Source organism: Oncorhynchus tshawytscha, linkage group LG14 (assembly GCF_018296145.1).
Source record: "Oncorhynchus tshawytscha isolate Ot180627B linkage group LG14, Otsh_v2.0, whole genome shotgun sequence".
Classification (NCBI taxonomy): Eukaryota; Metazoa; Chordata; class Actinopteri; order Salmoniformes; family Salmonidae; genus Oncorhynchus; species Oncorhynchus tshawytscha.
Window position 1 is genome coordinate 43,037,735 of NC_056442.1, and position 64,261 is coordinate 43,101,995.

The 64,261-nt window shown below is 44.6% G+C and overlaps 1 protein-coding gene and 1 non-coding gene across 9 annotated transcripts; both read right to left on the reverse strand.

Moving 5' to 3' along the window:
• Positions 1 to 17,871: 17,871 nt before the first annotated feature.
• LOC112267449 (protein FAM131A-like) lies at positions 17,872 to 47,605 on the reverse strand. The gene is made up of 8 exons (XM_042296564.1): positions 47,599 to 47,605; positions 46,030 to 46,115; positions 43,996 to 44,138; positions 33,274 to 33,367; positions 32,984 to 33,166; positions 21,123 to 21,254; positions 20,026 to 20,320; positions 17,872 to 19,979 (listed from the first exon to the last, which is right to left on the reverse strand). Exons 2-8 carry the CDS (start codon positions 46,037 to 46,039, stop codon positions 19,712 to 19,714), a joined length of 1,125 nt encoding a protein of 374 aa, XP_042152498.1. The 5' UTR covers positions 46,040 to 46,115; positions 47,599 to 47,605; the 3' UTR covers positions 17,872 to 19,711.
• Positions 47,606 to 50,400: 2,795 nt separating this feature from the next.
• On the reverse strand, positions 50,401 to 60,044 carry LOC112267242. Of its 8 annotated transcripts, none has more exons than XR_006078862.1 (8): positions 58,564 to 60,044; positions 58,102 to 58,225; positions 57,076 to 57,242; positions 56,620 to 56,775; positions 52,972 to 53,088; positions 52,542 to 52,798; positions 50,674 to 50,968; positions 50,401 to 50,539 (listed from the first exon to the last, which is right to left on the reverse strand). It is a non-coding gene; the product is annotated as an uncharacterized LOC112267242 (transcript). The 8 variants fall into 8 exon arrangements; XR_006078866.1 differs by lacking the exons at positions 50,401 to 50,539; positions 50,674 to 50,968 and having other exon boundaries at positions 52,273 to 52,798; positions 58,564 to 58,672; positions 59,010 to 59,079; positions 59,606 to 60,044; XR_006078863.1 differs by lacking the exons at positions 50,401 to 50,539; positions 50,674 to 50,968 and having other exon boundaries at positions 52,273 to 52,798; positions 58,564 to 58,830; positions 59,010 to 59,079; positions 59,606 to 60,044.
• Between the last annotated feature and the right edge of the window lie 4,217 nt (positions 60,045 to 64,261).

Consider the following 64,261-nt stretch of genomic DNA (forward strand, 5'->3'; position numbering starts at 1 on the left):
TGACAGTACTTTATGCCAGCATGTTATGACAGTGCTTTATGCCAGCATGTTATGACAGTGCTTTATGCCAGCATGTTATGACAGTACTTTATGCCAGAAGTTTATGCCAGTACTTTACGCCAGCATGTTATGCCAGTACTTTACGCCAGTATGTTATGCCAGTACTTTACGCCAGTATGTTATGCCAGTACTTTACGCCAGCATGTTATGCCAGTACTTTATGCCAGAAGTTTATGCCAGTACTTTATGCCAGCATGTTATGCCAGTATGTTATGCCAGGACTTTACGCCAGTACTTTATGCAAGTATGTTATGCCAGTACTTTATGCAAGTACTTTATGCCAGCACTTTACGCCAGTACGGCATGCCAGTACGTTATGCTAGTACATTATGCAAGTACGTTATGCCAGTACTTTATGCCAGTATGTTATGACAGTACTTTATGCCAGCATGTTATGACAGTACTTTATGCCAGCATGTTATGACAGTACTTTACACCAGCATGTTAAGACAGTACTTTATGCCAGTATGTTATGACAGTACTTTACGCCAGCATGTTATGACAGTACTTTACGCCAGCATTTTATGCCAGTGCTTTATGCCAGTATGTTAGGACAGTACTTTATGCCAGCATGTTATGACACTACTTTATGCCAGCATGTTATGACAGTACTTTATGCCAGTATGTTATGACAGTACTTTATGCCTGTATGTGATCACAGTACTTTATGCCAGTATGTTATGACAGTACTTTATGCCAGCATGTTAAGCCAGTACTTTACACCAGCATGTTATGCCAGTACTTTACGCCAGCATGTTATGCCAGTACTTTACACCAGCATGTTAAGACAGTACTTTATGCCAGTATGTTATGACAGTACTTTACGCCAAAATGTTATGACAGTACTTTACGCCAGCATTTTATGCCAGTGCTTTATGCCAGTATGTTAGGACAGTACTTTATGCCAGCATGTTATGACACTACTTTATGCCAGCATGTTATGACAGTACTTTATGCCAGTATGTTATGACAGTACTTTATGCCAGTATGTGATCACAGTACTTTATGCCAGTATGTTATGACAGTACTTTATGCCAGCATGTTAAGCCAGTACTTTACACCAGCATGTTATGCCAGTACTTTACGCCAGCATGTTATGCCAGTACTTTACACCAGCATGTTATGACAGTACTTTATGCCAGTATGTTATGCCAGTACTTTACGCCAGCATGTTATGACAGTCTTTTACGCCAGCACTTTATGCCAGTACTTTACGCCAGCATGTTATGCCAGTGCTTTATGCCAGTATGTTATGACAGTACTTTATGCCAGTATGTTATGACAGTACTTTACGCCAGCATGTAATGACAGTACTTTATGCCAGCATGTTATGACAGTACTTTATGCCAGTATGTTATGCCAGTACTTTACGCCAGCATGTTATGACAGTACTTTACGCCAGCATGTTATGACAGTACTTTATGCCAGCATGTTATGACAGTACTTTACGCCAGCACTTTATGCCAGTACTTTACGCCAGCATGTTATGCCAGTACTTTCTGCCAGTATGCTATAACAGTGCTTTATGCCAGTATGTTATGACAGTGCTTTATGCCAGTATGTTATGACAGTACTTTATGCCAGCATATTATGACGGTACTTTATGCCAGTATGTTATGACAGTACTTTACGCCAGCATGTTATGACAGTACTTTACGCCAGCACTTTATGCCAGTACTTTACCCCAGTGTTATGACTACTTTATGCCAGCATGTTATGACAGTACTTTATGCCAGTATGTTATGACAGTACTTTATGCCAGCATGTTATGACAGTATATTATGCCAGTACTTTATGCCAGCATGTTATGACAGTACTTTAAGGCCAGCATGTTATGACTACTTTATGCCAGCATGTTATGACAGTACTTTATGCCAGCATGTTATGACAGTACTTTATGCCAGCATGTTATGACACTACTTTATGCCAGCATGTTATGACAGTACTTTATGCCAGCATGTTATGACAGTACTTTATTCCAGCATGTTATGACAGTACTTTAAGGCCAGCATGTTATGACAGTACGTTATGCCAGTATGTTATGCTAGTACATTATGCCAGTATGTTATGACAGTGCTTTATGCCAGCATGTTATGACAGTACTTTATGCCAGCATGTTATGACAGTACTTTATGCCAGCATGTTATGACAGTACTTTATGCCAGCATGTTATGACAGTACGTTATGCCAGCATGTTATGACAGTACTTTATGCCAGTATGTTATGCCAGTACTTTACACCAGCATGTTATCACAGTACTTTACGCCAGCACTTTATGCCAGTACTTTACGCCAGCATGTTATGCCAGTGCTTTATGCCAGCATGTTATGCCAGTACTTTATGCCAGCATGTTATGCCAGTGCTTTATGCCAGTATGTTATGACAGTGCTTTATGCCAGTATGTTATGACAGTGCTTTATGCCAGCATGTTATGACAGTACTTTATGCCAGCATGTTATGCAAGTACATTATGCCAGTATGTTATGACAGTGCTTTATGCCAGCATGTTATGACAGTACTTTATGTCAGTATGTTATGACAGTACTTTATGCCAGCATGTTATGACAATGCTTTATGCCAGCATGTTTTGACAGTACTTCATGCCAGTATGTTATGCTAGTACATTATGCCAGTATGTTATGACAGTGCTTTATGCCAGCATGTTATGACAGTACTTTATGCCAGTATGTTATGCTAGTACATTATGCCTGTATGTTATGACAGTACTTTATGACAGTGCTTTATGCCAGCATGTTATGACAGTACTTTATGCCAGTATGTTATGCTAGTACATTATGCCAGTATGTTATGACAGTGCTTTATGCCAGCATGTTATGACAGTACTTTATGCCAGCATGTTATGACAGTACTTTATGCCAGCATGTTATGACAGTACTTTATGCCAGCATGTTATGACAGTATATTATGCCAGTACTTTATGCCAGCATGTTATGACAGTACTTTAAGGCCAGCATGTTATGACTACTTTATGCCAGCATGTTATGACAGTACTTTATGCCAGCATGTTATGACAGTACTTTATGCCAGCATGTTATGACAGTACTTTATGCGAGCATGTTATGACAGTACTTTATGCCAGCATGTTATGACAGTACTTTATGCCAGCATGTTATGACAGTCTTTAAGGCCAGCATGTTATGACAGTACTTTATGCCAGCATGTTATGTCAGTACTTTATGCCAGCATGTTATGACAGTACTTTATGCCAGCATGTTATGCCAGTACTTTATGCCAGCATGTTATGCCAGTACTTAATGCCAGCATGTTATGACAGTACTTTAAGGCCAGCATGTTATGACTACTTTATGCCAGCATGTTATGACAGTACTTTATGCCAGCATGTTATGACAGTATATTATGCCAGTACTTTATGCCAGCATGTTATGACAGTATATTATGCCAGTACTTTATGCCAGCATGTTATGACAGTACTTTAAGGCCAGCATGTTATGACAGTACTTTATGCCAGCATGTTATGCCAGTACTTTATGCGAGCATGTTATGACAGTACTTTATGCGAGCATGTTATGACTACTTTATGCGAGCATGTTATGACTACTTTATGCCAGCATGTTATGACAGTACTTTATGCCAGCATGTTATGACTACTTTATGCCAGCATGTTATGACAGTACTTTATGCCAGCATGTTATGACAGTACTTTATGCCAGCATGTTATGACAGTACTTTATGCCAGCATGTTATGACAGTACTTTATGCCAGCATGTTATGACAGTACTTTATGCCAGCATGTTATGACTACTTTATGCCAGCATGTTATGCCAGTACTTTATGCCAGCATGTTATGACAGTACTTTATGCCAGCATGTTATGACTACTTTATGCCAGCATGTTATGACAGTACTTTATGCCAGCATGTTATGACAGTGCTTTATGCCAGCATGTTATGACAGTACTTTATGCCAGTATGTTATGCTAGTACATTATGCCAGTATGTTATGACAGTGCTTTATGCCAGCATGTTATGACAGTACTTTATGCCAGTATGTTATGCTCGTACATTATGCCAGTATGTTATGACAGTACATTATGCCAGCATGTTATGACAGTACTTTATGCCAGTATGTTATGCTAGTACATTATGCCAGTATGTTATGACAGTGCTTTATGCCAGCATGTTATGACAGTACTTTATGCCAGCATGTTATGACAGTGCTTTATGCCAGCATGTTATGACAGTACTTTATGCCAGCATGTTATGACAGTACTTTATGCCAGCATGTTATGACAGTACATTATGCCAGCATGTTATGACAGTACTTTATGCCAGTATGTTATGACAGTACTTTATGCCAGCATGTTATGACAGTACTTTATGCCAGTATGTTATGACAGTACTTTATGCCAGTATGTTATGACAGTACTTTATGCCAGTATGTTATGACAGTACTTTATGCCAGTATGTTATGACAGTACTTTATGCCAGCATGTTATGAAAGTATATTATGACAGTACTTTATGCCAGCATGTTATGACAGTACTTTAAGGCCAGCATGTTATGACTACTTTATGCCAGCATGTTATGACAGTACTTTATGCCAGCATGTTATGACAGTACTTTATACCAGCATGTTATGACAGTACTTTATGCCAGCATGTTATGACAGTATATTATGCCAGTACTTTATGCCAGCATGTTATGACAGTACTTTATGCCAGCATGTTATGACAGTACTTTATGCCAGCATGTTATGACAGTACTTTAAGGCCAGCATGTTATGACTACTTTATGCCAGCATGTTATGACAGTACTTTATACCAGCATGTTATGACAGTACTTTATACCAGCATGTTATGACAGTACTTTATGCCAGCATGTTATGACAGTATATTATGCCAGTACTTTATGCCAGCATGTTATGACAGTACTTTAAGGCCAGCATGTTATGACTACTTTATGCCAGCATGTTATGACAGTACTTTATGCCAGCATGTTATGACAGTACTTTATGCCAGCATGTTATGACAGTACTTTATGCCAGCATGTTATGACACTACTTTATGCCAGCATGTTATGACACTACTTTATGCCAGCATGTTATGACAGTACTTTATTCCAGCATGTTATGACAGTACTTTAAGGCCAGCATGTTATGCCTACTTTATGCCAGCATGTTATGACAGTACTTTATGCCAGCATGTTATGACAGTACTTTAAGGCCAGCATGTTATGACTACTTTATGCCAGCATGTTATGACAGAACTTTATGCCAGCATGTTATGACAGTACTTTATGCCAGCATGTTATGCCAGTACTTTATGCCAGCATGTTATGACAGTACTTTATGCCAGCATGTAATGACAGTACTTTAAGGCCAGCATGTTATGACTACTTTATGCCAGCATGTTATGACAGTACTTTATACCAGCATGTTATGACAGTACTTTATGCCAGCATGTTATGACAGTATATTATGCCAGTACTTTATGCCAGCATGTTATGACAGTATATTATGCCAGTACTTTATGCCAGCATGTTATGACAGTACTTTAATGCCAGCATGTTATGACAGTACTTTATGCCAGCATGTTATGCCAGTACTTTATGCCAGCATGTTATGACAGTACTTTATGCCAGCATGTTATGACAGTACTTTATGCCAGCATGTTATGACACTACTTTATGCCAGCATGTTATGACACTACTTTATGCCAGCATGTTATGACAGTACTTTATTCCAGCATGTTATGACAGTACTTTAAGGCCAGCATGTTATGCCTACTTTATGCCAGCATGTTATGACAGTACTTTATGCCAGCATGTTATGACAGTACTTTAAGGCCAGCATGTTATGACTACTTTATGCCAGCATGTTATGACAGAACTTTATGCCAGCATGTTATGACAGTACTTTATGCCAGCATGTTATGCCAGTACTTTATGCCAGCATGTTATGACAGTACTTTATGCCAGCATGTAATGACAGTACTTTAAGGCCAGCATGTTATGACTACTTTATGCCAGCATGTTATGACAGTACTTTATACCAGCATGTTATGACAGTACTTTATGCCAGCATGTTATGACAGTATATTATGCCAGTACTTTATGCCAGCATGTTATGACAGTACTTTAAGGCCAGCATGTTATGACTACTTTATGCCAGCATGTTATGACAGTACTTTATACCAGCATGTTATGACAGTACTTTATGCCAGCATGTTATGACAGTACTTTATGCCAGCATGTTATGACAGTACTTTATGCCAGTATGTTATGCTAGTACATTATGCCAGTATGTTATGCCAGTACTTTATTTAAGTATTTTATGCCAGCACGTTATGCCAGTATAAAGCTGTTGACTTGTTTGTTTATTAACTGTTACATTAGTATCTGCTCCCTTTCCAGCGGGGACTACATTTGGAGAAATGTTCGGTGAATCAAGTCGATTATTCTGATAATAATAATGTATTTAAATGGTACTCCGTGGGATGTTCAAAGTTTCTGATATTTTTTTATAACCCAACTGTGATCTGTACTTCTCCACAACATTGTCCCTGACCTGTTTGGAGAGCTCCTTGGTCTTCGTGATGCCACTTGCGTGGTGGTAGCCCTTGCTTAGTGGTGTTGCAGACTCTGGGGCCTTTCAGAACAGCTGTATATATACTGAGATTATGTAACACTTAAATTACACCTGTGTGCAATCTAACTAATTGTGACTTCTGAAGGTAATTGGTTGCACCATATCTTATTTAGGAGCTTCCTAGAAAAGGGGGTGAATACATATGCACACACCACTTTTCCATTTTTTTTTATTGAAACAAGTTATTTTTTAAATTTCACTTCATCAATTTGGACTATTTTGTGTATGTCCATTACATGAAATCCAAATAAAAATCTATTTAAATTACAGGTTGTAATGCAACAAAATAGGAAAAACGCCAAGTGGGATGAATACTTTTAAGGCACTGTACACCTTAGTTGGCTTTTTACATTGTGCCAATATCTTTTCTATTATGGTATGTTCTATTTAAGCACTAAGGCCCGAAGGGGTGTGGGTATATGGCCAATATACCATGGCTAGGGGCTGTTCTTAGGCAAAACACAACGCGGACACAGCCCTTAGCTGTGGTATATTGGCCATATATCACAAACCCTGGAGGTGCCTTATTGCTTTTATAAACTGGTTACCAATGTAATTAGAGCAGTAAAATACATGTTTTGTCATACCCGTGGCATACGGTCTGATATACCACAGCTGTCAGCCAATCAGCATTCAGGGCGCGAACCACCCAGTTTATAATGATTGAGAGAACTGTTTATTCCTATAGGGAATGGTCCTTTCTTTCTCTCAGGGAGAGAAATTATTTGTTTAAACCATTCCCCACAAGAAAATGGCAGGCAGTCAGTGGTACTTTATGATAACAAAATAGCATTGCCTATTTCTGTGTGTGTGTGTTGTGAAAGTTACAGGGGTGAGGTGAGTTCTGTCCTTTTCAGAGGTGTAAAGGTTGTTCCAGAATGATGTGTAATGAGCTGAGTTAATGGAAAAGTACATTATCAAATCAAATACATTCAGCAGCTTCTTGGAATCCTACGTGATTGTTAAGTGCTTTCCACAAACTCCATGACTTAATTTGTTTTTATTTTTTCCATAATTCCCTTCCATCGAGCCAGGAAATCTGACAATCATACCAAGTCAGGATTTCATTTTTTTTTTTTTGCAAAGAACATTAAGGATATTTTATTAAGAACTTGAAATTATGTCAGGTGCAGCAAACAAAGGCCAGGTTTTTTTAATCAAGTGCCAATATTCAAAGTAGTACCATCATTCAAAACAAGAGAAAATAAATGAGAGGAAAGGAAATGACAGGAAAGGAAATGAGAGGATGGTGAAAAAATCTGAGGGATTAAAGGTGTGTGTGTGTGTAATGACAGAGGTGAAGATTCACAGTTATCAGTAAGAGGAGCGACAGGAAGAGGTGACATGGTACTTTCAGTCTGGCTCCTATAGTTGTAGCCTTTGTTTCATGTTTAGCTTGCTTCTGGCGAACAGTGGGAGACTAAGTGCTCTTGGTATATTGCATCTTTTTACAGATAAAGCTGTTGCATTTCCTTTGTAGGCTCTGTATACCAGTTGCATTCACAATAAGGGAATTACAGTGAAGTGTGTGTGTATGCAAGTGTGTTTTAATGTACGTCTGTGTCTGTGTGTGTGTTTAGATGTGCACCGGAGCCACGACATTACCTTGGTGTCACCTCACCGCCCAGCGCACAGGGAATAGTGGGTTGTTTTAATTAAGCACTGCAGAGGCTAATGTGGGTTAAACACAGCCCAACTCTCCACTCCCAGCTCTACTCTCTAATCTGTGAAGATTACACTCTAGCTCTCCAAAGAGACGTTTACAGCAGACTGCTGTTGCCTCCTAGTTCTGTATGCAGGGCCAGTAGTGTCTAGATGTTCAACAGAGGGCCTGGAGTATCTAGATGTTCAGAGGGCCTGGAGTATCTAGATGTTCAACAGAGGGCCAGTAGTATCTAGATGTTCAACAGAGGGCCAGTAGTGTCTAGATGTTCAACAGAGGGCCTGGAGTATCTAGATGTTCAACAGAGGGCCTGGAGTATCTAGATGTTCAACAGAGGGCCTGGAGTATCTAGATGTTCAACAGAGGGCCTGGAGTATCTAGATGTTCAACAGAGGGCCAGTAGTGTCTAGATGTTCAACAGAGGGCCAGTAGTGTCTAGATGTTCAACAGAGGGCCAGTAGTGTCTAGATGTTCAACAGAGGGCCTGGAGTATCTAGATGTTCAAAAGAGGGCCAGTAGTATCTAGATGTTCAACAGAGGGCCAGGATTATCTAGATGTTCAACAGAGGGCCAGGAGCGTCTAGATGTTCAACAGAGGGCCAGTAGCGTCTAGATGTTCAACAGAGGGCCAGTAGCGTCTAGATGTTCAACAGAGGGCCTGGAGTATCTAGATGTTCAAAAGAGGGCCAGTAGTATCTAGATGTTCAACAGAGGGCCAGGATTATCTAGATGTTCAACAGAGGGCCAGGAGCATCTAGATGTTCAACAGAGGGCCAGTAGCGTCTAGATGTTCAGCAGAGGGCCAGGAGCGTCTAGATGTTCAACAGAGGGCCTGGAGCGTCTAGATGTTCAACAGAGGGCCTGGAGTATCTAGATGTTCAACAGAGGGCCTGGAGTATCTAGACATTCAACAGAGGGCCAGTGGTGTCTAGATGTTCAACAGAGGGCCAGTAGTGTCTAGATGTTCAACAGAGGGCCAGTAGTGTCTAGATGTTCAACAGAGGGCCAGTAGTGTCTAGATGTTCAACAGAGGGCCAGTAGTGTCTAGATGTTCAACAGAGGGCCTGGAGTATCTAGATATTCAACAGAGGGCCAGTAGTATCTAGATGTTCAACAGAGGGCCAGTAGTGTCTAGATGTTCAACAGAAGGCCAGTAGTATCTAGATGTTCAACAGAGGGCCAGTAGTGTCTAGATGTTCAACAGAAGGCCAGTAGTATCTAGATGTTCAACAGAGGGCCAGTAGTGTCTAGATGTTCAACAGAGGGCCAGTAGTGTCTAGATGTTCAACAGAGGGCCAGTAGTGTCTAGATGTTCAACAGAGGGCCAGTAGTGTCTAGATGTTCAACAGAGGGCCAGGATTATCTAGATGTTCAACAGAGGGCCAGGAGCATCTAGATGTTCAACAGAGGGCCAGTAGCGTCTAGATGTTCAACAGAGGGCCAGTAGCGTCTAGATGTTCAACAGAGGGCCTGGAGTATCTAGATGTTCAAAAGAGGGCCAGTAGTATCTAGATGTTCAACAGAGGGCCAGGATTATCTAGATGTTCAACAGAGGGCCAGTAGTGTCTAGATGTTCAACAGAAGGCCAGTAGTATCTAGATGTTCAACAGAGGGCCAGTAGTGTCTAGATGTTCAACAGAAGGCCAGTAGTATCTAGATGTTCAACAGAGGGCCAGTAGTGTCTAGATGTTCAACAGAGGGCCAGTAGTGTCTAGATGTTCAACAGAGGGCCAGTAGTGTCTAGATGTTCAACAGAGGGCCAGTAGTGTCTAGATGTTCAACAGAGGGCCAGGATTATCTAGATGTTCAACAGAGGGCCAGGAGCGTCTAGATGTTCAACAGAGGGCCAGTAGCGTCTAGATGTTCAACAGAGGGCCAGTAGCATCTAGATGTTCAACAGAGGGCCTGGAGTATCTAGATGTTCAAAAGAGGGCCAGTAGTATCTAGATGTTCAACAGAGGGCCAGGATTATCTAGATGTTCAACAGAGGGCCAGGAGCATCTAGATGTTCAACAGAGGGCCAGGAGCATCTAGATGTTCAACAGAGGGCCAGTAGCGTCTAGATGTTCAACAGAGGGCCAGTAGCGTCTAGATGTTCAACAGAGGGCCTGGATTATCTAGATGTTCAACAGGGGGCCTGGACCTGGAGTGTCTAGATGTTCAACAGAGGGCCAGGAGTATCTAGATGTTCAACAGAGGGCCTGGAGTATCTAGATGTTCAACAGAGGGCCAGGAGCGTCTAGATGTTCAACAGAGGGCCAGTAGCGTCTAGATGTTCAACAGAGGGCCTGGAGTATCTAGACATTCAACAGAGGGCCAGTTGTGTCTAGATGTTCAGAGGGCCAGTAGTGTCTAGATGTTCAACAGAGAGCCAGTAGTATCTAGATGTTCAACAGAGGGCCTGGAGTATCTAGATGTTCAACAGAGGGCCTGGAGTATCTAGACGTTCAACAGAAGGCCAGTGGTGTCTAGATGTTCAGAGGGCCAGTAGTGTCTAGATGTTCAACAGAGGGCCAGTGGTGTCTAGATGTTCAACAGAGGGCCAGTATTGTCTAGATGTTCAACAGAGGGCCAGTAGTGTCTAGATGTTCAACTGAGGGCCAGTAGTGTCTAGATGTTCAACAGAGGGCCAGTAGTGTCTAGATGTTCAACAGAGGGCCAGTAGTGTCTAGATGTTCAACAGAGGGCCAGTAGTGTCTAGATGTTCAACAGAGGGCCAGTAGTGTCTAGATGTTCAACAGAGGGCCAGTAGTGTCTAGATGTTCAACAGAGGGCCAGTAGTGTCTAGATGTTCAACAGAGGACCAGTAGTGTCTAGATGTTCAACAGAGGACCAGTAGTGTCTAGATGTTCAACAGAGGACCAGTAGTGTCTAGATGTTCAACAGAGGGCCAGTAGTGTCTAGATGTTCAACAGAGGGCCAGTAGTGTCTAGATGTTCAACAGAGGGCCAGTAGCATCTAGATGTTCAACAGAGGGACTGGAGTATCTAGATGTTCAAAAGAGGGCCAGTAGTATCTAGATGTTCAACAGAGGGCCAGGATTATCTAGATGTTCAACAGAGGGCCAGTAGTGTGTAGATGTTCAACAGAGGGCCAGTAGTGTCTAGATGTTCAACAGAGGGCCAGTAGTGTCTAGATGTTCAACAGAGGGCCAGTAGTGTCTAGATGTTCAACAGAGGGCCAATAGTGTCTAGATGTTCAACAGAGGGCCAGTAGTGTCTAGATGTTCAACAGAGGGCCAGTAGTGTCTAGATGTTCAACAGAGGGCCAGTAGTGTCTAGATGTTCAACAGAGGGCCAGTAGTGTCTAGATGTTCAACAGAGGGCCAGTAGTGTCTAGATGTTCAACAGAGGGCCAGTAGCATCTAGATGTTCAACAGAGGGACTGGAGTATCTAGATGTTCAAAAGAGGGCCAGTAGTATCTAGATGTTCAACAGAGGGCCAGGATTATCTAGATGTTCAACAGAGGGCCAGGAGCATCTAGATGTTCAACAGAGGGCCAGTAGCGTCTAGATGTTCAACAGAGGGCCAGTAGCGTCTAGATGTTCAACAGAGGGCCTGGATTATCTAGATGTTCAACAGGGGCCTGGACCTGGAGTGTCTAGATGTTCAACAGAGGGCCTGGAGTATCTAGATGTTCAACAGAGGGCCTGGATTATCTAGATGTTCAACAGAGGGCCAGGAGCGTCTAGATGTTCAACAGAGGGCCAGTAGCGTCTAGATGTTCAACAGAGGGCCTGGAGTATCTAGACGTTCAACAGAAGGCCAGTGGTGTCTAGATGTTCAGAGGGCCAGTAGTGTCTAGATGTTCAACAGAGGGCCAGTGGTGTCTAGATGTTCAACAGAGGGCCAGTATTGTCTAGATGTTCAACAGAGGGCCAGTAGTGTCTAGATGTTCAACAGAGGGCCAGTAGTGTCTAGATGTTCAACAGAGGGCCAGTAGTGTCTAGATGTTCAACAGAGGGCCAGTAGTGTCTAGATGTTCAACAGAGGGCCAGTAGTGTCTAGATGTTCAACAGAGGGCCAGTAGTGTCTAGATGTTCAACAGAGGGCCAGTAGTGTCTAGATGTTCAACAGAGGGCCAGTAGTGTCTAGATGTTCAACAGAGGGCCAGTAGTGTCTAGATGTTCAACAGAGGACCAGTAGTGTCTAGATGTTCAACAGAGGGCCTGGAGTATCTAGATGTTCAGAGGGCCAGTAGTATCTAGATATTCAACAGAGGGCCAGTAGTGTCTAGATGTTCAACAGAGGGCCAGTAGTGTCTAGATGTTCAACAGAGGGCCAGTAGTATCTAGATGTTCAACAGAGGGCCTGGAGTATCTAGATGTTCAACAGAGGGCCTGGAGTATCTAGATGTTCAACAGAGGGCCTGGAGTATCTAGATGTTCAACAGAGGGCCTGGAGTGTCTAGATGTTCAACAGAGGGCCAGTAGTGTCTAGATGTTCAACAGAGGGCCAGTAGTGTCTAGATGTTCAACAGAGGGCCAGTAGTGTCTAGATGTTCAACAGAGGGCCAGTAGTGTCTAGATGTTCAACAGAGGGCCAGTAGTGTCTAGATGTTCAACAGAGGGCCAGTAGTGTCTAGATGTTCAACAGAGGGCCAGTAGTGTCTAGATGTTCAACAGAGGACCAGTAGTGTCTAGATGTTCAACAGAGGGCCAGTAGTATCTAGATGTTCAACAGAGGGCCAGTAGTGTCTAGATGTTCAACAGAGGGCCAGTAGTATCTAGATGTTCAACAGAGGGCCAGTAGTGTGTAGATGTTCAACAGAGGGCCAGTAGTGTCTAGATGTTCAACAGAGGGCCAGTAGTGTCTAGATGTTCAACAGAGGGCCAGTAGTGTCTAGATGTTCAACAGAGGGCCAATAGTGTCTAGATGTTCAACAGAGGGCCAGTAGTGTCTAGATGTTCAACAGAGGGCCAGTAGTGTCTAGATGTTCAACAGAGGGCCAGTAGTGTCTAGATGTTCAACAGAGGGCCAGTAGCGTCTAGATGTTCAACAGAGGGCCAGTAGCATCTAGATGTTCAACAGAGGGACTGGAGTATCTAGATGTTCAAAAGAGGGCCAGTAGTATCTAGATGTTCAACAGAGGGCCAGGATTATCTAGATGTTCAACAGAGGGCCAGGAGCATCTAGATGTTCAACAGAGGGCCAGTAGCGTCTAGATGTTCAACAGAGGGCCAGTAGTGTCTAGATGTTCAACAGAGGGCCTGGATTATCTAGATGTTCAACAGGGGGCCTGGACCTGGAGTGTCTAGATGTTCAACAGAGGGCCTGGAGTATCTAGATGTTCAACAGAGGGCCTGGATTATCTAGATGTTCAACAGAGGGCCAGGAGCGTCTAGATGTTCAACAGAGGGCCAGCAGCGTCTAGATGTTCAACAGAGGGCCTGGAGTATCTAGACGTTCAACAGAAGGCCAGTGGTGTCTAGATGTTCAGAGGGCCAGTAGTGTCTAGATGTTCAACAGAGGGCCAGTAGTGTCTAGATGTTCAACAGAGGGCCAGTAGTGTCTAGATGTTCAACAGAGGGCCAGTAGTGTCTAGATGTTCAACAGAGGGCCAGTAGTGTCTAGATGTTCAACAGAGGGCCAGTAGTGTCTAGATGTTCAACAGAGGGCCAGTAGTGTCTAGATGTTCAACAGAGGGCCAGTAGTGTCTAGATGTTCAACAGAGGGCCAGTAGTGTCTAGATGTTCAACAGAGGACCAGTAGTGTCTAGATGTTCAACAGAGGGCCTGGAGTATCTAGATGTTCAGAGGGCCAGTAGTATCTAGATATTCAACAGAGGGCCAGTAGTGTCTAGATGTTCAACAGAGGGCCAGTAGTGTCTAGATGTTCAACAGAGGGCCAGTAGTATCTAGATGTTCAACAGAGGGCCAGTAGTGTCTAGATGTTCAGAGGGCCAGTAGTGTCTAGATGTTCAACAGAGGGCCTGGAGTATCTAGATGTTCAACAGAGGGCCTGGAGTATCTAGATGTTCAACAGAGGGCCTGGAGTATCTAGATGTTCAACAGAGGGCCTGGAGTGTCTAGATGTTCAACAGAGGGCCAGTAGTGTCTAGATGTTCAACAGAGGGCCAGTAGTGTCTAGATGTTCAACAGAGGGCCAGTAGTGTCTAGATGTTCAACAGAGGGCCAGTAGTGTCTAGATGTTCAACAGAGGGCCAGTAGTGTCTAGATGTTCAACAGAGGGCCAGTAGTGTCTAGATGTTCAACAGAGGGCCAGTAGTGTCTAGATGTTCAACAAAGGGCCAGTAGTGTCTAGATGTTCAACAGAGGACCAGTAGTGTCTAGATGTTCAACAGAGGGCCTGGAGTATCTAGATATTCAACAGAGGGCCAGTAGTATCTAGATGTTCAACAGAGGGCCAGTAGTGTCTAGATGTTCAACAGATGGCCAGTAGTATCTAGATGTTCAACAGAGGCCCTGGACTATCTAGATGTTCAACAGAGGCCCTGGACTATCTAGATGTTCAACAGAGGCCCTGGACTATCTAGATGTTCAACAGAGGCCCTGGACTATCTAGATGTTCAACAGAGGCCCTGGACTATCTAGATGTTCAACAGAGGCCCTGGACTATCTAGATGTTCAACAGAGGCCCTGGACTATCTAGATGTTCAACAGAGGCCCTGGACTATCTAGATGTTCAACAGGCCTGTTGTGTTTAGATGTTAACCCTGTGGGTGTGGGGTGATGAGGGACATTGGGTGACTACAGGCTGAATATTCATATTCTATGGTATGTGGAAACACCTTCAAATTAGTGGATTTGGCTATTTCAGCCACACCCATTGCTGACAGGTGAATAAAATCCACCACACAGCCATGCAATCTCAATAGACAAACAGTGGCAGTGAAATGGCCTGTACTAAAGAGCTCAGTGACTTTCAACGTGGCACCGTCATAGGATGCCACCTTTCCAGCAAGTCAGTTCGTCAAATTTCTGCCCTGCTAGAGCTGCCCTGGTCAACTGTAAGTGCTGTTAATGTGAAGTGGAAACGTCTAGGAGCAACAACGGTTCAGCCGCAAAGTGGTAGGCCACAAGCTCACAGAGCTTGGTTGCAACACTCACTACCAAGCTCCAAACTGCCTATGGAGCTTAATGAAATGGGTTGTAAACTCGCCACCATTGGGAACGCTACCTGCCCGAATGCATAGTGCCAGCTATAAAGTTTGGTGGAGGAACAATAATGGTCTGGGGCTGTTTTTCATCTTTCGGGCTAGGCCCTTTACTTCCAGTGAAATTAAATCTTAACACAACAGCATGCCATGGAATTCTAGATGATTCTGCGCTTCCAACTTTGTGCAACAGTTTGGGGAATGCCCTTTCTTGTTTCCATACATAAATGATTTGTTGAGATCGGTGTAAGAACTTGACTGGCCTGCACAGAGCCCTGACCTCAACAACATCGAACACCTTTGGGATGAATTGGAACGCCAACTGCGAGCCAGGCCTAATCGCCCAACATCAGTGCCCGACCTCACTAATGATTGTGGCTGAATGGAAGCAAGTCCCCGCAGCAATGTTCAACATCTTGTGGAAAGCCTTCCCAGAAGAGCGGAGGCTGTTATAACATCAAAGGGGGGACCAACTCTATATTAATACCCCTGATTTTAGAATAAAATGTTAACTTAGTGTATCGCCTCCTCCCACTCGCCACTGCCACCGGCCATGTCTATCACACACACACACACACAGTCTGTGATAAGTGCCCAATGTCAGTACTGGCCTAGAGCAACAGGCCACCCACAGAACATGTTGCCACTCTCTCCAATCTCTCACTCTACACACACACACACACACACACACACACACACACAGGCCTCCCTTTAAATCCATCTGTGCCACTCTAAAGGGACACTCATTACCATTGGCTGACGCAGTATAAATCATAGGACATTCATCCAATCACAGGACAGTGGCGCCACCCTGTTACATCACCCGTCTCTTACAGCAACCACCATCAGCTTTTTGGGGCAGTTAACCTCAAAAGACTAGTATTAGGACAGAAGGAGAGACAGGAACGATAAAGAGACGCATAGCAGGAGAGGATAAAATAGAGATATACATCTCCCATTGCTCTACGTGTCCATCAGTTGTTTTTCATAATCGCTGACTAATTGCCTGTCGGCAAAGGTAGCACTCAGCCCTGCCGTCCCCCAGTTACATAAGAAATGGCTCCTGTGAATAAGGATAGGGGGGAGGGAGGAAGAGAGCGGAGGGATAGAAGGAGATGGAAACAGACTGAGGGTGAAAGTGGGAGACAGGAGATGCAGGAGACAAAGGAACAGAGACAGAAAGGAGAAGGGGATGAGAAAGGGGAGAGAAAATTAGACAGATGGAGACAGAGGGAGAGTGTGTGTGACAGCTGTGTGTGAACGAGATGCCCGGAACCAAGGTGCCAGTCACACACCACCAGGGGGACACGTTCAGTGAGTGCGCAATGCAGCCAGACTGGGGGGGGGGACAGAGAACAATGCAACACACGTCGTTGCATCAGGACAAAATCACAACCTTGCCCCGGACACAAACATCCCCTCTCTGTAATGTCAGTGAAAGGACAATGACGCAGTGTCCCTCCAAATAGACAATACTCAAACCCTCCAATCCTCTAAACACCAGGACAAGCTGGAAACAGATGTAACAGGATCTAACCTTACACAACTCTAGTTTGACTTTTAACCCTTGACCTTGTCAAAGAGGAGGTCCAATACCATATGAGCAACTTCGTACAGCTGTAGAGGCAGAAAGATAAACATTAGCAACTCGAACTTAAAAGAACAGTGAGCAGACCACTAAGTAAGAAACTCATACTCCAAACAGTCTAATCAACCATGATAAATGGATGCACAGAACACTGCATTAGAATGAGAAAGCATTACAAGATGCATTCTAGAAAAAACACCCCAGCTGTCAAAGTGTCTTTCTACATTGTGAATAGTTCTGTGTAGAACCATAATGTAAATGTCCGCATGTTGTGGATGTCAAGCGGATCTATGGCTCAATGGTGGGTTAGCATTTGTCATTGGACAGAATGAATGGAACTGACCTGACCGTATGACCAATCAGAGGTCAAAGTTTATAAATGAAGGCACAGCCGTAATGGTTTCCCCTGAGTTGAATTTGTGTTTCAGACTCATTCAATCCACCAGTTGTTAGTGTCATCATCAAATAATTCAGTTGTTACATTTCAAATCATGTTGCTAAAATGTATGACACCACCTCTACTTTTAATCATCTCTCTGGCAGAAAGTCTAAAACACATTTTTAGTTTCCAAAAAGGGAGAACGGTGATTGGTCTGTTAATGTCCTTTCCAAAAGCATCATGTAGGCCAAGCCTTTTACCTTCAGTCAGAACATTGCTATACTAAAACACTGTTTAAAAGGGAATCGTTGCATTAGGTGTTTTTGGAGCGGACGCACAAATGCAAGCTAGTTGACTAATATTTTACCACACACACACACACACACACACACACACACACTAGGGCTTTCATGAACAATCAGTGAAGGGTTGAAGAGGTGAGCTGAACACTAATTCTGTGCTTTAATCGTGAATACATTTCCCAACATACACACACACGCTCGCTGAGAAAGAGGATGAGTGAGCAGTGGCTCATTGTGTAGGGGCGGGATATACTGACGCTCTGAACCAATGGGACTTCCTGAGTTGTATGAGTGACAGTCCCTCTGACCGAACCAATTTAAGGTTCCTCAGATCACCATGCCAATGGAATGATTTCGATATATTTACAAAAAATGCCCTTTTCCTGACATCCTTTGAAAAAGAATGGAAAGAGAATTAACTTGGAATTTTGCTTTAGGAGCAGCTATGAACAGGAAAGAAAGAAGTCTGATATAATTACAAAGAAAAGGAAACTGTTCCCATTGAGGATCATGACAATAACAAACCGTATCACAGTATCCTCTTTCAAAATTAAATAAACCTTTTTTTGATCATATTTGTATTTTTTTCCCAGTATACTATATCACACAGTGATAACAAAGAAAGGAGAAATCTACAGCCACGTTAGCTTCGTGCAAAAACCACATACACTGGCACGCCGCATAGGCAAAGATTAAAGCAAGACAACGCATACAAAAATATAGAAAATCTCCAATGCAACGTAACACCTCTTCACTGAAACTAGGTTTCTGTACAACAATTTCTCCACCAAACAGCATCTCTTTCATCAAAGGGTCACTTCTGGAACATTCTATTTGTGTTTTAGTCTTCGTTGTTTTTTAAGAGAAACATTGGTCTTAAGAATTCCATGTAGGAAACCATAGAACCAAAAACAAAATATGGTAGCTATAGTATGTCATTATGACAGTCATAATGATATTCAGAATAATTATAATAACATGTTGAATGATAGAAAACTAGTACAATAAAAGCATATAATTTCTGTCATAATCATTTGTGACAAATATTTTTTTGTTTTTAAAATACATATTTCCTGTCACTTTTAAGACATTCCAGCATTTGCTCATAACTGTTGGTGACAGGTTACATACGGTAGTTTGGCATACTCAGCAAGCCATGCCCAGAAGGATGTTAGGGGGTAGCGCTCCCCTTCTCAGACATTGCATGCATCATCCAATGGTTGCGTGCCACGTCATCGACTGTGCTGTCGGCACCAGATTGGTGTATCATATGTGGTTAGCTGATACATAAAAGACCTATCCAGGCATTGTAAGATCTGGCATGCGTCAGCAACGCTTGGGCAGAGGAACGTGCCCAACATCTCTTGCAAAGGAGAGGAAGGGCTTCAGGTTTCAGGATGCAGTGGAACCTGTCCACCAATGGGATACTGTATCTGGTTGGGGGCAGAGGAAGGGAGGTTATACAGAACAGCCCAAACTACAAAACCGACGTGCTCAAGACCAGGTCAGCACACAAGTTCAGTTCAGCACTTACAAACACATGCAGAGATATTTCAGAGTTTTAAGGTTCAGTCTTTTTCCTGTCAGTTGTGTCCCTTCAATGTTTTAGCAGTCACTCTTGTTGTGGGTGGCTGGAGCACTGAACCCCACTGGCCAATCCGTGAGCTTCTTCCTGAAACCACAGATCAATCGTTGGGCTTGTTACCTGTGACAGCCAGTCCTGCTCTCCTGCTTCACATTGATAGAAAAGATTGTTTGGACGCCTCAAGACAAAAATATATTGATACATATCAAATGGTCAAGGGGGCAGGCGGGTAGGGGATCGACATGATGCGATGACGCCAAGACAGAGAGGTTACACTGCAGTAAGAGTTCAAGTCATGAAAAAAACATGCAGACAGGTTTAGACATGTCAGAGGCCATGGAAGGGACAGAGAGATGAACAACTGATGAAACAAAAATCAATGACAGGGCAGTCATTGGTTTCTCTGCTCTCTCCCCCTATCCTCCTCCTCCTTTTCCTCCTCTTCATCCTCGTCCAGAGACACCACCCCGGAGGAGGCTACATCTGAGACCTTCCTGTGGGTGGCATAGTCAGGTGGGTACACCTTGCGCTGTCCTTCTCCCTGGCCCACGGTGCCCTCATAGTCTTTGCAGGGCGTACCTTCGTCTTCCCCGGGCGACAGATAGGTCTCGGAGTAGGTCACAGAGTAGCAAGGTGACTCCTCCCCCCCCGTCCGGCTACTCCCACCCCCAGGTTGTTGAAGTCCCCTCCCCTCTAACCCCCTGCCCCACCCTCTGGAGGCGGGCCAACAGCAGCTCCTCCCCCCCCTGCAGTGCCGAGAGGATCTTGGCAGCCAGCTCGGCGGTGTTACCGTGGTTGTTGCAGCAGTGATGGGTGAGATCTCGCAGTAAGGGGTGTTGCTCATTCAGGCTATAGAGGCTGGAGCAGAGGGTGTCTGTGGAGGTGGGAGAGGGCCTCTCTCCCACCTCTCCTCCTCCTGCCCCCTCACAGCACGGCCCCCGCAGACCCAGGTGCTGACACACCTGCCTTTGAAGAATGTCCCTCAGGTAAGGAGGCACCTCTGGATACAGAGAGGAGGGAGAAAAGAGACAGTAAGTATACTGAATGACCCTGCTAATGTCTGACCATGCCTGATGAGGCCAGGTCACGTAGTCAGGAAAAACTATGATCTCTACTGATGAGAGCAATGTATTGTTATGGAATTATAGCAGATTCATTATTTAACGAAACTAACTTATCAGGCTAAATCTGGAAAGGGTGAAGGTTATTCAAGTTGATCTTAGATCTGTGCATTTGGGGCAACTTTTCAGCCATATACTGTAGTGTTACGGAATAAAATACGTCATACTAAATTAAAATAAATGACATTATGAAGCAATACAAAGCAGTCATATTTGGTGCAGTGGAGTAAGCAATCAGCCTAAAAGCATTAGCATCCCCACACACAACCATACATATACACACACGCAGCCAACAAACTGTCTGCAGAAAAATAATCAAATTAAACTTGCAGGAGGGATATCAAATTGCAGGAGGGAGACCAACTTTTTTTGTGAGAGGACGAAAGTAGGGCACTGGGACAATAAGAGTTACAGACAGCCTCGTCACCACACAGACAGAGGAGAAAGAAAAGGGGCATGGGGGGAAAAGGATGTGCAGGGCCTGGAGGGTAAAAAGCAAGGTAGGAATAAATGAAGATATGAGAAAGGAGGACTATGCACTCTTCAGTGATACTCCAGTTGTAATAGGGTAGCATTGGCTCAAATTGGGAAGTTGAGACATTTCTAAATTTGGTATCTTTAGAAGTTTTGGAGGAGGTCTGATTACGAGTGTGTGTGTGTGTGTGTGTAGGTGTACACTACCTGTGCTTTGTGTTGTGGGCTCGTTGGCAGGAATGAAGTCCTCATCATACGAGTCGTCATTAGAGTCATCTCCATCCACAGACGACCAGGCTCTCAGCTTAGCCTCCGCTATGGCAAACTGCTCCGCCACACCTGAAACACACATAGGTTAGACGTCAATATCACAAACATTCAATACACACACACACACACACACACACACACACACACAAACAGGTCAGACATCGAGCCCCATCATTAAGTGCCCATGATGACGCCGGCATATGATTTTTGATTGACAGGTTGGGAAGACAGAGTATATTGATAGACTGACATCACATCAAGATTCTAGACCAGAGAGGTCATAGGTCATACAAACATATAGACATGTTACCAGGATATATATGCAAACACTGGAAATAATTCACACTTACAAAACACCGATACAGTGACTTGCAAAAGTATTCACCCCAATGGCATTTTTCCTATTTTGTTGCCTTACAAGCTGGAATTAAAATGGATTTGTTGGGGGTTTGTATCATTTGAGTTACACAACATGCCTACCACTTTGAAGATGCAAAATATTTGTTGTTTGTTTCACAATATAAAATAAGACAAAAAAACAGAACTTGACCATGCATAACTATTCACCCCCCAAAAGTCAATACTTTGTAGAGCCACCTTTTGCAGCAATTACAGTTGCAAGTCCCTTGAGGTATGTCTCTATAAGCTTGGCACATCTAGCCACTCTGATTTTTGCCCATTCTTCAAGGCATAACTGCTCCAGCTCCAAGTTGGATGGGTTCCCGCTGGTGTACAGCAATCTTCAAGTCATACCACAGATTCTCAATTGGATTTAGGTGTGAGCTTTAACTAGGCCATTCCAAGACATTTAAAAGTTACCCCTTAAACACCTCGTATGTTGCTTTAGCAGTATGCTTAGGGTCATTGTCCAGCTGGAAGGTGAACTTCTGTCCCAGTCTTAAATCTCTGTAAGACAAACAGGTTTCCCTCAAGAATGTCCCTGTATTTAGTGCCATCCTTCAATTCTGACCTGTTTCCCAGTCTCTGCCGATGAAAAACATTTCATTGTGGATTGTGTTCTCGGGGTGATGAGAGGTGTTTGTGCCAGACATAGCGTTTTCCTTGATGGCCAAAAAGCTCAATTTTAGTCTCATCTGACCAGAGTACCTTCATGCCTTTTGGCGAACACCAAACGTGTTTGCTTATTTTTTTTAAGCAATGGCTTTTTTCTGGCCACTCTTCTGTAAAGCCCAGCTCTGTGGAGTGTATGGCTTAAAGTGGTCCTATGGACAGATACTCCAATCTCCACTGTGGAGCTTTGCAGCTCCTTCAGGGTTATCTTTGGTCTCTTTGTTGCCTCTCTGATTAATGCCCTCCTTGCCTGGTCCGTGAGTTTTGGTGGTTAGCCCTCTCTTGGCAGGTTTGTTGTGGTGCCATATTTTAAAAAAATAATAATAATAATAATGGGCTCCTTGGTCTTCGTGGTGCCTCTTGCTTGGTGGTAGCCATTGCTTAGTGGTGTTGCAGACTCTGGGGCCTTTCAGAACAGCTGTAGATATACTGAAATCAGGTGAAAGATCATGTGACACTTAGATTGCACACAGGTGGACTTTATTTAACTAATTATGTGACTTCTGAAGGTAATTGGCTGCACCAGATCTTATTTAGGAGCTTCATAACAAATGGGGCGAATGTATATGCACGCACCACTTTTCAGGTTTTTATTTTTCAAATTTTTTGAAAACAAGACATTTTGTGCATTTCACTTCACCAATTTGGACTATTTTGTGTATGTCCATTCCATAAGATCCAAATAAAAATATATTTAAATTACAGGTTGTAATGCAAAAACTAGGAAAAACACCAAGGGGGATGAATACTTTTTCAAGGCAATGTATGTACAGTCTGTCACACAAATATACAATCAGAAATGAGAGATCTGTCTCAGATCTGTATGTCACACAAACAGCAGGTAGCCCAGCAGGGGATGGCAGGTAGCTCAGGGGTGGGTGGAAGGTAGCCCAGGGGTGGGTGGAAGGTAGCCCAGCGGGGGTGGCAGGTAGCCCAGCGGGGGTGGCAGGTAGCCCAGCGGGGGTGGCAGGTAGCCCAGCGGGGGTGGCAGGTAGCTCAGCGGGGGTGGCAGGTAGCCCAGCGGGGGTGGCAGGTAGCCCAGCGGGGGTGGCAGGTAGCCCAGCGGGGGGTGGCAGGTAGCCCAGCGGGGGTGGCAGGTAGCTCAGCGGGGGGTGGCAGGTAGCCCAGCGGGGGTGGCAGGTAGCTCAGCGGGGGATGGCAGGTAGCCCAGCGGGGGTGGCAGGTAGCCCAGCGGGGGTGGCAGGTAGCCCAGCGGGGGTGGCAGGTAGCCCAGCGAGGGGGGCAGGTAGCTCAGCGGGGATGGCAGGTAGCCCAGCGGGGGGTGGCAGGTAGCTCAGCGGGGATGGCAGGTAGCCCAGCGGGGGGTGGCAGGTAGCCAAGCGGGGGTGGCAGGTAGCTCAGCGGGGGTGGCAGGTAGCCCAGCGGGGGGTGGCAGGTAGCCCAGCGGGGGTGGCAGGTAGCTCAGCGGGGGGTGGCAGGTAGTATAGCGGGGTGGCAGGTTGCATAGCGGTTAGAGCCTTGGGCCAGTAACTGAATGGTCACTAGTTTGAATCCTCGCACAGACAAGGTGAGAAATCTGCTGATGTGCCCTTGAACAAGGCACTTAACCATAATAGTTGATAATGACCACTCTCCGAGGATGTCTCAGGGAGAGTTGAGATATGCAAAAAAACACATTTCCAATTCACACGTGTATTAATACACACTTGTACATAAAATAGGACAAATATAAAATCAAATCAAAGTTTATTTGTCACGTGTGCCGAATACAACAGGTGTAGACCTAACAGTGAAATGCTCTAACCAATAGTGCAAAAAAGGTATTAGGTGAACAATAGGCAGGTAAAGAAATAACACAACAGTAAAACAGATTTTAAACTATTGAATGAAAGGGAACCCAATTATCTTTAAAGTTAACTAAGTCATTGGCCTGCCCCTACTCACTGAAACAGGAATGGAAGAGCTGTTACCATTCAAACAAATGTTTCTGTTCGAACATGTATCCCACCTTCATTACCTACTTGGGCCCTGCAACCCACGATGGCTTGCCGATCTTACAAAACAGAGAGCTTGCAAGCACAGCTTTTTAGGCATCAAAAGTTCACAACGCTAAGAGCCCTGACCACTCGGTTTTGACAAGGAGCACTCACTCCAATTAGAGGGTGCATTATCAGGTATTGGAGCATTGAGAGATGACGCACAACAACGGTTTCCAATAACCTCCGCGGTCAAAATAACTGTAAAGTACGTCGCCATCAACATGACTACCGCTACAATCGACCTGTTCGCTACGTTCCTGCACCCAACCCACAAAAAGTGTCAGAGCACAAGGGTAACAAAGGGTTGAAGGACGATCAAAACGTAGACCAATGTTCTCCAGAAGTTCCACTACGTCATGAACTAAAGCGAGAACAATTTGTGAAAAGGGTAAAAGATAGGTCATAAGGACTAGACGGGGAATTACCCGGACACCAGGTCCGCAGGAATTAACACCCATAGCAAGGACGTTAAAGTTCAAATTTCTCCTGTTCTCATTCGAGACCCTATCCAGGACCCGCTTGATCAAGAAACAAGCCCCCGAGCTTTGTCTATAGACTCTGATACAAAGGTTGCGAAGAAAAAGGTCAAACACTTCGGTAAAGCCAAGCCCACTCAAAACCTGAAAAGTCTATCTGTTTCCACCTTGAACAGAAATGGCACATCACGTCGTTGCGAACGACCACTCCACTTTGTGTGGAATATGTCCACTAAACACGAATCTAAATGCCCATACCTGGAAACAGTCCTGGAGGATTGCTTAACTTGTCATGCGCTAATCGATTTGGGACGACAATATCACTCATCTCTCAAACATTGTTTGATGATCTCAAAAGGGCTTTGAAGCCAACTAAACGTTGTTTAAAAGTGGAACAATGCGACACTACACTTCGAGGGATCACTCAGACTACCTCGCCTCTAACATTGAGAGTCATGCTGAAACTACACTTCCAGGACGTATCGGTCATTCACCCTGTGTATGTTACCAGCCTCGAAACTGTACCCCTGCAACTTGGAGCAGACTTGATGGATCGGTTACTCCCATTGATGGATTGGAAAACCAACTAGGTATGGTCACAGGCCACAGTGCCTTCTCCACTGACCATACCCACTTTCCCTAATGCTAGCTGCAATGCAGTCATTCATGAGGGGTATCTGTTGAATGCACCCCTTGGGAAAAAGACGTTTAGAAACCTCTTGGTGAAGAGTCCGATCCAAGAAGATATTACGATATCTAGACACATTCCATCAGCCAACCTGATAGACCATTCTTTTCATGATTTCGAGCCAGCTGTCTCTGTGAATAAATCACTACAGGCTCCCTCGACACCAATTCTGACTGACCTCCAGGCATTGACCTGAAAATTACCTGACTACGTCAGACTCATTCTGAACAAGTTGTAATCTTCCCAGGATCCTTGGTTTTCTTCCCTTGAAATGCGCACTTTTGTAAGCATAAACGCACATGCACAACGGAACATCCAATTAGGATTTATGCTAGGATCACTTAAGGGTCCAAGCAAAATACCAGCCTTAGTAAAGTTGAACATTTACTTCTTGGCCTTTGACTCTCCAGCACTCACCAGTTTTCTTCCCAGATGTCCATAGGTCATCCCTGTAGACTGCCCAAAACTAGTGTCTTACAGCTGTAAACTTATCATATAGTTATCAACTTAGGATAGTTCCTAAGCAACACACCAAGTAGGATAACCCTAGATATGGCATTAGAGACAATGCCATGATAGTCATTTTGCCAGAACATTGGACGTATATAGAATACAGTCCAATTAGATGATTTTTGTGTGAGAACTATATTTTCTATATCTTCGAATGTAATTATATATATTTCATGAGTGTGTGTGCGTTGTTAACATCTGCCTAAGTTACTGCCCAGATCTTCCAGTCTGGACGACGATCAGACGAGGGGTCTGGAACGGCGATCCCAAATCCGAACACCCACTGCCAATCCTTGTGGCGGCATGCCCTGCTGTCAGAGAGCCTACCAAGATAAACCACCAGAGGGGGGGGACCGCAACGGCGATCACCAACCAGGACATCCCCTGCCCCTTCCTGTGGTACTTTGCAGGTTCCAAGGAACCTACCAAGGTAAACCACTAGAGGGGACTGCAACGGCGATCACCAACCGGACATCAACTGCCCATCCTTGTAGTGGACTGCTCCGCATTCAGAGAGCCTACCAAGTTTAATCACCAGAAGGGACTGCAACGATGATCTACAAACAGGACATCACGTGGTCATTATTTTTTATGTTGATTTGTAACATGCAGGATAAACAAGATCCAAACCACCAGGGGGGGAATGTCATGACATTGCCCTCTTTGGGGATAGCGAGTACCATCCCCCTCTCTCTGCACCATCCCCCTCTCTCTATCACCCCCTACCAACAGGCTCTGTTAGGCAGGTCATAAATTCCTTGAGGAGTTCTCTCCTCATGGCCAGAGTATAAGAGAGTGAGTTTTCACAGAAGAACAAAGGAACCTCTTCTCCAGCATAGAACCTGAGAATTGAACAATGTTCATGTTTTGGAGAAGGTGTACACGGTCGGGGAAGAATCCAGCTACGACCGGTCTATTTTGTCTAATGTTTGTGAAACTCATGAGAGACAATACAGCCACATTATCATAACAATGTTTATACAAGTTATGAGGTTATGAGTTATGAGTTATGAGGCTTGCATCTAATTCTTGTATAAAATGAATAAGTTAAAGATTAAACTATTTGTGAATGTATGTAATGTGATGTTAAACTGTTTAATGAAAGGGAACCCAATTCCCTTTAAAGTTAACTAACTCATTGGCCCGCCCCATGAGCACAAACATTGATCTGGTGTCATGGGAAAGTATTTTTCTGCTCTTCCGAATATAGCCCCCACCTTGGGAATTTATCTTCAGACCAGCTTACCTCGATAACCGAGAGGGATAAGGTTTGAGTAGATTGCAGAATTCTTAACCATACCACGTGGTTAAACTCTGAGACTATCGATACCGACAGAATAAGAGCTACTCTTCGATGCTAATTACTAGTCTGCAGCTAGAATTTATGTACCCGTGAATGCGAGGACCTACAACCGTTAAAACATCTATTCTATAACAACATTGCTGAATGTTACTCTGAACTATCTATTCTAACCACGGGAGAGAGAGAGGGCGGACAAACTCTCCAACATAAACTTTCCAACAGAGTTCACGATGACACACTGAGCGTAAATATATTGATTGATTGCAATTAGAGTAAATATATATATTGATTGTAATTATTCCCGAATGAGTGAGCGTTCATATGCAAAGGATTAGCATTTCAATTGTCATAATTATCAAATTTGTTGTGTGTTTTTTCTTTCGCGCCCTCCTCAGTCCCTTTGTCTACCAAGATGCTATGCCGGTTTAGCCCACATTCCCCTATCATTTCCTTGTGACCATATCTACGTGTTTGTTAGTGTGTGCATTTCGGTGATTATTTAGTTAGTTAATAAATACATTATTGAGACAATTAATGTATGGATGACTCATAGTGAAGATTGGGTTCGTGCAGATAACCAACAATTTACGACGTTTGGAATGAGACTAACGTGAGGTAAATAATAATAAATTAATTAGAAGACTAATTGATCAGATATTAAAATATCTGTAAGTTCTATTAGGAAAATTATAACTTTGTAATCTGAATATCTTTCTTGGTGCCCCGACTTCCTAGTTAATTACATTCACATGATTAAGTTAGTTTAATCACGTAATAATAATTACAGAGAATTTATTTGATAAAAATAAGTCTTCAGTTTAATGACGCCAAAGACACAACAAACCTTTATTTAACTAGGCAAGTCAATTAAGATCAATTTCTTATTTACAATGATGGCCAAACCCAGAAGACGTTGGGCCAGATGTGCACCGCCAGATGTGCACCGCCAGATGTGCACCGCCAGATGTGCACCGCCAGATGTGCACCGCCAGATGTGCACCGCCAGATGTGCACCGCCAGATGTGCACCGCCAGATGTGATGCAGCCTGGATTTGAACCAAGTACTGCAGTGACGCCTCTTGCACTGAGATGCAGTGTCTTAGACCACTGCACCACTCAGGAGCCCATTTCACTGTGGCTCAGTCCTAAACTCAGCCTTCACAGACAGGAAGTCCTATGACCCATACTGCTAGGGTCTTTCTTTTTCTTTAAGTCTAAGTCATAATGGCGCCGGAGGGGATGGCTACCGTTTTACGGGCTCCTAACCAACTGTGCTATTTTGTTTAGTTTTTTTGCATTGTTTGTAACTTATTTTGTACATAAAGTTGCTGCTACTATCTCTTATGACCGAGAAGAGCTTATGGATATCAGAACAGCGATTACTCACCTCGAACTGGACAAATGTTTAATGAGTCCAACGTGAAGGAAATAGAGCTTCCCAGAGACAAGGCTCAAATCCCTGTCGTTCGCGTGAAGAAAATACGGTCAGGGTGCCTTATGAGTATTCGTAGGCGAGTGAGTAAAATCACCACTACCATCGGTTCTCTTGGCCAACGTGTAATCACTGGAAAACAAACGGGATGACCTACAGTCAAGACTGTCCTACCAACGAGACATGAAAAACTGTAATATCTTGTGTTTCACCGGCTGAACGACGACACGGATAATATAGAGCTGGCTGGCTTTTCTGTGCATCGGCAGGGCAGAGGAGCTACGTCTGGTAAGACGAGGGGCGGGGGTGTTTGTCAATAACAGCTGGGGTGCGATGTCTAACAACGGGCGGCAGGGTAGCCTAGTGGTTAGAGCATTGGACTAGTAACCGGAAGGTTGCAAGTTCAAACCCCCGAGCTGACAAGGTACAAATCTGTTGTTCTGCCCTGAACAGGCAGTTAACCCACTGTTCCAAGGCCGTCATTGAAAATAAGAATTTGTTCTTAACTGACTTGCCTAGTTAAATAAAATAAAAATAAAAAATTCTCGAGGTATTGCTAGCCTGAGGTAGAGTGCCTCATGATAAGCTGTAGACTACACTATCTACCAAGAGAGTTCTCATCTATATTATTCGTAGTCATCTATTTATCACCACAAACCGATGCTGGTACTAAGACCGCACTCAATGAGATGTATAAGGCCATAAGCAAACAAGAAAATGCTCATTCAGAAGCGGCGCGCCTAGTGGATGGGGATTTTAATGCAGGCAAACTTACATCCATTTTACCTCATTTCTACCAGCATGTCACATGTGAAAAAAACTCTAGACCACCTTTACTTCACACAAAAGATGCATACAAAGCTCTCCCTCACCATCCATTTGGCAAATCTGACCATAATTATATCCTCCTGATTCCTGTTTACAAGCAAAAACTAAAGCAGGAGGTACCAGTGACTCGCTCAATATAGAAATGGTCAGATGAAGCGGATGCTACGCTACAGGACTGTTTTGATAGCACAGACTGGAATATGTTCTGTGACTCATCCAATGGCATTGAGGAGGTTACCACCCCAGTCCCCAGCTTCATCAATAAGTGCATCGACAATATCGCCCCCACAGTGACCATATGTACATATCAAAACCAGAAGCTATGGATTACAGGGAACATCCGCACCAAGTTAGAGGCTGGAGCTGCCGCTTTCAAGGAGCAGGACACTAATCCGGACACTTATAAGAAATCCCGTTATGCCCTTAGATGAACCATCAAACAGGCAAAGCAGCAATACAGGACTAAGATTGAATCCTACTACACCGGCTACGACGCTCGTCGGATGTGGCAGGGCTTGCAAACGATTATGTACTACAAAGAGAAATCCAGCCGCGAGCTGCCCAGTGACACGAGCATACCAGACAAACTAAATGCCTTTTATGCTCTCTTCAAGGCAAGCAACACTGAAGCATGCATGAGAGCACCAGCTGTTCCTGGACGACTGTGTGATCACGCTTTCCGTAGCCGATGTGAGTAAGACCTTTAAACAGGTCACATTCACAAGGCTGCAGGGCCAGACAGATTACCAGGACAGGTACTCAGAGCATACGAGGACCACCTGGCAAGTGTCTTCAATGACATTTCCAACCTCTCCCGAGTCTGTAATACCTACATGTTTCAAGCAGACCACCATAGTTCCTGTGCTCAAGAATGCGAAGGTAACCTGCCTAAATGACTACCGTCCTGTAGCACTCTCATCGGTAGCCATGAAGTGCTTTGAAAGGATGGTCATTACTCACATCACCACCATCATCCCGGATACCCCAGACCCACTCCAATTCGCATACCGCCCCAACAGATTTACAAATGATGCAATCTCAATCGCACTCCACACTACCTTTTCCCACCTGGACAAAAGGAACACCTATGTGAGGATGCTGTTCATTGACTACAGCTCAGCATTCAACACCATAGTGCCCACAAACCTCATCACGAAGCTCACGACTCCAACACCATCATCAAGTTTGCTGACGACACAACAGTGGTAGGCCTGATCACCAACAATGACTAGACAGCCTATATGGAGGAGGTCAGAGACCTGGCAGTGTGGTGCCAGGACAACAACCTCTCCCTCGACGTGAGCAAGACAATGTAGATGATCGTGGACTACATGAAAAGGAGGGCCAAACAGGTCCCAATTAACATTGACAAGGCTGAAGTGGAGCGGTTGAGAGTTAAGTTCCTTGGTGTCTACATCACCAACAAACTAGAAATGGTTCAAACACACCAAGACAGTCGTGAAGAGGGCAAGACAACACCAAATCCTCAAAAAGCTCTACAGCTGCATCATCGAGAGCATCCTTACCGGTTGATTCACCGCCTAGTATGGCACCTGCTTGGCATCTGACCGTAAGGCGCTACAGAGGGTAGTGCGTACGCCCCAGTATATCACTGGGGCCAAGTTTCCTGACATCCAGGACCTATACACTAGACGGTGTCAGAGGAAGGCCCAAAAAATTGTCAAAGACTCCAGTCACCCAAGTCATAGACTGTTTTCTCTGCTACTGCACGGCAAACAGTACCAGAGAGCCAAGTCTAGGTCCAAAAGGATCCTTAACAGCTTCTACCACCAAGCTGAACAATTAATCAAACAACGATTTACACTGACACCCCCCCCCCATGTTTTCACACTGCTGCTACTTGCTATGGTTTATCTACGCATAGTCACCCCTTCCTACATGTACAAAAGACCTTGACTAACCTGTTCCCCCCCCCCTGTTTTTACACTGCTGCTACGCACTGTTTTTTTTAGATACGCATAGTCATTTTACCCCTACCTACATGTACAAATGACCTCGACTAACCTGTGCCCCGCACATTGGTCTCGGTACTGGTACCCACTGTATATAGATTCATTATTGTTATGTAATCTTATTGTGTTACTTTTTATTGCATTTTTTACTTTAGTTTATTTAGTAAATATTTTCTTAACTCAATTTCTTGAACTGCATTGTTGGTTAAGGGCTTATGAGTAAGCATTTCTCAGTCAGCACGTGACAAATAACATTTGATTTGATTTGTTTCTCATTCTCTTTTGCCATCTTATGCACAACAAGGTTTACATCCATTCTGCGTGTGTGCGCACGCGCAAGCATGTGTATGCTATGGTCCTGCAGAGATCGGCTCCTCTCCCAGACTTGTTTAGACCAGCACACTCCCAGAACACTTTGATGGCCTCTACCCCATGGAACTGTAGCCCTGCACACACACACACAGTACACCATTCTATACACACTGAAATAAGCTCCTTTTAGTATCGGTCAGGGCTGAGAGCCAGACTCCTGCAGGGGATAACCACTATCCAGGATTGTGTGTGTGCGTGCATGTAGATGGAGATGTGTGTGTGTTAGCATGAGCTGGTCCATCAATAGCACAACCCCACCTGGACACAACCCTCTTAGTCTATCCTGAAACACACACACACAATATACAGTGCAGACATAGTCAAAAACATTCCAACACATTTACCATTGTACCCTCTCCCATAATTTAAACTGAATCACTTCAACCAAACAGTCACAATTACACTCTCCCATATACATACACAGCTACATTACATTCACTGTTTTTCACACAACCTGCAAAGTTACCCATGCCCAGCTAATATTCAAAGAGAGCCAGTGATGTAGATGAGGAAGCATGTCAGCACTTTGACCAGAGTCCTGATAAAGTGGACAGGGGTAGAGTGAAGATGTAAGAGGAAGTGAAGGACAAGTGAAATAACCCTGGAGTCAGCTGGATGTGATGGTGGGATCAGAAGGGGATAGAAGTGTTTGCATGCCTGTACAGTATGTGTGTAAAGGGGGCATATTGGGTGATGGTCAGAGGAGAGGGGGGGAAAAAAAGAGAGTAAAGTTTTAAAAAATGAAAGGAGATGAGAAGCACAGAGAAAAGTGCTCAGTCACACCGTCACTAGCCAGGAGCAGAACCTTACTGTGCAAATTAACCTTGAGAGGTTGCACTGCAGGGGGAGGGGGGAAAGAGAGAGAGAGAGAGAGAGAGAGAGAGAGAGAGAGAGAGAGAGAGAGAGAGAGAGAGAGAGAGAGAACGAGGGACCTAGACAATGGATAGAGAGACAGATGGAGACAATGCAAAAGAGAGGGGAAGAGAGTGAAAGAGACAAAGAGGGAGGCAGACAGGGACAGAGGACAAAAGAGTGGCATAGAAAGAAGGTGACAAAAAATGAGGGAAAGAGAAACATTCTCAGTCAACTTACCTGTTAAAGTCAAAATAAATGACTGTAATGATAAACTGAGTAGGCCTACTGACCTGCAGCGAAGCGGGCCTCCTGTTCTCCCTCGGTGAGGTCAGAGTAGTTGTTGAAGTCAGACTCCAGAGCTGCGGGGGTGTCAGTGGGCTTACACCAGCCCTTCCACTCTATCAGGTGGGCCACCCTGCCCTGGGCCATGCCTGTGGGCCGTGTCACATGGTCCTTCATCGCCTGGGAGATGCCTAGATTTCAAAGATTAGAGGGCAAAGGTCACATACATGTAAAGAGTATAGCATGCAGGATTTGTTTTGTGTGTGTGTGCGTGCGCACACACACATCTCGTATTTACCATGTAATGAAGATCTGGCTAATGCCGCAATCTCTTGAATGGTAAGTGCTCTTCTCGATTTTGGTAACATTTCAACGGTGTCTTCAACATTTACCTGTGAAGGAAAAAACAACCATCAGTAAAGGATGACTCATACACTACATTAATGATGACAAGCAGTGGAGGCTATTATACACATGTACTGTACATGCTATGACTACCAAGAAATCCTTTCAAACTGATCTAAAAGAGCACTCATGTTTTCAAGGCAGAGAAAATACCTCTGTTTGCATTGCTATTACACTCACATGCACACTGCATGAAAGATATGAAGGGCCATTGCAAGATTATTATGACGACAATATAGAACAACCCCCCTACACTCTACTCTACCCCCTTGGTCTGGTCTGTCCATCCTCTCTACTCTACCCGCTTGGTCTGGTCTGGTCTGTCCATCCTCTCTACTCTACCCCCTTGGTCTGGTCTGTCCATCCTCTCTACTCTACCCCCTTGGTCTGGTCTGTCCATCCCCTCTACTCTACCCCCTTGGTCTGGTCTGTCCATCCTCTCTACTCTACCCCCTTGGTCTGGTCTGTCCATCCTCTCTACTCTACTCCCTTGATCTGGTCTGTCCATCCTCTCTACTCTACTCCCTTGGTCTGGTCTGTCCATCCTCTCTACTCTACCCCCTTGGTCTGGTCTGTCCATCCTCTCTACTCTACCCCCTTGATCTGGTCTGTCCATCCTCTCTACTCTACCCCCTTGGTCTGGTCTGTCCATCCTCTCTACTCTACTCTACTCCCTTGATCTGGTCTGTCCATCCTCTCTACTCTACTCCCTTGGTCTGGTCTGTCCATCCTCTGGCCTTACTGGGTGGATAGGAACATTAGCCTGCTGGCCTTACTGGGTTGGTAGGAACATTAGACTGTTGGCCTTACTGGGTGGATAGAAACATTAGCCTGCTGGCCTTACTGGGTGGATAGAAACATTAGCCTGCTGGTCTTACTGGATGGATAGGAACATTAGCCTGCTGGTCTTACTGGGTGGATAGGAACATTAGCCTGCTGGCCTTACTGGGTGGATAGGAACATTAGCCTGCTGGCCTTACTGGGTGGATAGGAACATTAGCCTGCTGGCCTTACTGGGTGGATAGGAACATTAACATCAGCCTGCTGGCCTTACTGGGTGGATAGGAACATCAACATCAGCCTGCTGGTCTTACTGGGTGGATAGGAACATTAGCCTGCTGGTCTTACTGGGTGGATAGGAACATTAGCCTGCTGGTTTTACTGGGTGGATAGGAACATTAGCCTGCTGGCCTTACTGGGTGGATAGGAACATTAGCCTGCTGGCCTTACTGGGTGGATAGGAACATTAGCCTGCTGGCCTTACTGGGTGGATAGGAACATTAGCCTGCTGGCGTTACTGGGTGGATAGGAACATTAGCTTGCTGGCCTTACTGGGTGGATAGGAACATTAGTCTGCTGGCCATACTGGGTGGATAGGAACATTAGGCTGCTGGCCTTACTGGGTGGATAGAAACATTAGCCTGCTGTCCTTACTGGGTGGATAGGAACATTAGCCTGCTGGCCTTACTGGGTGGATAGGAACATTAGCCTGCTGGCCTTACTGGGTGGATAGGAACATTAGGCTGCTGGCCTTACTGGGTGGATATAAACATTAGCCTGCTGTCCTTACTGGGCAGATAGGAACATTAGCCTGCTGATCTTACTGGGTGGATAGGAACATTAGCCTGCTGGCCTTACTGGGTGGATAGGAACATTAGCCTGCTGGCCTTACTGGGTGGATAGGAACATTAGCCTGTTGGTCTTACTGGGTGGATAGGAACATTAGCCTGCTGGCCTTACTGGGTGGATAGGAACATTAACATCAGCCTGCTGGCCTTACTGGGTGGATAGGAACATTAGCCTGCTGGCCTTACTGGGTGGATAGGAACATTAGCCTGCTGGCCTTACTGGGTGGATAGGAACATTAGCCTGCTGGCCTTACTGGGTGGATAGGAACATTAGCCTGCTGGCCTTACTGGGTGGATAGGAACATTAACATCAGCCTGCTGGCCTTACTGGGTGGATAGGAACATTAACATCAGCCTGCTGGCCTTACTGGGTGGATAGGAACATTAACATCAGCCTGCTGGCCTTACTGGGTGGATAGGAACATTAGCCTGCTGGTCTTACTGGGTGGATAGGGAACATTACCCTGCTGGCCTTACTGGGCGGATAGGGAACCTTACCCTGCTGGCCTTACTGGGCAGATAGGAACATTAGCCTGCTGACCTTACTGGGTGGATAGGAACATTAGCCTGCTGGCCTTACTGGGTGGATAGGAACATTAGCCTGCTGGCCTTACTGGGTGGATAGGAACATTAGCCTGCTGATCTTACTGGGTGGATAGAACCATTAGCCTGCTGGCCTTCCTGGGTGGATAAGAGCATTAGCCTGCTGGCCTTACTGGGTGGATAGGAACATTAGCCTGCTGATCTTACTGGGTGGATAGGAACATTAGCCTGCTGGCCTTACTGGGTGGATAGGAACATTAGCCTGCTGGCCTTACTGGGCGGATAGGAACATTAGCCTGCTGATCTTACTGGGTGGATAGGAACATTAACATCAGCCTGCTGGCCTTACTGGGTGGACAGGAACATTAGCCTGCTGGTCTTACTGGGTGGATAGGAACATTAGCCTGCTGGTCTTACTCGGTGGATAGGAACATTAGCCTGCTGGTCTTACTGGGTGGATAGGAACATTAGCCTGCTGATCTTACTGGGTGGATAGAAACATTAGCTTGCTGATCTTACTGGGTGGATAGAAACATTAGCTTGCTGATCTTACTGGGTGGATAGGAACATTAGCCTGCTGATCTTACTGGGTGGATAGGAACATTAGCCTGCTGGCCTTACTGGGTGGATAGGAACATTAGCCTGCTGGCCTTACTGGGTGGATAGGAACATTAGCCTGCTGGCGTTACTGGGTGGATAGGAACATTAGCTTGCTGGCCTTACTGGGTGGATAGGAACATTAGCCTGCTGGCCATACTGGGTGGATAGGAACATTAGGCTGCTGGCCTTACTGGGTGGATAGAAACATTAGCCTGCTGTCCTTACTGGGTGGATAGGAACATTAGCCTGCTGGCCTTACTGGGTGGATAGGAACATTAGCCTGCTGGCCTTACTGGGTGGATAGGAACATTAGGCTGCTGGCCTTACTGGGTGGATATAAACATTAGCCTGCTGTCCTTACTGGGCGGATAGGAACATTAGCCTGCTGATCTTACTGGGTGGATAGGAACATTAGCCTGCTGGCCTTACTGGGTGGATAGGAACATTAGCCTGCTGGCCTTACTGGGTGGATAGGAACATTAGCCTGTTGGTCTTACTGGGTGGATAGGAACATTAGCCTGCTGGCCTTACTGGGTGGATAGGAACATTAACATCAGCCTGCTGGCCTTACTGGGTGGATAGGAACATTAGCCTGCTGGCCTTACTGGGTGGATAGGAACATTAGCCTGCTGGCCTTACTGGGTGGATAGGAACATTAGCCTGCTGGCCTTACTGGGTGGATAGGAACATTAGCCTGCTGGCCTTACTGGGTGGATAGGAACATTAACATCAGCCTGCTGGCCTTACTGGGTGGATAGGAACATTAACATCAGCCTGCTGGCCTTACTGGGTGGATAGGAACATTAACATCAGCCTGCTGGCCTTACTGGGTGGATAGGAACATTAGCCTGCTGGTCTTACTGGGTGGATAGGGAACATTACCCTGCTGGCCTTACTGGGCGGATAGGGAACCTTACCCTGCTGGCCTTACTGGGCAGATAGGAACATTAGCCTGCTGGCCTTACTGGGTGGATAGGAACATTAGCCTGCTGGCCTTACTGGGTGGATAGGAACATTAGCCTGCTGGCCTTACTGGGTGGATAGGAACATTAGCCTGCTGATCTTACTGGGTGGATAGAACCATTAGCCTGCTGGCCTTCCTGGGTGGATAAGAGCATTAGCCTGCTGGCCTTACTGGGTGGATAGGAACATTAGCCTGCTGATCTTACTGGGTGGATAGGAACATTAGCCTGCTGGCCTTACTGGGTGGATAGGAACATTAGCCTGCTGGCCTTACTGGGCGGATAGGAACATTAGCCTGCTGATCTTACTGGGTGGATAGGAACATTAACATCAGCCTGCTGGCCTTACTGGGTGGACAGGAACATTAGCCTGCTGGTCTTACTGGGTGGATAGGAACATTAGCCTGCTGGTCTTACTGGGTGGATAGGAAAATTAGCCTGCTGGTCTTACTGGGTGGATAGGAACATTAGCCTGCTGGCCTTACTGGGTGGATAGAAACATTAGCTTGCTGATCTTACTGGGTGGATAGAAACATTAGCTTGCTGATCTTACTGGGTGGATAGGAACATTAGCCTGCTGGCCTTACTGGGTGTATAGGAACATTAGCCTGCTGATCTTACTGGGCGGATAGGAACATTAGCCTGCTGGCCTTACTGGGTGGATAGGAACATTAACATCAGCCTGTTGGCCTTACTGGGTGGATAGGAACATTAGCCTGCTGGCCTTGCTGGGTGGATAGGAACATTAGCCTGCTGGCCTTACTGGGTGGATAGGAACATTAGCCTGCTGGTCTTACTGGGTGGATAGGGAACATTACCCTGCTGGCCTTACTGGGCGGATAGGAACATTAGCCTGCTGGCATTACTGGGCGGATAGGAACAATAGCCTGCTGATCTTACTGGGTGGATAGGAACATTAGCCTGCTGGCCTTCCTGGGTGGATAAGAGCATTAGCCTGCTGGTCTTACTGGGTGATTAGGAACATTAGCCTGCTGGTCTTACTGGGTGGATAGGAACATTAGCCTGCTGGTCTTACTGGGTGGATAGGAACATTAGTCTGCTGGCCTTACTGGGTGGATAGGAACATTAACCTGCTGGCCTTACTGGGTGGATAGGAACATTAGCCTGCTGGCCTTATTGGGTGGATAGGAACATTAACATCAGCCTGCTGGTCTTACTCGGTGGATAGGAACATTAGCCTGCTGGCTTTACTGGGTGGATAGAAACATTAGCTTGCTGATCTTACTGGGTGGATAGGAACATTAGCCTGCTGATTTTACTGGGTAGATAGGAACATTAGCCTGCTGGTCTTACTCGGTGGATAGGAACATTAGCCTGCTGGTCTTACTCGGTGGATAGGAACATTAGCCTGCTGGTCTTACTCGGTGGATAGGAACATTAGCCTGCTGGCCTTACTGGGTGGATAGGAACATTAGCCTGCTGATCTTACTGGGTGGATAGGAACATTAGCCTGCTGATCTTACTGGGTGGATAGGAACATTAGCCTGCTGATTTTACTGGGTAGATAGGAACATTAGCCTGCTGGTCTTACTCGGTGGATAGGAACATTAGCCTGCTGGTCTTACTCGGTGGATAGGAACATTAGCCTGCTGGCCTTACTGGGTGGATAGGAACATTAGCCTGCTGGCCTTACTGGGTGGATAGGAACATTAGCCTGCTGGCCTTACTGGGTGGATAGGAACATTAGCCTGCTGATCTTACTGGGCAGATAGAAACATTAGCTTAAGCTATTTAGGAGGGATATCACACCTGGCACAAATGATTGTCTAGTTCTGTTTTTCCTGCCGAGGGATGCCCTATGCCTGCGCCTAGAGGGGAGTAGTTCAAAGTCTGGGTACAGGGGGTGGCTTAGGTCTAAAATTATTTTGTGAGCCTTGTGGAGGGCCCTGACCTTAAAGATCTCATCCAGGCCTGTCTGTTTGACTCCCAGTACCTTGCTTGCTGTGGTGATAATTCTTCTCAGCATATTTCTCTGGCTGACAGTGGCATTGCCAAACCAACAAACAATACAAAAAGTTAAAATACTCTCAATTAAACATTTGTAAAACAGAGTCTGTATAGTACAATTAACATGAAAAGATCCCATCTTTTTGAGAAAGTACAGTCTCTGTTGACTCTTTTTGTAGATCAGGTCTGTCCATTTACTCCACTGAAACTTATTGTCCAAGAGGACACCAAGATATTTGTATTCCTCTACAATCTCTATGTTCTGCCCTCTGATAGATGTTGCAGAGGTAGGTGTTGTACACTTCCTGAAGTCTATGCATCTCTTTGGTCTTATTGGCATTGAGGACCAAGTGTGATTCGTCACACCACTCTACAAAGTCATTTAGGACCGGGCCATGGTGTTCCTCTTCATCAAGCAACAGGCTGATCAAGGCAGTGTCAGCAGAGAACTTAACGAGGTGTCTGTCAGGATGGGAACTAGTACAACTATTAGTGTACAAGATGTACAGGAGTGGGGAGAAAACACATCCCTGAGGACAGCCTGTGTTGGTGTTGCGTATGTCCGACACGTGGGGACCTATTTCGGCACGCTGTGACCGTTGGCTCAGGAAGTCCAGCAGCCACAAAACCCTGACATGGGATTTGGCACCCTCTAGGTGTCTGTAGACCATGTTGAGGAGAGTAAGAATGGCATCATAAACTCCTCTGCTGGGCTGATAGGCAAATTGAAATGGTGACGCTGAGAATATGACTTTTCATAATTTTCTCACTGCATTTCATTACTAAGGATGTCAAGGCGACAGGGCAGTAGTCATTCAGCACAGAGGGATTAAATGCTTTAGAAATGTGTATAATAACTATGAAATCTAGATATTATGCTACTCCCATGTTATGGTCTGCAGTGGCATATATTCAGGGATGCCAAGGGAAGCCAGGCTTCCCCAAAAAATTAACCAAGATAAAAAGGTACAAAGATAAAATAATGTATCTTTTGTCTCCATGTGTTTTCATAATTTCCCTTCAATTCGCAAGACGCTGAATGTAATTTCACCAGAGAAATCATCCGGGTGAGCCAAACAGCACCCCTCTGTCTCCATGACTAGGCCATCTACAGTATCTGATGCTGTCTGGCCATTAACATGGTTGCCGCCTGTAGCACTGAATGCATGGAATGCAATCCAGCGAGCATTTGGCCTCCCTTGATGAAAATAATAATAAAATAATAGCCAATCAGCGTGGAGCTAAACTGAGTGAACTCAACTGTGAATGGTCCTGGCGCACCAAAACAATATATAAAGGGAAGCCAGTATGGATTTGGTGTCACTCCTATCACAGCACATCAAGAGAAATATGTCATTAACAGAAACAACTTCAATTGTTACATCTTATTGTGTTCTCCTCCGGTGGCTGGCTATAAATAATTGTCCCTTTCCTATATTAACCATGGATGGACTTGTGATTTGACTTAATTATCTGTACTGACCAATGATTATAAAAGTGACTTTGATCCAACCATAAATTCATACATTGTGCTCCTGGCCTGAGAGGATGAAAGTGCAATGTGTAGCTAGATGTAGATGACTAATATTAACTAGCTAACGTTGCCCATGAAAGGAAGTTAGGCTAGCGAGCAAGCGTTTTAGGTAGGTAGCCTAGGACAACAACAAATAGTGTACTGTATGACAGAGTCATTGACCATTTCGTCAACATGAAAGAGAGGAGGATGGCAGGATGACACAAATCAGAACCATGGACAGCCACATCATACTTAGCTTACATTGATTAGACTAAATACTTTTTGGTATATTTTAGTTGGCACTGTATTAGACTAAGCATAGGTGATTTGATTATTTTGAAATGTTGAAGACGAAATGGTGCAGTTGAAAAAGTTGAAGTGGAGGCAGCTCCTGTTTTCTTTGTGACTTGCGGTAACTCTCAGTGGTTCTAGATCAATAGTTGTTTAGTAGTCCGAAAATGTCGGAAACATTAACTTGCTTCACCATGCTGTAGGTCATGTAACCATTACATGCCATATGTTTGTGGGCTTCACCGGACAGAGGTTGCTCTCCCGTTTTGTAATAGTACAAAGGTGTGGTTGAATTTATTCTGCCACTGTGTCATCTTGTCTCAGCTTTAGGCCTATATATCACGGTCTCAAGGCATATAAACTTAAAGGTTATAGAAAAAGCAATGCTATTATCACAACACATAGATTGCAATATGGCTTTTTTTACTGGCTTGGCTTCCCAAGTGATTTTACCCACGCACCGCTACTGATGGTCTGCTCGTCCTGCAAAGTCACACCACAGACTTTGCATCTGGTGTTGACACGCGCTTTTGTTCGCCATCGCTTTTTATAGCCTAGCTTGGTCCGCGTGTTTATGTAGACAGCTAGTTGATCCCATGGCAAGCTTGTGCATTGCTAATTCATGACGGTAGAATAATTAGCAACAGAAGCAGAACACAATGACAGTTTTTGGAGCGCTCTAAACACTGACAATTTTAGAAACAGACCTGAGGCAGCGGCCCCGCGAGCTCAGATGTTCACGCGCTGGCGATTATATCAACCACCATTGAGGCGTGATAATCCTCTAGCGCCGCAAAGGAGAGAGAACGAGAAAGAGGAGCTCCCAGATCACTGAAGACAATCTGAGAGATATGTATGGCATGCCATCGCGTTTCACAAGACCCCGGGGGCCACTACAGCTTACACCACCGTCACCCACTCTACCTCTTCACCCACTCTCCCCTACTCGGCGGCATTCATCCCAACACAGACGGATGAAGAGGAATAGGTTGCAAAACACCAGGTGCCAGAGTGACGTGAATATAGCGACAGGGAGACACAGCAATGCCCTACCACAGGCTTTCCAGCACTGGGCAGCTCTGCTCCAGTTCCTTTGAATTGAATACGCTGAATATGAGGCATTTCCGCAAGTAGGCTATGCTGTAACATGATATAACAAAAACAAACGCACGCGCGCACACTGGCTGCACGCACAAATACACCCACATACACACACGCAAATATTGCATGCAAGAAAGCATCCTTAGCTACAAAATCATTGACATCAGTGAAATGTCATACCAGTGTTCCTTCATCCGTGACAACGCCCCTTATTTTCTCGCAGAAGAGCAGCTTTTCCATGGAACATAGGATGAACATCGATTCCTCGCCTCCTCGTGACCCTATGCATGTGCTTCGAAAACGGTTTTCCGTTAATCGACTTTCTACCAAAGGAGAATTGCTATAGATTACGTCACATGCACCACGGATAGCCACAATACCGTTTAATTTCTGCTGCAACCCTTTGTATTTTACTCATTGTCTCAATCTAGCTATACGTTCATATGTTCCTCTGGAAGCCCAAAGCCTCAAATGCTCTCTATAGGTTTCAGAGGCGACACTGTCTGGTCTACGAACAGATGCGTCGTCTATATAGCTTGTTGAACGTGGAGAGAGGACGAGCCGACACACGTGCACTCGCGGAGCATCCGTCTGGCAACCGGCATCTGCGACAGTGCCTGGAGGGTCACCAAGCGGAAAACACGCACAATGCCCCTGCCGTTCTATTCCAGCTCCGAGATATTCAATAGAGCCATGAAAATAGGAGAGACGAGAAGGGAATGTTTTGGCGGTGCTAATCATCTCCTCGTTCCTGCAGCCACGCGCTGGCTCATTGCGACGTCTAGATGGTGCGCACTGATCGATGAGATTAGACGGATTCATTATTAGCTTTGAGTGAATTATTCCAGCAACCTTCTAACTTCTATTTACTTCTCCATAGCCTGCAGAAGACTGTCAATAGCGAGAGATAATATGGACACAATTAAATAGGCATATACAATATGTGAGCCGGTTCATTGCAGAATTGTTTCCACCTCTGGATAGGCCTATACCTGAAATTGTTTAGATATAGCCTAATCGTTATAAAATTGTGCCATTCAGTAAATAATATTTATAAATCGTGACAGAGAGCTACTCCGAAAGGAACAATCAAGTCAACCCAATGTCAACGTGGCACTGCGACCAACCTCCGGGTACAAAGCCAGGCAGTCAGTCAGAAGTGCTGAGCCTACACAGTAAATGAGACTGCAGCGTTGGCCGCGGAGCCGCTGCCGACCCAACCGTCCAAATCTCCTTAGTAGAGCTGTTTAATTGCATTTAGGCCAAGGCAAAACTGCATTACTTTCAGTGCCACTGAGATTCCCATTTGAAAGCTGAATTAAAAATTAATTGCTAATTACTTTGAATGACTTCATATAATAATTAGAAAACTAACTGGTGAACATTTAATGAAAACCAAAATGAAGAAACCCAAAGCGGAATCACTCGTTAACGACTTGGACGGCTTAGTTAATTAGGTAATTATTAAACCAGAAAAGGTTGAGAAAATAATTTTCTGCTTCACATCGCGAATTACTACTGACTTCGAAGATGAAGAAGAAATTCAGAGCTATTCTACCATCAGCTGTGATTATTTGGGTGCCCTTTCGGTCTATTATCGGCGATCCCATTACATTAGACAAAATATACACATAAACGAGCAACACTAGGGTTTATCTAATTGTAGTTCTATACCGAATAGGCTACTGTAGTTAAAACATATAAGTATATTGGTGATACAAATGTTCCGTTCAGAACTGCTGCTTTAGGCTGATGGAATATGGTGTAAACGCACCCATTATAACAGAGATGAAAATGATGTTCCACCTCATGCAGCGCATTATCGAGTAAACAGTATACGCCTAATCAATAAGCATTCCTCCAGTGAAAACATCCTGCGATAGAGGGTCGCGCATGAATACACAGTGTATGATAGCTGTAGCTGGGCGGCAAGGCCAGGGGACGCTGAAGTGTCAAGTAACTGCGGACGGAGACAAAAAAAAAAGGGTGAAACTGAGAATCAGCACCTCGTAGTGGTCCAGTGTCTCTAGGGGCGCGTGGCGAATGTGTCTGCGAGCCAAGCAGGTCCGCGTGTTCCCCAAGAGCGCCAGGTCAGACACAGAGTTTGCTTCGCTCCAGTCCACGCGCAACATAGGACTGTCGACCGCCACTGTCGAAAGGAGAGAACGTAGGTAAACGGCAAATCACCATGCCAACCCTGCCTCGAGAGGGACTAAGCATCCACTGCGGGGGCTAACCCAGCCGTAGCGTTTAGAATGCTCTGCGGGCCCTATGTGGTATCTCAATGCAGTGTCCCTTAGAATAGGCCAACTATTAACCCCAGTTAAAACCGATTTAAAATAGTAATGAAAACGACAGGGTCCACTTGAAGTGAGATACCACGGGAGGCTATGGGAGGGGACTGTCCTCGTGCACATCCACTTTGCAGTCATGCCACATCATGCCACATCATGCAGGCAACACAGACTAAGCTACAAGGAGGTCAGTGCCCATCCCTGCTAAGCAAATAAAGCAGATATAATTGCCATCTCTTTATGACAACCTGGCTGCATGCATTTCAACCGCCCTCCATTAAGAATGAGTGCCAAGGCACTAACCAATAGGCCTAAATGGAAGAGAAAAAAAGACTATGGGCACGTTGTGCTCGAGCGAGCTCAAATGCCACCATCCCTTCAACCAGCTCCCTCGGGCTGGAATTGGCACCGCGAAAAACTTAATTGAATAATAATTCAGAGAAATAGACCTAATATATTTCTTTAAAAATAATAATTTCTAAAAATATTATTTTCTGCAATTATCCTTAGAAATATACAGTGCGCGTGCTTTTGTTTTTTTTGCACGTGGGAAAACTTTCAAAAACTAAATAGATCGAATTGGCCTTGTTTCTTAGACGCTTACGTCATCACTTGGCACAATGGCGGTACTCCTTAGCTAATCGTTTCCACCAGTCGTTCAATACAAAAATGATAAATATTGTATTTAATTCTATTTGTTAAACTTATCTCTGAAGGATGGACCAAGATTGCAAAACTTAAGCATGGAAATGCCCTATAGGTGTTTCAGCACTTGGACAGCTTCTAGTCTCCAGTGCACTGTGTGATCGCTGTTTTCAATGGATAGGCTTGTGGGGCTGAGTGCAACATGACTAGATAATCAACCATGCAAGTGCCAATAATGAATGACAAGTGCCATTTAGTATCAGTTGATTACAAAAACCTCAGTCTCTACTGGATATTTCCTTTCAGTAATCAGAGTGGGTCTATAATGTCAAAGGATAACTTCTCCTTTGCTCTCCTCTCAAGAGAACAGTTTCTAGTTACAGCATGTGAAAAGAACTCTTCTTCGCTCGATTAGTCGCCGCACCCATCTCTGATATTAAGCCCAATATATCTGGCCTCATCACTTACGAGCTCAAGTTGCTCGCGCCAGGAGGATTCAATATCTGCCATTTAATTGGATGTGTTGGGATCAAATGCCTCGGGGTGTTTTGTATCTTGGAATCCATGGCTCGCTCGCTAATTAAAGTATTGTTCGGAGAGGTGATGGATCCACGCGCTGTTTGGTAAATTAGATTCATGGAAGGGGCTTGGAAGGTGTTGGTTTGTCATTTGACCCGGTGGCTCCCTTTTGATGTGTGTTGATTTTCAACCCTCACACATACAGATTGCTTTGGGGTAGACGAAACATGTAATGCCCACTCTGTTACCCCCCTGGATCACACACAGAGAGACACACACCTCATTAACCGTTTCTATGACGACGGAATCGACTTGATGCTGAGATCGTGTTGGTGAGAATTAGCAAACCAATAAACACAAAAAGCCTACCAACCGGCACTACTGCCGAGCTAAATGGCAATATTTAGATGTCTAATATCTGGCATGTAAACAATGATTTTCACTTGCCTCTGGAATGACAAATGGATCAGGTTATGACCTTTTTTAAATCACAGTAGTAGCCCCACAACACAAACAACATGTAGGCTGAACGTGGCCTAATTATATAAGACCTTAAATAAACAAATTAATCAAAGGCAATACCGCATCCCATATGTGATCGTGTCTCATGGCAACCTCGATGATTCCATAAAGTCCCTGGTCCACAGAGAAATGCAATGAGGACCAATCTGTAAAAAAAAATAGGACGAAATAAAATAAAAACAGATTCAAAAGCCTATGTAGCCTAGAGAAAACTACGGGGGGGGCGTTGTAATCCTATAGGCATAGCCTGGGATTTTTGAAATTGAAGGGCTAACGACGTCAGGTTGTGCAGCAGTGTCTATGCGGCCGCGTGTATCAAAAGAGAGCGGATCACTAGGTAATGAAAGGCTCGCGGACATCCGTCATATTTGCATCATTTTTTTATTTGCTCTATGCTATATCTTTTATAGTTCATGTATGCTTTTTTATCCATCTAGCCTTAGATATCAGTGTATTTTAAATCTACATGTATCTGCTTGAAGAGCAGGTGTCTATAACGCTTTTAGGTGTCTTGCTTTCTGTCGTTGTCGTGGAAACAATACATAGACCATGGCCGTGCGCGTCCTGTCTTCCGGGCTCACTGAAAGACTTAAGAGGAAATCAACATAATTATGTCAAGGCCAGCTGCGTGGTGATGTCATCTACATAGAGTTATAATGGGCAAACAACTGGGTCTTGTCTTGTAGCCTACAACAACGACAGGACTCTGTAGGCTATTACTGGGGTGACACTGACAGCCATGCACGACACAGAACGCTACAAAGACAGAACGCTTGAAGCAGCCCATCTAAGTCTGTAGTATGGACAGCAATATGATTACATTGACATGTCACAGTCCTGACAAGTGCTGATAGGCGTTCTGGCGATGGTAGCACATTAGCCTACAAGTCATTATCAAGGGTCTGAAGGAGCAAATAATTGATAAGCAATTAGGGGGCCTGGCTTCCAGATTTATATGCATATCAAATAGATCAGCACTGGTTTGTTTATATTGCTAAAAATATTGTATTTCGCTTGCTGTGTGTGTGTGTGTGTGTGTGTGTGTGTGTGTGTGTGTGTGTGTGTGTGTGTGTGTGTGTGTGTGTGTGTGTGTGTGTGTGTGTGTGTGTGTGTGTGTGTGTGTGTGTGTGTTGTGATTACATGGTTGTTTGCACTGATGGATGGATGTGTGGAGAGCGTGTGATTTATCGCTTCTGCAAGGCCCCATCAAATTAATTCCCAGGACGGAGCGAGGGATCGTTCGGTGGGAAACACCATTGAAGAGGAGACGGGAAGGCACGTAAGAGCTTCATCGACTAGGCGGACTGAGACCGACAGACTGGCAGAATATTGTAAACAACCAGCGGGAGAACATGACAACTGCGGTGTCAACCGAGGAAGCTCGTCAATCGGAAATAGCAAATCAGTCTGTGGGCTATGTAGCCTATGTCCTAACACAGTGATATATTTTATTCAAATTATGCGTTTCCGAACGAGGGTAGCCCCCTATTTCTTAAAAATGACTAATTACAGCTTAGTCAATTCAACGATGTTATGCTGAATGACGGCTATGTCTGTAAGAATAGCTCTTGTAATAGCCCGGATAACATCACGACAGAAAGCGTAGATAGGAGCAATATGCTGTCTTACCTTCCAGCTAAACTGTGTCAATGCGGTCAAAACCATGGTGCCGGCCGGAAAAGTCTTGTCATTCAAACATAAAACCTTCAGCTCCGCATCCTTTAACAGCAGAAAAAGCACTTCACTCTCTCCTGCCTCGCGCGCCCAACAAAAAGATATATGAGATCAGCTCTCGCGGCATCTTGATGCTAGCACTCCATCCTCATCTGCTGCAGCTTCTCCAGAAGAAAGCTCCCGTCCCTCCCTATTCTCAACTGATTGAATATCGTCAACATATTTCTGGTCAATCTAGAAATCTCTAATCTCAAAGATGAAAGCAAGGGTTACAGTCTAGTTCAATACCCAAACGACTCATTGCACCTCTTATATTTTCCGTGCACAAGACTTCACAAGCAGCCCAATTTACACAATTCGATGTATGCACAAATCAGGCTGTCTGGGACGTGCTTTTAGGATCACAACAAAATTGAAGAACTCTTACCAACTGGCGTTTTGGAACCAACACAGCCCATTTTCGCTTCTTAGACGAGTAGCCTAACCCACACCCGTTTTCTTTCTGCAAAAACGACCTGAGCGTACCTTATAGATCGGAAGTCTCTCTCTCCCGGGAGTCTTCTCTGGGTTCCGCAAGGATACCGCGTGCTGCTCAGACCCCTCGAGTGACGCCGAGGGCGGGGAAAAGTCCAGCACGTTCGTCCCCGTTTTCACTTGGTTTTTGTTACTGCTTTGCTTGCTTGCAAGTTCTGCATTTTCATTATGGCTTCTGTGTAGTCTTTGTGCAGTTTTATTATTACAAAATTAATCTACCTGTTTGTAGCCTAACCGAATCCCTCTCTCCCTACGTCACTGAGGGAAGGATCGATGCTGGTGTTTCAGCACCACCGCGGCTGGACAGCGCACGTCTGCTTGGGCTACGAGGCGGTGGCAGCAGCATTGGCTTTACGCTCCGCTGGTGGGGGTTCCCACCTCGTCGTCACACGCCAGTGAAATCCATACACCAGCAAGGGGTCGCCCCGCGTTCTCCGTGTAGCTCTAGCCTACTAGCGTCACTTGGCCTTGGCTAGCAGAATAGTTGCAGGTTGCATTAGTATAAAAATCCGAAAACTGACTTTATACACAAGGCCGAGTTTCCACCTCCCTTTTCACTCTACTGGACGTGGAAAGAGAGCTGATTGGAGGATGTCACCGTGGAAGGACCAGCGCATTTCAGAAAGGGGAGGGGGTAGAAGTGGAGAAAGAAATAGTTAGGGATTTATGTTCTCAATTCAAAGTTGCATTTCTCAGCAGATGCGATTTTAGTGAGGGCCGATGAAAGCCCACTGAGATAACTTATTACAATTTGTTCAACTGATCTTACTCACCTCCTGTGGGTAGGGTCTAGTTAAATATGCAAGGCCTGATTAAAACTTTACAAGCATAGCTTTTAAAGATGAAAGCTTATAATTGACGGCCTTGCAAAATGCAACACTTAGGCATTTCACGAAAGAATCCGGAATCAGGAGTACGTTTTGGTTATTCTCGTATTTGTGCCGACATCTTAGGGACAAGGACCACTCTCCCCCCTATTTGGTTATTCAGTGTGTGGAAAGTTAAATACATAGCTACGGCCAGTCGGCAGGTGGTCAAGACCATACATAGACAGGCTATCAGTCAATCACATTTACTTATAAAGCTATTTTTACAACAGCAGTTGTCACCAAGTGGTTATACAGAAACCGTGCCTAAAACCCCAGAGAGCAATGCAGATGTAGAAGCCTTGTGGCTAGGAAATACTCCCTAGAAAGGCAGTAACCTTAGCTATGTGCTTTGCATATTGCTTAGCCTATAGACCATACTTAGCCTTGCCTTATACTAGGCAATGGGATATAAGTGACACGACGCACAAAGCATTTAAAAAAGTAGGCCTGCATGCATTGTAACATCTTCAGTCCTCTTCTCTCTTAAACGCCCACCATGACGCTAAACATAGCTCGCTCGAGCTGCTGCTGACCCACGTACCCACTTCTTCTAATGCGCCTGCCTGACATTATCGTTTCACAGAAAGCGTTCGCATGAGGTGCAGCTCCTACCAGGGATCTAAAGGGGTGAAAAGTAAAAAATAACCTAGATAAATGCGCGGTGTTTCGATGGAAATGAGAACATAACGCAGTGAAGCTCCACAACCTTCGGGTCTGTGACTTAATCAGGCCTGAGTAATGAGGAAACTCCATATGTGATACTATAGTGTATTGGACAGAAGTATTGATGTGAGAAGTCATCCATGGCAGGAAGGGAGGACACAGTAATGGTATTTCGCTCTGTATCTCTAATATATGGCCTACTAATTTTCTCTCACTCACGTACTCGCACAATTTGCAGGGGCATTTGGAAAGCTTTGTTGGAGGGGTTCTAATAGACGTATCAGGATGACTAAAACAACAGCAGCAGGTGCATGGCTAGCCTACTTAGGCATCGCGCGGTGGTGGTCTACCTCTCTGCCCTTCTCGCTCTGGAAGCGAGGAAACGTTTGCGATCGTTTATTTTAAAAATCACTAGCTCTAGCCAGGTGAAACCTCTCTCACAGTTATTATGGACAGCCAACGTGGTGCGTTGGAATTGAGCTAAAAGCGGTCAAAATAGGCGTACATACTCAGATTCCACCTGTGGCAGTTATACCAATACTAAAGTGTTTACAGCACCGCTGTAATTAGAGCAGTACAAATACATGTTTTGTCATACCCGTGGTATACAGCAGGCCTCGAACCACCCAGTTTATAATATGATTTTAGTGGCAAAGCAGAATACAAAAATACAATTGAGGCACACTCCCAGCCGCAAGTCCAATAGGTATATCCTCTGTCTGGCGTGTTGATGCCCTCTGTAGGATATCCATCGCCAGAATGGTTTTGCAGTGCATGGTGATCAAACAGGTTTCCTGTTATATTCATCAGAGGTGTAGGGTGGGTAAAGTCTGTGAATATAACAAATATATCATTATACAGATGATTAACAAAACGTGTACGACAGTAGTCATATCTTGTTTTTTTGTGGTAAAAAGTATGTGACTGAAAAAACTTCACTTTTGACAGGTTTTCATAGACATACCTCGTCCATAATGTAGAGACCTCTGGGATCTTCATTGAAGAGGTCAGGGAGGAGGAAGATGGCTGCTGTGACTGATTCCTATAAGGTTTTAGAGAAGCCATTCATTCAAATTAATTGTAGATGATATATGTGATCTGCATAGATTTATGAGACAACGAATACCAATTGTATTACAATTACATATTTAATCATATTCAGAGACAATTTTTTCCAGTCTGGTGATACATGGATAGTCAGGTTCCACTAGCCACTATCAACTTGACAGTGTCCATTGTGTGCCTCCTCGTCAGAATACCTGCAGACACACACAAATAAGTCAGCAGTTCAGTCATCTGTGCCCAATGCAGCTATTTCTTTAACATATTCTTACCTCTGTTAAACAATATCCATTGACTTGTGTCCATTTTCAGAATGTTTTAATAGGGAGAAAGTGTGAAATAAGACCACAATTTGCAGTAATATGAAAAGATAGATGGTGTCATCAAAAACAATATCATTTTAGATCATAAAAGGAGAAACCTTTTACCTTAACTGAAAAATGGAAAGATCTCAATTTAAGTGCCTGCACCTGGTGTCTTCTCAAATCTAAATAAAAATATTTCAGTTGGGCAGTTAGGTTCCTGCAAGAACCTTGTTGAACCCCTATTTTTTTTTAGTGTAGACGGCTTGTTGTATATTTTTTCCTCTATAACCCCTTCACCCTTTGGTACCCTACCTGTCCAATATCTTACACCCACCGTTGCGCGATCTGTCTCGATTTCGTAACATCAAATTTGCAGAAACCTGAAGTTCTCTCTCACACACACACACACACACACACACACACACGAACTGATTTATTTGTGTTCTAGCGGCACCAAAAGGCCGTATTGTGTAACAACACCTGAGTCAAGAGAAGGCCTGTTGCGCGGTGCAGCGGAGTGATGCAGCATGAAGCCAGACGCACAAGATAGATTTGCTAAGCCTATATTGCAATTAATAGCTCTGAGATCCAACTAACTATTTTAATAAATTCAATCAATTGTCTAGGCTTGGCTGAGATAGCAGTACACAGTAGGCTAACGTAACACAAAACACAAGTAGTCTACAGATTCATTTCCATTGTGGTCCTCTTATTTGTTCGACAAGTAGCCTACGCGGATGGTGGATTATACAATTACACAAGTACAATGGCAATAGTTTGAAGGGTGTCTACAACTACAAGGAAATGACCTGATGCTTTAAAAATAAGAGAACATTGGGTGCAAGGAGGGTCCGTACACTCGTAATAGCCAAATTCTGCAACAGCTGTACAAAATAATTACCATAATCTGTCATTATGCGACGGAAATAGGTGATCTTTAAATATTGTGCATTATTAATGGCCTGCTGTAGTAATGTCATCAAACACTTGGCGCCCTCGATCCTCAATTAGCGACGCAGATATTAGAATAGGAGATCAAACGGCTTTGGCCGCCAGGAGGGAACTAGTCATTCCCCAATCCTAATCCTTCTATGGTTTCCTCACACTGCTAAATAGGCCTACAGCACTTTTCCTCTGACTAACCAACGTGTTATTATTGACTCGGGGCTGAAATGAAGACAAAGTTATCAGAACGGTCATCTTCTAGTCCATATACTTTTTATTAGCAGCAAATATATTATTTATTTAAATAAACAAATACAAATGTGAGTATTCTCATAATTTACAATAATTTGACAAAATCATATTGTTAAAGAGCACATGTATTTGTTTAAGACGAGTAGCAAAACGGATCCCTTTTATTCTACTTTCATTCTCTTACTCTCCCTCCCACTTCTCCACCTCCACCAGTCTCTCATTGCAGCAGTGCAGCCAGTAGGGCAGTAATGAGAGCGATGGAGGGTACCTGGGATGGTGCACTGTTCCTATCATCAGCAGTAGTAGTGATGAGGATCCTGTTGGTGTGTTGAGGTCTACATTCACAGTGCCTGAGGTCCCATCCCACACAGCCAGTATAAGCCATGGCATAGGCCAGGTAACTTTGCTCCTGGACCCAGTGGAAGAGGTGGGCCATGGGGACGCGGGCCAGTACCACCACGTCCTCCCCACCATGGGTCTCAGTGTCCAGGGGCACTGCAGACAGCTGCATGTAGTCCTTCCACTCTGACCAAGAGAAAGAGAGGGGGAGGAGAGGAGAGAGATTAATAAATATGTGAATATGGACTGGAGAGATAAACATGCAGCAGGAGGAATATTTATAAAGAAGGCCAAAGGAGAAGGGATGATTGTAAGAGAGGAAAAATATACAAGAACAGATACTAGTTTTGGTTTCTTACTTGTGTCCACTTTATGGCTGTCAGGGCGCTTGTTGTCTACGACTTTGTATCCAGGGCTGTTTCCGTACATCACGGTTGTGTAAGGCAGCATATCCTTCCCATACAGAGGAGATTTCCCTGTGAAACACACACACAGCGGGGTTAATCACAATTTAAAGGTCTCACACACACACAGTGAGAGAGGAGCGTGTCCTGGGGGAGCTAGGGGCCGAGCAGGTTGTTGAGTCTTTAGATGAAGTACTAGACTCTCCAGCCCCTACTGATGAACTGCGCAGTGTTTCACTACTGCATTAACCACCAAGACCTGGGAGGCTGGTCCACTGGGGAGCCATACACATACAGAGAGTGAGAGAGAGACAGGGCTGAACAATGGGGAGTCAGAGACAGAGAGAGACAGAGAGAGAGGGCTGAACAAAGGGGAGCCTCAGAGAGAGAGAGAGGGAGAGGTGGAAGGAGAAACGGAGGGAGGGAGGCCTGAATGCTGGTGAGCCTCAGAGGGAGTGATGGAGAGAGGGGGAGGTGGAAAGGGGAGGGAGAGAGAATAGGGAGGCAGAGGGGAGGGAGGGAAAGAGAGAAAGATCTAAGCTGTTTGTTTTCCTCTGTAATTGCAGGGGAGAGGAAATGTCAAAGTGCCAGTGTCGTCTCCCGGGCAGAGGCTGAGGCAGTCTAGTGGAGTACACCACCACCTCGGAGGTAAACATAGCTGTGAGGGGTGACACCTTGGGAAAGGGGGGGGGGGAGCAGACAGGGTTCTAGGCTATTTGTTAAATATGTTTGCAGCTCCAGATAGGCTACACAAGTGGTAAATTGATTTGCAATGACTCCAGTTATATTGTCATTTCAACATACAGTACCAGTCAAAAGTTTGGACTCCTACTCATTCAAGGGTTTTTCTTTATTTTACTATTTTCTATAATAGTGAAGACAAAAACTATGAAATAACACATATGGAATCATGTAGTAACCAAGAAAGTGTTAAACAAATCGAAATATATATTTATATTTATATATATTTATATATATATATTTATTTATATATATATATATTATATATTTATAAATATTTGCCTTGATGACAGCTTTGCACACTCTTGGCATTCTCTCAACCAGCTTCATGAGGAATGCTTTTCCAACAGTCTTGACAGAGTTCCTACATATGCTGAGCACTTGTTGGCTGCTTTTCCTTCACTCTGCGGTCCAACTAATTTTTTATTTTTTATTTCACCTTCATTTAACCAGGTAGGTTAGTTGAGAACATGTTCTCATTTACAACTGCGACCTGGCCAAGATAAAGCAAAGCAGTTCGACACATACAACAACACAGAGTTACACATGGAATAAACAAACATACAATCCAATAATACAGTAGAAAAAGTCGATATACAGTGTGTGCAAATGAGGTAGGATAAGGGAGGGAAGGCATTAAATAGGCCATGGTGGTGAAGTAATTACAATATAGCAATTAAACACTTGAATGGTAAATGTGCAGAAGATGAATGTGCAAGTAGAGATACTGGGATGCAAAGGAGCAAGATAAATAAATAAATACAGTATGGGGATGAGGTAGTTGGATGGGCTATTTACAGATGGGCTGTGTACAGGTGCAGTGATCTGTGAGCTGCTCCAACAGCTGGTGCTTAAAGCTAGTGAGGGAGAGATGAGTCTCCAGCTTCAGTGATTTTTGCAGTCCATGGTGACCAGTGAGCGGAGGTAAGGCGGGGCTTTACTTAGCAGAGACTTGTTGATGACCTGGAGCCAGTGGATTTGGCGGCGAGTGAAGCGAGGACCAGCCATCGAGAGCATACAGGTCGCAGTGGTGGGTGGTATATAAGGGTTTGGTGACAACACGGAGAAGAGTCTGCCCTCGAATTGAACCCTGTGACACCTCATAGAGACTGCCAGAGGTCCTGCACACTGAACTCTATCAGAGAAGTAGTTGGTGAACCAGGCGTGGCAATCATTTCAGAAACCAAGGCTGTTGATTCTGCTGATAAGAATGTGGTGATTGACAGAGTCGAAGACCTTGGCCAGGTCGATGAATACGGCTGCACAGTAATGTCTCTTTTCGATGGCGGTTATGATATCGTTTAGGAAAAGATATATACAGAGATATAAAAAATGTATATATACAAAGATATATACATGGGACACGACAAGACGAAGGCTGACTGCTACTCCATCATCCCAAACCATCTTCATTGGGTTGAGGATAAGTGATTGTGGAGGCCAGGTCATCTGATGCAGCACTCCATCACTCTCCTTCTCGGTCAAATAGCCCTTACACAGCCTGGAGGTGTGTTTTGGGTCATTGTCCTGTTGACAAGCGCAAACCATACGGGATGGCGTATCGCTGCAGAATGCTGCGGTAGCCATGCTGGTTAAGTGTGCCTTGAATTCTAAACAAATCACTGACAGTGTCACCAGCAAAGGACCCCCACACCATCACACCTCCTCCTCCAAAAATCTCAAATTTGGACTCATCAGACCAACGGACAGATATCCACCGGTCTAATGTCCATTGCTGGTGTTCCTTCGCCAAAGCAAGTCTCTTCTTCCTGTCCTTTAGTAGTGGTTTCTTTGCAGCAATTTGACCATGAAGGCCTGACTCACGCAGTCTCCTCTGAACAGTTGATATTGAGATGTGTCCGTTACTTGAACTCTGTGAAGCATTTATTTAGCCTGCAATCTGAGGCTGGTAACTCTAATGAACGTATCCTCTGCAGCAGGAGTAACTCTGGGTCTTTCCTGTGGTGGTCCGCATGAGAGTCAGCTTCATCATAGTGCTTGATGGTTTTTGCGACTACACTTGAAGAAACTCTCAAAGTTCTTGAAATTTTCCAGATTGACTGATCTTCATGTCTTAAAGTAATCATGGACTGTTGTTTCTCTTTACTTATATGAGCTGTTCTTGTCATAATATGGACTTGGTCTTTTACCAAATAGGGCTATCTTCTGTATACCATGCCTACCTTGTCACTACACAAATGATTGGCTCAAACGCATTGAGGAAAGAAATTCCACAAATTGACTTAACAAGGCACACCTGTTAATTGAAAAGCATTCCAGGTGACTACCTCACGAAGCTTGTTGAGAGAATGCCAAGAGCGTGCAAAGCTGTCATCAAGGCAAAGGGTGGCTACTTTGAAGAATCTAAAATATATTTTTAATTGTTTAACACTTTTGGTTACGACATGATTCCATATGTGTTATTTCATCGTTTTGATGTCTTCACTATTATTCTACAATGTAGAAAACAGTAAAAATAAAGAAAAACCCTTGAATGAATAGGTGTGACTGGTACTGTATTTTTGTATCAAATGTTCGGCCACAGTAACCTACAATGGCAGATAAATTAATAGCCTACTTGATGGCCAACAAATGCACCCTATCATTCTATACATTTAATCTAATTTCATTATGGACTTTTTTTCCATAACAGAAGCACGCCAGGGAGTTCCAAATGTTCCATTTCAAATTCCCACTCGCACAGCACTCCAGACCCTAGAACTGAACATGAGTAAAACCCTTCGCTTGATATGGTTATCCATAAGAAAAGTCAACATTAGAACAGTTGACTTTAGAACAATTTGCTCAGAGGTAGTTTAAAGACCTGTATTGGCCTTAAATAGTTTTCCAATGCTTTCTCACCGTTCTAGCAGTTCTAGCAGGTTAATATGTTGCAATTTAGAAGTAGCCCAAGTAGTCGTTTTCAAAGTATCCCAATTTGGCCGGAAAACTGCAGTCATGGCAACCCTGGGTGCAGAGCAGGAAGGTGGGGGGAGATCTGTCAGAATGAGGACGTTCCTGTCGACAGAGGAAGGGTGTGTGTATGTAAAGGGGGGAGAGATTCTTACTGCTTCACTACATAAGCACATTACTAAACTAATGAAACATGACTATTGATAATTTCAAACTTAGCATGACCTGACCCAAACATCTAATCATGGAACCACTGAAAACAGCTGACCAAACATCCCTTTAATTATAAAAAACACTGCAGTGGAAAAGCCCTCAGAATGATGACTAAAATAACCAACACTAACTCTATGGGGAAAACAAACCATAATCCATGAAGAAAGTTGTTTTTGTGAGGTCGTTGCTTACCCAGAATGCTTTGGCCTCTGAAGGGGTATCCATTGAAGGTGAAGGTGTGGGAGTGGCCAGCTATCAACAGGGTGAGAGTTTCCTCCTCATTGGTCAGCTCCAGGCCCCTTGGCGACGTCGTTGTCAAAGGCAACCGTCTCGTGCAAGGCTCTGCTGACATGGAGGCCCTGGTCGATACGCCCACGTGACACACAGAGAGAAAGAGAAGGATGAAGTTACCCATAAACACTGATCTCAGCTCAGGATTGTGGTGTCATCTCTAATGATTTAAGGTTAAGATTGGGGGAAGGTAAGCTGACCGTAGGTCTGTGTGTAAGGGACAAGGAGTAAAGTTGAAATTACTCTACTACAAGTGTAACTTAGCCAAGTAAAACCAACCTAGCTCCTGTTCTCCTCATCAGTGCAGTCAGAAAGTGGAGAGGAGTTGGGCTAATATGTTGGATCCCCAGGGAGCAGGAGAAGAGGGTACGGTGCACCATATGCCCAGCTCTATTTAAAGCCTGCTGCGATGTGTTATTTAAAACTCATTGTTGAAGATGCAAGATGCTCAACAGCACAATCAGGTCCCAGGATGGTGTCTCAGATTGAAGGTAGGATGGATGAGGTTCTGGGCCCAAGAGCCACCGCTGTAGAACAGTAATATGTCGCATCCCAACATAATGTTCCCCCTCCTCACACTGCGGCAAACACATGCAGATCCTACTACAGTCTGCAGATACATGTAGTGTACTGCAGTCCCTAACTGTCTTGCTGAGAGGCACACAGCATCAGCACCGCAACTAACTACCCTCTATATTGACGCAAGATACAAAAACAAGGTAACACACACTTTGAAATCAATGCATCTTGGTGTTCAATTATAAGCAATAAGCAAGTGTATAAGTATAAGCAAGTAGTGTGATTATTCGCTCAATAGATTGATTCCATTTTAACAAACAACCGTACACCCATTTCAAAGAGGAACCTGTTGGGATTGGGTTGATGGACAGATTCATTGACTGACAGCTTGGTTAACCCTTTTCTCACCTTGCACCAGGAGGAAGAATCGCTTGGGGTTTTTGTTGAGGATGCGGATGGCGTTTCCTGTGGTCTCAGCAATGGACGGGTCCATGGTGGGGTCTCTCTCCACGTAAAAGTACAGGTCACAGGGCTGCAGGGAACAGGGTTCATCAGGTAAGAAAAAAAGAGTGAGATCATACTCAGTGCGCTTCAGCCCGTGAAAATGATGTGTGATAAAAGGGGTCAGTATCATCTTAGTCAATGTTAACAATAAATATGTAGGCTAAGTGATGTAAGAATAGGTAAGGCAGGATGAGGTACTCTATTCCAAAGTGTAAGAAAGTGAAAGAACCAAGGACACTGCAGTGTCTATTGATATACAGTAAGCATCAGCAGTACTGTTTGTTGTGACCTCCAAATACCCAGCTTTCCAGAATACTACAATTCTTTACTGCAGGAAGAGAGCAGAGCAGGGAGAGTAATAGTCACCCATAAGGTAGTCAGTGGTGTCAGGGTCCACAGCGTCAAAGTCCGTCCTGTTCTATTAGGACCGCAGATAGTTGTTTCCTACTTCGTTGATTTGGCAGATTCAGAAGAACTTGTGTAGCAAGGTGAGAGAGGAGGATGAACAGAGGAGTGAAAGAAGAGAACTTAAGAGTTTAGAAGTTTAAGACAAGTAAGAGGAGATCAGACAGAAGAGTAGGAGAAGAGCGAGATCAGGTGAGAAAGACTGAGGGTGGAGTGAGGAGATATGTCCTTGAAAGGAGAGAGTGAGAAGGTTTGAGAGGAGAGGGAAAGTAGAAACCAATGAAAGGAGTGCATATCATGAAAAATAAAACTCAGAAGAAAGTAATAGTGACTGTCTAGAAGTAAGTCGATGAGAAGTCAGGCCAGGTGACCATCCACTGTAAAGGTGTGTTGGACAGGTTTCTTACCTTTGGCTGTGGTTGAACCCAAAACTCCCAGCAGACACAGGGCCACGATGGACAGTTTCCATGATGATTTCTAAAGAGAAGACAGTTCTTCTCTCTGATTACCCCTCAGAGAAACAAAGGAATATATTCCAGCCCTCCCTTACCGTCAGTCATTAGTAATGGCAGGTCATAAAACTGACTGATACTGACCATAGGCCACACACCATTTAGTATCTTTGGGATCTCCCCACTGTTTCTGGCCAACCAGTGGTTGGCAGCTTCAGCAATAGACCCACCGAACAAGAAGATATCCAATGTAGCGACTAAGAACCAACACCAGTGGTGACAGACAACCAACACCAGTGGTGACAGACAACAGCTCTGTATGATTGCTTTTATTTATGACTTTATTGATGAACAGACTGTAGAAGTTGATCAAAGGCACACTAACAGGGAACGTGTGGGAACAGAGCTTACACTAAACACACTATAAACACTGACCTTGGATCTGCCAATACAGTCGGGATCAAACACACAGATCATAAATGGGATGATAAATGAGTAGATCATTAATAACCCAGTAGACTCATGGGGATAAAGGACTCATGATGACTTACATAATAGAGTCCAATGGGACTGGATGGATGAAGGGCTCTCCTCTGGGAGATAGCTGCCAAACACACACACCAGTTAATCATGTATGCATATAATTATGGCAACTTGTTAATGAACAGATTTTTACATATACTCCCACACACTCTCACTACACAGTCTTTCAACATAACACGTCTTAACACTCAAATCACACACACACACACACACACACACACAGAGAAGCAGCCCTGAACTCAGTAGTGTGAGTAGTGAAAACAGCAGTGTGAGGGTGGTTTTGAGGGCAGGGTGTGTTGGCGCTGTGTTACTGCGGGGGGTGGGGTTACAGTGAGTGGCATGCGGGCCCAGGCAGGAGGCATGTGGCATCACATGAGCAATGTAGGTGCTATCGTTATTACAGTGCATTCAGAAAGTATTCAGACCCCTTCACTTTTTCCACATTTTGTTACGTGACAGCCTCATTCTAAATTGGATTAAATAGTTTCCCTCCCTCATCAATCTACAAACAATACCCCATAATGACAAAGTGAACAGGTTGCTAGAAATCTTTGTAAATGTATTGAAAATAAAAAACTGAAATATCACATTTACATAAGTATTCAGACCCTTGACTCAGTACTTTGTTGAAGCACCCTTGGCAGCGATTACAGCCTTGTGTCTTCTTCGGTATGATGCTACAAGCTTGGCACACCTGTGTTTGGGGAGTTTCTCCCATTCTTCTCTGCAGATCCTCTCAAGCTCTGTCAGGTTGGATGGGGAGCGTCGCTGCACAGCTATTTTCAGGTCTCTCCAGAGAGGTTCAATCAGGTTCAATTCCAGGCTCTTGCTGGGCCACTGAAGGACATTTAGAAACTTGTCCCGAAGCCACTCCTGTGTGGTCTTGGCTGTGTGCTTAGGGTTGTTGTCCTGTTGGAAGGTGAAGCTTTGCCCAGGTCTGAGGTCCGGAGTGCTCTGGAACAAGTTTTCATCAATAATCTCTGTACTTTGCTCCATTCACCTTTCCCTCGATCCTGACTAGTCTCCCATTCCCTGCCGCTGAAAAACATCCCCACAGCATGATGCTGGGATGGTGCCAGGTTTCCTCCAGACATGACGCATGGAATTCAGGCCAAAGAGTTCAATATTGATTTCATCAGTCCAGAGAATCTTGTTTCTCATAGTCTAAGAGTCCTTTAGGTGATATTTAGCAAACTCCAAGCGGGCTGTCATGTGCCTTTTACTGAGGAGTGGCTTCCATCTGGCCACCCTACCATTAAGGCCTGATTGATGGAGTGCTGCAAAGATGTTTGTCCTTATGGAAGGTCCCATCTCCACAGAGGAACACTGGAGCTCTGTCAGAGTGACCATCGGGTTCTTGGTCACCTCCCTGACCAAGGCCCTTCTCCCCCAATTGCTCAGTTTTGTTTTGGTCAGGCCAAACTTCTTCCATTTAAGAATGATGGATGCCACTGTGTTCTTGGGGACCTTCAATGCTGCCGAAATGTTTTGGTACCGTTCTGCAGATCTGTGCCTCGACACAATCCTGTCTTGGAGCGTTACGGACAATTCCTTCAACCTCATGGCTTGGTTTTTGCTCTGACATGCACTTTTCAACTGTGGGATCTTATATAGACAGGTGTGTGCCACTCCAAATTAAGACTCCAAATTAGGACTCCAATAAAGTTGTAGAAACACCTCAAGGATAATCAATGGAAACAGGATGCACCTGAGCTCAATTTCGAGTCTCATAGCAAAAGGGCATGAATACTTATGTAAATAAGATAAATATTTTTTTACCCTAACAACCTGTTCTCGCTTTGTCATTATAGGCTATTGTGTGTCAATTTATGAGGAAAAACATTTAATCAATTTTAGAATAAGGCCGCAACGTAGCAAAATGTGGAAAAAGTCAAGGGGTCTGAATACATTCTGTGAGGAGTTGTGCCCATGGGCCCATGGCATACAGTACACTGTTGGTTGACTGACTGGTTGGTTGGTTGACAGGCTGCTTACTCTTCACCAGTATGAAGAATCCCTTGGGTTTTTTGTTGAGAATACTGTACAGAAGTCCCTGTACAGCTCAAAAGTCATGTCATTGGCAGCAGACAGCCCTGCAATACACAGGCAGAGGTATTATGCAGACTCACACTCATATCAATAGTGTGCAGTCACATAGCTGGTATGATGGCTCCCTCTTGTGATTATGGAAGCAATGCACAAACCTGAATCAGCTGTGTAGTGCTAGGGTAAAAACCAAAACGTGCACCCAGGGGGGGGGGGACCACAGGACATAGTTTGGAAACCCTGGCCTATGGACTAGGGTGCTATTTCGAACACAGACAGTCTTCCCCAGTGCCCCATATACTGTACTGACCTGATAGGCCTCTGTTAGTTAGCCATCTTTGAAAACTGGGAGGAACCTGTTTATTGTGATTGATAAAAGGAGGCTAAAGATTAGACCAAGTCAGTAACTGAAGGATCAACATGTCAGCAAGGGAGAGAATGGTTCCTGTAACAAACAGTCAGGCAAGATAAGCCGATAACAGAGAGAAACAAAATGGCCACCGGGATAAGGTTTCAGTGGTGTAAAATTACAGTGATTACATGAAAGAGTGCTCTGTTGTCTTCATTGTAGGTAGTGTATTGAAGAGGACACGAAGTGGAATGTTGTCATAAGTGGTGCATTGAAGACAACATGTAAAAAATAAAAAATAAAAACTTTTTTACATTAGTATTCAGTCCTTTATCATGAGACTCAAAATTGAACTCGGGTACATCCTGTTTCCATTGATCATCCTTGAGATGTTTCTACAACTTGATTGGAGTCCACCTATGGTAAATTCAATTGACTGGATATGATTTGGAGTGGCACACACCTGTCTATAAAATGGTCCCACAGTTGACAGTGCATGTCAGAGCAAAAACCAAGCCATAGGGTCAACGGAATTGTCCGTAGAGCTCTTTTCGGCAGCATTGAAGGTCCCCAAGAACACAGTGGCCTCCATCATTTTTAAATGGAAGACGCTTGGAACCACCACATCCCTTCCTAGAACTGGCCACCCGGCAAAACTGAGCAATCGGGGGAGAAGGTCCTTGGTCAGGGAGGTGATCAACAACCCGATGGTACCTCTGATAGAACTCCAGAGTTCCCCTGTGGAGATGGAAGAACCTTCCAGAAGGACAACCATCTCTGCAGCACTCCACCAATCAGGCCTTTATGGTAGAGTGGCCAGATGGAAGCAACTTCTCAGTAAAAGGCACATGACAGCACAATTGGAGTTTGCCATAAGACACCTAAAGGACTCAGACCATGAGAAACAATATGCTCTGGTTTGATGAAACCAAGATCGATCTCTTCGGCCTGAATGCCAAGCGTTACGTCTGGAGGAAACCTGGGACCGCTCATCACCGGCAGGGACTGGGAGACCAGTCAGGTTCGAGGGAAATTTAAGGGGAATTTAACAAAGTACAGAGATCCTCGATGAAAACTTGTTCCAGAGCATTCCGGACCTCAGATTGAGGTCAAGGTTCACCTTCCAACAGGACAACGACCCTAAGCACACAGCCAAGACCACACAGGAGTGGCTTCGGGACAAGTCTCTGAATGTCCTTGAGTGGCCCAGCAAGAGCCTGGAATGAATCTGATCTAACATCTCTGGAGACCTGAAAATAGCTGTGAAGCAACACTCCCCATCCAACCTGACAGAGCTTGAGAGGATCCACAGAGAAGAATGGGAGAAACTCCCCAAATACAGGTGTGTTAAGCTTGTAGCATCATACCCAAGAAGACTTGAGGCTGTAATCTCTGCCAAAGGTGCTTCAGCAAAGTACTGAGTAAAGGGTCTGAATACTTATGTAAATGTGATATTTCATTTTTAATACATTTTCAAAAACAATTTATCTGCTTTTGCTTTGTCAATATTGGGTGTAGATTGATGAGAGGAAAAACATTTGAATCCATTTTAGAACAAGGCTGTAATGTAACAAAATGTAGAAAAAGTGAAGTGGTCTGAATACTTTCCAAATGCACTGTAAGTAGTGTATTGAAGAGGGCATGAGGTTGAATGCTGTCTTCATTATAGGTAGTGTATTGCAGATGGCATGAATTTGAATGTTTCCTAAGGAAAGGGAATCTAGCTCTACGAGCTGCCAAATCTGCTCTGTCAACTATCTGGAGTGGTCCAAGGGTTAACAGACTAAACAGGATTAAATATAGAGCGGCCGGGGACGATTTGTGCCTCCACTACCAAGGTAGAGGATGGATTTCTGTTGATCACAGAAGACAAAATTCTGCTATTCCACGAGGAGGCCATTTGATCATCAAATTGAAAGGCTTCAAATTAAGTGGATATAAAGGGTTGTTGAGTGTGTTGAAGGATGAAATGGTGTAAGCCTACTGTACTTCTATGTCAGGGATGTTATGGACCATCTGGTAGGCCAGGTCAGTACAGCCCTGTTGTCTGGCCTCGTCACTCACTGCACAAATACCGGCTCACAGTGGGCGTAACTCACCGTGGAGAGTTGTATCCTTTCACAAAATCAACAGTCTTACCTGAGTGGAGAGGAGTACTGGACAGGTCAGACAGGAAGGGATCGAGGGATGAGAGTAGAGAAAGGAGACCAACAGAAGCACAGCGTGTAGAAATGTAGCTCTATCAATCTTGCTCATAGTTAGATCCAAG

What these genes read in the sequence shown, in the direction of transcription:
- LOC112267449 (XM_042296564.1), bottom strand. An exon ending in AGACACTGGACCACTACGAG is followed by an intron (nt 33,368 to 43,995) that starts GTGCTGATTCTC and finishes TTTCCTTCACAG; the next exon opens with GTAAATGTTGAAGACACCGT. An exon ending in GCCCGCCTCCAGAGGGTGGG is followed by an intron (nt 19,980 to 20,025) that starts GCAGGGGGTTAG and finishes TGGGGGTGGGAG; the next exon opens with TAGCCGGACGGGGGGGGAGG.